The sequence below is a fragment of the Acanthochromis polyacanthus genome, chromosome 21 (genome assembly GCF_021347895.1).
Source record: "Acanthochromis polyacanthus isolate Apoly-LR-REF ecotype Palm Island chromosome 21, KAUST_Apoly_ChrSc, whole genome shotgun sequence".
Lineage (NCBI taxonomy): Eukaryota > Metazoa > Chordata > Actinopteri > Pomacentridae > Acanthochromis > Acanthochromis polyacanthus.
In genome coordinates this window covers 4,196,404-4,263,595 of record NC_067133.1, presented here as the reverse complement: position 1 = coordinate 4,263,595, position 67,192 = coordinate 4,196,404, and the positions used below count along the sequence as shown (strand labels likewise).

Below are 67,192 nucleotides of genomic sequence, written 5' to 3'. Positions count from 1 at the left end.
TGGGGAATTTTCGAACATTTTTTGGTGTAATAAAAGAAATGTTTAAAAAAATGTTTCTTTCAGAACATTCAGAAAAAAATCAACCAAAATCCAGCGAAATTCGCTGGATTTTGGTTGATTTTTTCCTGAATGTTCTTAAAGAAAATATTAGAACTTTTACTGATATATATGGAATCACAATAGTTATTTTTAGGATTTTTTTTTGTAAGATTTTCATTCATTTTTTGAAAAGATTTACAATTTTTGTTCATTTTTTAACTTTTTTTCTTGCCAAATTTGGGGATTTTTTTTTTTTTAAAAAACAAAACTTTCAAGGGAAACTTTAAGGAATTTTCTTCCTGAAGATTTTGCAAATTTTTATAAAGTTGGGGCATTTTTTGCTGAATTTTTTGATTTTTTTTTAGACAAGGGAACAATATTTTTTGTGCCGCAAATGAGGACAACTGGAGGGTTAAAGAGTATTAATTTTTGACAGTTTGGTCAATATTTGTGCAATAGTTCTGTCACTGAAATAGAAAATACTCTTTTAAGATGCATTTTTTTGCACAAAGCCACTTTTGTAATGATGAATACAAGCTATTTTTCTTTTCTTTGAACAACCCAACAGCTAACTCATCTAAACTTATTTATCTGCAGCCTCTTTAAACTATGCAGATAATTACGAATCTTGAGTTAAAAGCAGCAACGATGAACCAGTCTGATCTGTACTGACACTTCACAGTGTTGACAACTATTGCAGGCCAATGGGTCAAGACCTGGAGTTTCCCCTTCATCTGTCTTCATACAACATGCTAATGCTCAGAGCGCTAATTAGATTACCGACAGGACGCGCTGACAAATAGAACGGGGGCAGTGACACGAGGCAGGACTCTAGAGGGGCACAGAGCGTCTTTGAAACATGTTCAACTTCACTGGCAGTGTTTTACAGCCTGTCAGATTTATGTAAACACGACTTAAGTATGACTTCAACAGACAAATCTGCTCTTTCATGACCCTCATGAATTCCTGCGTGTTCAGAGGAAGCCAGAGTCTTTTTATGTCCATAAGAAGCACTGCATACAGTGCAGACGTATGGTACATATAATCTGTGGTATGTATGGAAGTTTGGTGAAAATGCTCAAAGAGGCAGTGGGTGGCTGTTCTCAGTGTATAAAGACACCTTCAGTTTAAATCAAAAGGCGTCTAGACGGGAATAAACCACCGTCTCTGGTGTCCCGCTGGACTCAGATGCTGAAGTCACACTTTGTGTCCAAGACTAATTTAGACGTTTAAACAAAAACAGAAAAACATGACCTGAAGCACCATCTGTCCAAAGTATTCTTTAAAAGAGAATTTTAGGGAACTACAGCTGAGACACATGTACAATCATACTGCCGGATTCCAGTTAACTCATATATATATGTACTCATAGATAGATAGATAGATAGGAAACCTATATAGTAAAACACAATAACAATCATTTCATCAAATTAGTTCATCATTATAGTTTTCTTAATGTAATACATTGTTGTTCATTTCTAGGTAACTTATTTGGACTTAAAATGATTAGTTGAGTGAATGAACAGCTGAGAGTTCATCCAACGTATAAAATTAAGTTGATAAGAAACAAAACTAGCATAGAAGCAGACTTCTCAGGATGCATTGTCAGAAAGTTAAAACTCCCCAGAGACTCTTGTTTTTTTATAGTTTTAGAAAACAGACATGGTGATGCTGTGTGTGATTGGTGCACAGAATTGTGAAGGTAAATCATGCTTGTTTCTTCTCAGAATAGAAGCCACATGTTCTTGTAATACAGACTACCATTCAAAAGTTTAGGGTCACTTTGAAATGTTCTTATTTTTGAAAGAAAAACTTTTTTTTTCAGTGAATATAGCATTAAATAAATCAGAATTACAGTCTAGACATTGTTAATGTGCTAAATGACTATTCTAGGTGGAAACAGCTGATTTCTAATAGAATATCTCCATAGGGGTACAGAGGAACATTTCCAGCAACCATCACTCCTGTGTTCTAATGCTACATTGTGTTAGCTAATGGTGTTGAAAGGCTAACTGATGAATAGAAACCCTTGTGTAATTATGTTAGCACATGAATAAAAGTGTGAGTTTTCATGGAAAACATTAAAATTGACTGGGTGACCCCAAACTTTTGAACAGTAGTGTATGTATTATAGTTTCTATATAACTATGCATAGAAACTATAAATAGAAGCTTTAGAATCTCAATATTAAAGCTGTTTAAACTTAGAAAATATTTAAAGAAAGTCTGTCTGTATCCACTGTCTGTGTGGCTGGTTGATTCACCTTTATACCTCAAGTTTAGTTCAGGGTCAGTTCATTTAACTCTCTAGTTTTACACTTTCACAACCCATAAGAAGCCTTTAAACTAAGTTTCTAAGGTAAATGGACTTCAATGAATTGCAGTGTACAGTGTGGTTTAGTTTACATAGTTGCATGTGGATAATCATGTTCCAAACACTCATATTTCTGCACAAACACAGCTGCCTCCAGAAGTTCAATGACAGTGAAGAAGTGCGTCATTCGTCATTCAGAAAGTCTGAAAGGATATTTTAATATTTCCTTCAGAATCAAACCTTGTCACCACTGAAACCTTGAAACTGTAAAGAATAGAGCTGCCCTTCAATCCCTGAAGAGACGGGTTCTAAAATATCATTTTAAATATGAGTATAATGCAGCATCTGGGCTCATTTTAGCTCGGCGCATGAACCACGCAGACATGTCGTAATACGTCTAGCCCCTCTGAATGGGGGACAAAGAGCTCAGACCGTCTGGTTTGTTGGTCATATGAGGTCAGATAATGTCGGATTGATGTTGACAGTTGTAGAGCACGTTAGCAAAGTAACACACAGCAGATCACATAGCCTAGTTTCAACAAGTAACACTTTCTAATCCCTTCTTAGCACTTCTTGTGCTGCTAATTGACACCATTACTGACCTCTGATCCCACGACTGCACCGTCATACGTGAAGTCAGGAGCACTGAGTACAGTTTTGAGATACTTGTACTATGCCTGAGTATTTCCATTTTATACTGTTTTACAAGAGACTTAGTCATTGTCCTGTCCTCTTTGAGCCCATGTTTCCTTCCCTTCAAACCTCAGCAGATCACCAAACAGGACATGATTGACCTGATTCCATACCAGTTTGTAAAACGTGGCTTAATTCAGTAGTTTTCTTGAAAAGACAGAAAATGAATTCCCATGGAATGGTCCTTGGTTTCATTTTCAGCTAAGTAATAAGAAAAATCAAAGGTACAGAATCATAGCCCCTAAGTAACTGTAAGTAATACACTGTAGAAAAAAAAAATGCTCAGAAATTTTATCGTGAATTCTGTCAAACCATGACAGTAAAAATATACAAACTCTAAAACAGTTTTTTTTTTACAGTTTATAAAGCACTGAAACACTGTAAATAAACTAGGGCTGTCAAAATTAAAGTGTTAATGCGGATTAATCCATCATCATGATTAATCTGAATAAAAATTTTAACGCTATTAATCCATCCGCAATGCAGACTCACACACAATCCCTGAAGCCAAATTTCTATAATAAATAATTTTGTGGTGTGTTGATCTTAAATTTGTATTTTATAAAACATTTTAGTTCCTAATCTTAATACTTAAAAGACCCACCGAGGAAGATTTTTATGGTCGTAACAAAGTCTCGTATTAGTGTGGATGAATCTTCGTTATTTACGCTTATTAATGCCCCCATTTTCGATTCATGAATCATTTTGGTTTTGTAAATATTTGTATTTTATTAATTTTTTGTCGACTCGTCTAGAATTTCCTGTGAGAGAAGGAGCAATTTACAGCAAATACGGTGCGTGTGCGCTGACAGAGCGTAGCAGAGCGGCGCTAGTTGTTTTTAGCAGTAGCAGAGCGGAGAGTTGGTTGAGAAGACGGCACACATGGAGTGCAAAAGGAAGCGAACGGAGCAAAGTCTGCAAGCAAAAAGGTTGTCAGATCGACAACGAACCAAAAGAAAAGTTCATCTTGGACAGGCATTTCAGAGGTGGAGAGAATTCCGGGAGCAAAAAGGAATCAAAACAGATGCCGAGCTGGCTGTGCTCCTCCTAGACAGGTACGTAACTTTAGCTCTTTGTAAGTTTGATACAATTCTTTTGTCTTTTGTGTGTGTTACTTGCGATGTGTGGTTAGTAGACTGTGGGATTAGTTTGACTGTGACTGGTTTAGTTGACTAACTTTGTGGCAAAAACACTGTGTGGGTATGGGAGATGCCAGCGTGTCGTCATTTGCTATGGTCACGTGGTACAAGACTGCTACTGGTTGGCAAGAACCGGCAGTAACATAACGGCTTGCTACGAGAACGGTATCGGGTTTGAAACAAATACGTAAAGTTATCGCTTTTCATGAATGAAATTGCACATGTATTTACCACAATGGTAATAGCGTGTGTAGTTGTTGGTTGTACGAAGCGTTTTGAGAAGGGATCAGGCTTGAAATTTCACCGAATACCGATGTCAGGAGAGAGAAGACGGCGGTGGCTTCAGCCATCAACAGGAAAAATTGTACCCCAGTAAGCAGCAGAGATGGTGTTTGTGGCTCCCACTTTTCCTCAGGTAAACTATTCAACAGTTTAGCATGTTTAGTATGTCCAACTTTGAGCTTATTTCCCAAAAGATATTAATTTAGTGTCGCATCCCTCGCGTGAAGCGATCTCTACACTTTCGGTTTGGTTCAGTGTTGTCATGTGTTACCGATCGCTTTTTAGGCGATGAAAGTATACTAAAGTCGAATGAAGCATATTCAATAACATCTCCTTAAGCCAGCAGCCTCATATTTGTAACCACATTTGTTTCTGTATGCGTCTAGCGATCGTTTTTTAGAATTGTCCTATTTTCGATCACCAATGCTGTGGGTCTGTTACTGTTACATAGAAGCCATACTGCAGACAAAAAATACAGCAACTTCTTGACGTTTCTTTGACATCTTGTTGAAGATTAACAGAAGATATATTATTTTTAATTCATAATTATATATTTTTGGGTGGGTGAACTGCCCAGCGGTGTCAATCAATTAAAAATAAATGTCGGTGAAGGAAATGTCCGGCCACAATGAAGGATCGTCCACCCACCCAGTCTTCAAATTGTAGGAATCTGGCAAGGTTTTACTTTTTCCCTGATATCTCAGCTTACTCATGTATATTTATCGGGCCTCAGGTGATAAGCATTGAGCATAATCGGACAATTTCACGGAAGGATATTTCGCATTGGTATCGTCAGCCATTGTTCCTCTGGTTCCTCTTGCCAACCAGCGCCGTAATCACGTGACTTCATGACGTCACTGTTTGTAAACACTGGCGTCTCCCATTGGCTACATCGTATCGCTTACTACGGTTTGCGACAGTGTGCGCCAAGGTTCACGGGAAATGTAGCGTTGCTTCGGCAACGCTACATTTCCACTAAAATCTTCCTCGGTGGGTCTTTAAATTGGTCAGGTAAATTTGTTTTCTATCTAAAAGTCTTACAGGGGCCACATATAGATGAACCAACAGAGATACACTTACATGACAAAAAAAGAATAGCACTGATGAATAAAAAGAATCCTTCAGAAAAAACACAACAACGTCTCATGCTCACTCTCTGCTCACATTACATAAACTAGGCTATATAAACTATAAACTGATCCCACAGGCCTCCAGAGGTAATGGCAATGAAGAAAAACACTGAACATAGCATATAAGAAACAACAATAATAAATCTGTATATAATGTATAAACATACAAATCCATATAGCATCAGTGTACACAAATAGTAATCAATGAGTCTTTTTGGTAAATGAGGCTGCTAGTAGGTTACTCAGAGGAACCAAGCAGTAGTTTTACTTTAATTTAAAGCTGTTAAATAGGATTTTTCATGCAGAACGTTTCCCCACAGTAGAGTATTTCACTTTGCTGTACAGAATATTTGTACCACCTCTTTCCTCCTCTTTTCTTTTTCGTATCTAACCTCACTGCCCATTAAATGAACTCAAGTAACCTTTTATCAACACAATTATCTTCTAATTGTTTCCATTTGAACTGATTTCATCCAGTTTAGCTGTTCGGTTGAATCAGCAGAGTTTGCTTTTGTAGTACAAATGGCTTCAGGTAGATGTTTTTTCTAGCTTTTATTCATAATTTTAGCAAATAACTCAACTCTTTATCCGTTCGTAACTGTTGGTTGAGGCTCTGGAACAAGCCGTCACTGTTTTATGTTCTTTAAAATAATTCTTGTGAAGTTGATAAATTAGTTTGTGTTTTTTATATATATTTTTTGCATTGCTCTTCTATTCATGATATTCTGTCTGATCTGACAGATCTCTGATGTTTTCCCCATTTGTTGCGGCCTCAGAGCTGCTCTGTATTCCGTTTATTCTATTTTATATGTTGAACCTTGTCGTTTTCTTGATCCAACATTTTCCACCTCTCTTGATTAACGTCTGTTTTGTAACTGCTTTCATGGTTGTCACAGTGTTCCATTATCCATTAAGGTCACTGTTCCTTTTGTTGCTGTATCCAATTTAGATATAACATCTTAAAAAAAATACGACTGCTTTGTAGTTTATAGAAGCAGTTTAATTCCACTTCGGTGTCCCCTCACTTTAGATTGAAATTCTATGTCTTGGCTTACAGAAATCCACTGAGAATGCAACAAATGTCTGTTTTTTTCTCATTCATGCAAACACATTATGCATTTCCATTTCCGCTCTGCCATGCTGCTTTGAGCTTTGAAGTGCAGAATCCCCTCAGTTTCAGCCTAAATCTTTTACTTTCATGGCAACTTGCAAATGCCTTTTATATATAGAATTGACTCCAGTAAACAGATTTATTTTCTTGCCATTTGGTAAACAGGATTTTTTTTTCCATTTATTGTATATTTCCATTTGAATGATTACAATTTCAGAGCATTTCTCTGTTGTTGTGAAGAATATTTTTGCTGTTTCTTACATGCTATTGTATCTTAAAGTTGACTTGTTGCCCGAGGTGACAGCGTGTACTTTCGGGACTTTCTTTACCTGGTTTCACCTCCTGTATGCTGATCACTGGAGGCCGTTTTCAATAGCGGAAAGGAAAGCAGATTTGTGCTTTTTCTGCAAACATTCACACCTATTTATTTGCAGTATTAAATGGGTAATTTGTTCTTTCAACTGTTAGTTGCAGAAGTCTATTTTTGTTCTTGGTACCCTTCCAGGAATACTGTGATTTTTCCTTTGTGTGCCAGCATTATGTAAGACTTTAAGAAGCCAAAGTGCTGAACTAATTGGACAGTTGGAAGAATTCTCTGAAGGGCAGCTTGACCTGAATCTCATCTCATTGGCTTTGACGTCGTTTGTCATCATCATCTCTAAAAGCTTGTTCGGATACTGTTAAAAGTCTTTTGTTCCTCTTTTGCGCAGCACAGATATGTTTTTCTTAAACAACCGTTCCAGCCAAAAGTGTTTATGTTCTCCTGTCTTGGCTCTGTTGAGGTGCTGGAACAGTCTCCACATTAAATCCAAAGTCAAAGTCTCATTGTTTCCTTTTGCTTAAGCTGTGCTAGTCCGTGTCCATTCAGTTTCTTTTTATCTCTGTGCTGCTTTTGTACAGATTGGTGGCCTGTTTTTATGAAATTTTCTCTTTTTTATAGTTCTTCCTCTTATTTAACTAGCCAGTATGCTTTACTTTGTGTTTGTACTTTACCTTCCCTTCACCTCTTCCATCTATTTATATTCACCAGTGCATGTTATTAGCTTTGTGTCCACTCTTTCCTGTTGTTTGACCCTCGTCTTCTCTGTCCTCTCTCCTTGCACTGATCTCATTTGTTACTGGTCCCGCTAATCTCTCCAGTGTTTATGTTCTCTTGTTTGTTGTTTGTTTCTCTCTGCTACCTTTTTCCTCTCTCCCCTTTAATCTCACCCCAACCAGTCGAGGCAGATGTCTGCCCTCCCTGAACCTAGTTTGCTGGAGGTCTTGTCAGTTAAAAAAATATATATATTTTTTACCAATTTTACTTATACGCTGTTCACAGGGAATCTTCACATTATATAGTAGTCGTATTTTCCATGTGGGTCAAGTCAACAAATTCTTAGAACAATTCCTGCTCTTATTTTCCTTTAAAAAAGTTTTCATAGGACAAAATCTGGATATTTCTAAAGCTTGATATACAGTACCACGTAGTGCCCAAGATATTAAAACGAGAAAAGCACTCAGAGAACACAGTGCTCCGCCAAGGCTGCTCAGTCATATCATTTACAATGGTTGAAATCTTGAAAAATTTCATGATAGATGCACCCACAAACAAAATAACCTTGTGCTGAGCACTGGCAGGTGTCGTGCACATGTACATTATGTACGGATACTGAATCATGTGACCTAAATATGCAGCGGGCGGCGGGGATTGATGGGACTCAAAAACGCCCCCACAATTTAATCAATTGTTCCTTGTATCACTTGCGATGGATAAGTCCTGATAAGTCTGCAACGGTCAATTTGTAGTAGGATCGAAATCATGTGATCATCAGCAGGCAGCTGACGTAGCGTTCACTTGTAGTCGTGGTTGCAGTGACACCGTGCCACTATTTCGCAATGATAAAGAAATCTTTAATAAATCCGTGGATCCAGACTATAAGCTGCAAAAATCTAATGAGGTGGTCCTTGTGTCATTTCTGACCTTCCCTGAAAATTTCATCCAAATCCGTTTGTCTGTTTTTGAGTAATGTTGCTAACAGACAAATAGACGGACAGACGAACCAACGTCAATCGTTATGTAACTCTGCCGAGGCTCCGCCTCCTTGGTGGAGTTAAAACATTGCTTTTCTACAGCAGGTTTATTTTTGCACTATGAAATTTGTGGCTATGTTTGAAGAACAACACCTCACAAAATACTGAAGATAAATGCTTCAAATTTAGAAGTCCCATCTTTAAACACACATTAACAAAAAAAATGATTATGCGGAAGTCAACCATATGAAGCTGTCTGTCACAACAATACAAACCATAATACAGAACATATGAAATACTTTAAATTATATATGCTGTATGTGGTCACATAACATTTAACTTTAATAACTGATTGAGCAGTAAGACAAAAGTAGCAGAAAGACAAAAGTATTGCTAGATGACCTAATCATGCTAGTAAAAATGGCTGTAAAAATAACCAAGAAAGTAGTCTTTTTAATATAGTGTTTTAGGACTGTTTCTTCTAGAAGATTCTGGTTTAAATCTTAGCTGGAACTCATCTGTGTGCAGCGTACATGTTCTCCCTGTGTCTGTGTGAGTTCTAACTTGGTGCTTCATCCCAAAGTCCAACAGCATACAAAGGTTAACTGGTGATTCTAAATTGGCTTTAGGTGAGTGTGCTTGGTTGTCTGTCTCTCTGTGTTAGTCCTGTGATTACTGGTGACCTGTCCCTTTTCCCATAAGTCATCTGGGATTGGTTCCATCACTTACGCAACGTTCCACCGGATCAGACAGTGTATAGATAGTGGATAGATGGATGACATGTTGTGGGGTTTTAAGCATAATATTTAAATTAAACAGGTACATTTACATAAAAACTAATACTGTTGGGTTCATCTTTAAACTTGTTAGGTGAATTTGTAACACAAGTCGTATTTGTCTACTGGAAAGGGCTCAACCTCTGTTGTTTAAAATGTGCTCTGCAAATAACAGTGACTTGCCCCGACCAAATTAACAAACAAAATAAACTTCATAATCTATTACTGCTTAAGGTGGTACAGTGGGTTGTCCACTGATCGCAAGGTCGGCGATTTGATCCCCGGTTCTTGGGCAAAATACTGGACCTCAAGTTGCTCCCAGTGGCAGGCAAACACTTTGTATGGAAGTTCTGTCGCCATTGTGTGAATGCAAACACACTGTAAAGCGCTTTGAGTCCCACTAAGGTAGAAAGATGCTAAAAAAGTGCAGACCATTTAAACAAAACACAGATAAGATACTACAGTAAATTGGCCGGCAAAAAGAATAGCGCTGATCATTGGGTTACAATACAAAGTTCCGCTGGGAAATCTTGAGTCCTGGCATTTAGGTTCCTTCCTCTCCCAGATACGGCACTCCCAGATGACAGCGGCGACCAGCAGGACAATATACCCCACCATACTGCAAAAACTACCCAGGAACAGCCCAGGAAACCTGACAAAGAGCTTAAGGTGTTGACCAAGCCTCCAAACTCCCCAAAAACCGAACCTGACCGAGCATCCAGAGGGTATCTTAAATCCACAGACACTCCACCCTGCAACCTACAGGACCTGAAAGACCTGTTCCCAACATCCCAGTGGCAGATACAACATTTTCAAACCTGGACAGCTGTTTGGCAGCACAAACGGAAACTACACAGTATGAGGCAGATGGTTTCAGTGTTCAACACCTCATCCATCAACATGCTGGAACTTATATTTTAGAAGCTCCTGCAACCTCTTATCCACTTCAGCAGGAAGAAACAATCTTGCCTCTGATTCTCCGGTGTCTGTGGTTTGCACACACAGGGAGAGTGTTATTTCCTGGTTGGCTCGCTACTCAGCTTCCCCTCTTTTTCCTCTGACACTCCTCAGTGAGTCTATAAAAATCGGGATTGCAGCACATAAATGCAGAAGTTTTCACAGCAGAGTCAGAGCAAGGTTCCCTCTGCCATTAAATCCTGTTATTTTTGGCCTCGCAGACGGAGGTGAGCTGTGAGCTACATTTGCAGCAGCAAGTATGTGGGTGTGCAATTATTAATTTGCCATATTTCATTTGAGACAGCAATGAAAACATTGTGCGGAGGAATGAAAGGATGCAGTGGACAGCTTAGCTATCCTGCAGACGTTATGGCAAAGCCGGAATATAAAACAGATGAATAAACATTGAGATGCATGCTGCAAAAAAAAAAAAATATGCTGAGCGCTGAAGCAGGACCTTGGCTTTGATGTTGTATGAAACAGAAATGAAAGCAAGGGCAAAATGAGAAGTAGTTAGTTTGACTTATTTTTTTTCTTATGTGAGAACTTCTACCTTACTCTTTGTACAGCGCTGCATCAAAATTCGTCCACACAGTGTCTGCATAAAGATGTTCTGAGACTGAGGATGATTGCTTTCAATCCTGGTGAGGAAAAAGAAGCAGATTATCACATGCAGATTGAACGCAAAGGAGAGAAGAGGTGCAGACATGACCTTGGATTTGACGTCAGATGAATCAAAAAATATCAGCCAGAGCAGAGAAGCAGCAGTGATGAGCGTTTTTACTTTTTTAACTGACTTTACATTTGAATACATCATTGGGAATAAGTAAAAAGGTACATTTATAGAGTCTGCAATCGACATTACATACATGGGATATGCTGTACGACTGGATTTATCTGATGAAGGTGCAGTAAACACAAGAGAAATGGTGATGTCTGATACATCACATTTTCAGTAAATGACGTCTACATTGACCTGAAATTTTTACATATCATGCTAACACCCCTACTTTTGCAATACCAATAAATATGATTTGAGTTTCCTCACAGTATGTTACTTTATTAGCTACATCTTGCCAGTAAATGATTGGACCCCCTTTTGCCCTTTTGATCCCTTTTGCCTTGAGAACCAACTTAATTCTTCGTGGCATACATTCAACAAGGTGTTGGAAACATTCCTCAGAGATTTTGGTCCATATTAACATGATAGCATCACACAGTTGCTGCAGATTTTTTGGCTGCACATCCATGATGCCAATCTCCTGTTCCACCTATATCCCAAAGGTGCTCTACTGGGTTGAGATCTGGTGACTGTGGAGGTCAATGGAGTACAGTGAACTCACTCTCATGTTCAAGAAACCAGTTTGAGATGAGCTGAGCTTTAATTGGTGGGTGTTTATGTGTCAAAGTAACATCTACACGAATCTTCATACTCAAGGTTTCCCAGCAGAGCATTGCTTTGGAATGAGATGATCAGTGTTATTTAATCCACTTGTCAGTTGTTTAAATCTTGTGACTAATTGGTGTCTTCAAAGATTCAAAAATGTAAGCAGATTTTGATGAGAAGGTTCTGGGTTGGAACCTGCTGGTACCTGTTTGGCTTTTCTCTGCGTGCTCAGGCTCCTTTCCAAAATTCAGAGGTTAATCTGTGATTCTAAGTTGGCCGTAATTGTGAGTGTGAGCGTGCATGGTTGTGTGTCTGTGTGTGTTGGCTCTGTGCTGAACTGGACCTGCCCAGGTTTTACTCCGCTTCTCGCTCAAAGTCAGCTGGAATGAGCTCCAGCACTCCACGACCCCTTTACAGCAGCTATATCTAATGGATGAATGGTAAAAGGCAGAACAAGAATAAAAAGCAGTGGTGCTGACTTAGCTGTTACCTTTTCTAAAAAGCCTGGGAAAAGCTAATTCCAACTGGATGCAATATTCTGGTCACTAACAGAAAAACAGAATCATTCAACAATGAAGACCTGCGCTGCTGGTGGGGAGAAATAAACCGAAAAGCAAGCAGAGGCTTCGCTGCAGACACAAACTGACAAACTGTTTACAAAAACATGAGATTGCAGAGAGCTCTGCAGCCGTGGAGCCTCACTCAGGAGAGAACCGGCTGAGGAGAAGAGCAAAGAAAATGCCAAAAAGTTCCAGAAAGTAAGAAATAACAGAGCAAACCAAACAGAGAGAGATCGGTACCCTGCTCCCCCTTATATTTAAAGATGAATCATTCTCACAGAAGAAAGAAAACAGGGTTTCTTGTTCTATATGGGCCTGATGTGCAAGTAAATATTATCATTATGTGCAAATGCTGTGTCATCTGTCTTCCTCAAAAGCTTTCCAGCCTCATATGCATTTTATCACGACTTTAACCCCATGACGAATGCCTGATATTTCATCTTCTTTCCTCATTACTTACATTGATTACTCCCTGTGGGCTCTGCAGACTCATTCAGCAGCGCTGACAAACCCATAAACTCATTTATATGAAATGTTGAGGTGCATCGCGCCTATAAGAGGAAGGGAAGTTGGGAGAAGCACATTTTACATTTATGGTTATACCGCTTCTACTGATGTTTATACAGTGCCTGAACAAAAATAAGGTTGCCACCTGGATTTAACTAAGCAAATAGATAAGAGCCTTCCATTGGATAATTACTGCAGTTTAAGCTGCTTATTTAACCTCAGCTGATACAGTGAGGAGCATGGAAGACATATCCTGTGGTCATGGAAAGGATGTTAATCTGTCTTAGGAGGGTGAAATTATTGGCCTGCATCAAGCAAAGAAAACAACAAAGGAGATTTTTGAAACTACTAAAATCAGGTTAACCTTCGTAATGTCCTCCCAGTTGCCATCCACCTTTTGCCCTCTGGGGTCAAAAATGACTCCACCTGGTTTGACTGTCATTTAAAGCATATACAGAGAAGGCCATAAGTTTCCATACATAGGAAAATGTATAATATGCATTTGACACGGTCTTTGATGCCACTTGAAGGCCATGGTGTGTCAGGTGAAGATAAGAGACATAAATCATCTCAAGGAACGTATCACCAACGCCATTATAAGCATAACTTCAACTGTATTCATCAGCAGTGGAAAACACGTATTAATTTGTCTTGTCAAAACAATGGTAATCATATAGAGCACATTATATAAATAAAACCATTGTCCAACATAAAATGTTTCTTTTTCCTATGAATGGAAACTTATGGCCCACCCTGTAGTATAAATTATCAATCAAACCTGTGTTTCACCTTTAGTCTCCAGTGCAGCCCAATAACAGAAAAAAATCCTTTCATTTTGGAATTTAGGGCAAAATAGACCTTGTTTATATAAAGGTATACGGCAACAAACGATTTTATTTGGGGTCAAAATGACCCTAGCAAAGCAGGAGGGTTAAGAACCGTCCAACACATCATGAAAACCTGAAGGATAGTGGAGAACCGTCATCTTCCAGGAACAAATATGATCTGATGAGTCCAGATTTACCCTGTTCCAGAGTGATGGGGGCATCAGGGTAAGAAGAGAGGCAGATGAAGTGATGAACTCATCATGGCTAGTGTCTACCAGCCTGTGGGGGTTAGGGTTATGATCTGGGGTTGGTCAGGTTCAGCAACGTTGTGTTCCCAAAGAAAGAGGTCAGCTGATACCTGAAGATACTGAATGAGCAGGTCTTTCCATCAGTGGAGGTTTTCTTCTCTGATGGCATGGACATGTTCCAAGATGATGATGCCAGGATTCATGGGCTCACAATGAGAATGAGAGGATCAGGGAGCATGAGATGGATTGACCTCCACAGAGTCCAGACCTCAGCCCCACTGAGAATCTTTGGGATGTTCTGGAGAAGACTTTGCACAGTGGTGCGACTCTCCCATCATCAATATGAGATCTTGGTGGAAAATGAATGTTTCTCTGGACAGAAATAAATGCTGTGACATTGCAGATGATTATCAAAACGATGCCTTTCTCAGAGCTAAAGGCAGTCCAACTGTATCATAAGCAAGTAAGTAAGTATTTGTGATTGTGATTGTGATTCTTAAGTTGTTCTGCATCCTGCTGGGAAAGAGATAATCACATAGACTGAAAATAAACCTGACCTGACTTGAGAAGCATTGGGTTTCTCATCCTCCTAAAAACCCAAAGCTCTCCCTTCACACTGTGGGATGCCCACGTAGTGATAGTAGTCGAGCCAACTGCTCAGAGTGGGAGTCGAGCAACAGAGAGAAAGATCCAGCAAGACGCAAAGACAAAAGCAGTGAAAGTGAGGTACAGTAGACCTGGACAGGGAGGGGCAGGTTGATTGTGTGAGTCTGGAAGGCTGTAATCTGGGCTTTAAGGCTTCCATTGGTATTAAACGAGGACTCTTATTAGATTGGAGCGTTTTTCTCCTCTGAGGCAGAGACTAATTGGATCTCACCAAATCAGAGAGCCTGACGTTGTCATGACAGAGGACAGGATGGAGGAGGTGGATGATGACGCAGCTGTGGGCACCGAAGCAATGGAAAAAGCATTAAGAGCAAAAAAATAAATAAAAAAATGATGCTGATGCCACCCAGAAACAGAAACACACTCTGACACGCTCATATAGGCCGTTGTGTTGTAGCACAAATGCACAATTTTGATCAAATACACACACGTAGGACATGAATCCATGTCAACACACCCCTCCGAGGAACAGGTTCAGTGATTAATGTGCATCTCCGTGTGTTGGAATGCGTAACACGTCGGGAGAACGAATGCTTTTGCTGTAATGAGATTCCTCACTGCCTGCGTATCACACAAATCTCAAACTGAAGATCAACATTGCCTGAAAATCAATCCACTATGCTGCCATAAGAAGCAACCCAGAGAGAGAGAGAGAGTAAAAAGGTACAAAGGAAAAGGGCAAAACAGAGAGAGAGGGGATTTTTTTTTTCTGTGTGAATGCAGAAAAACACAATAAAAGATTAAAGAAAGAAGTTAATAGAAAAGAAATAAGGAAGCCGAAGGTTATTCAGTGTAACAAGTGCTCACAGGCTTTGCACACTAGAATGCTAAAACGCAATCCCACTGAGGGGAAATTAGTCCCTTGAGTTGATGTGATTTAACGTTTGGCGGTGTCACGTTGTCGTGTTTGTCACACACATATAAAGTGAAGAGCTTTCCTGCAGGGTTTTTTTGCATCTTTGTTGCTCTTAATTTTACATCGTACACATGCCTTTGCCTGCAGACCTGATAAATGCTGCATTCGCTTCTGGGCTGGAATGAAAAGAAATGATACATAAAACAGAAAAGCTTAATCATGACAGTCACATATGTAGCGGATAAAATAAACCGGGGGTAAAAATGGGGCTTTCATTAATGTGAAAGACATAGAAATGATTACACCTCTGTGCAGTGATTAAAAACTGTGTCAATAATTGCATAAATTAAAAGCTGAAGAGTAGGATTTTGCTCTAATGTTCACTTAAAAATGAACAGTTTGGTTTTGCTATATTAAAGCTGCTCTACCTTTCATTTCAGGGATTCACATTTGAATTGTTTTTAGTACTTTGTATGTTCACACGAGTTTTTTCAGCTGCTCTTTGTTCAAGGGGTTGTGACAATTCCTTTTTAAAATATCCCAAAGATGTCCTATTAAATTCAAGTCAGGTGAGACGCTTAATAGTTTTCATTTTGTTCTTCTTTAGGAATGCTTCTGTGATTTTGGTAGATTATTATCATGCTGGAGTATTTCTCTCCTGCCCAGCTTCTGCAAAGTGGGAGTCATCTTTTCAGCTAGTATTTGGCATATCTACTGACAATCATGATGCCATCTATAAATGTCTTCCACCCAACAACTTTTATATGCAGCCCCATTTCACCACATTCCACCTCTGTTCTTCACTGTCAGGGCTATGCGTTCACTGTAGTTGCCCCAGCCAGATTCACAGCAAACTAGCAGGACCCCATGTGAGCCAAACTAATTTATTTTGGTTAGGGATGTCTGATATTGGCTTTTTTGCCAATAACCGATACGCTGATATTGTCCAACTCTCAATTTCTGATTCTGATATCAACCGATACCGATATATGTGGGCTATTTAACTAATTTTAGGTAAAATCACATGGAATTAATGCATCATGCCTAATTTTATTGTGATGCCCTATTGGATGCATTCTCAAATGCAACAAGGCTTTAAAATGTAAACATTGTCTGTGCAAAATAAGAAAACTACTTCAACTCAACTTATGGGAAAAAATGTAATATTTATGCATGTTGTTAGTCAACATGCAGCCACACTTGTTTAGAAGCTTCACGACAGAGTTTGATGATGTAATCATTTGTGTGCCAATAAATGCCGGTGAAATCCAGGCATTATTTTATCGGTTTTCATGATAGGCAATAAAACGATAATGATATTGACCGATAGTGCATTTTTATACCAGTCTCAGGCTGATAATATGGGATTTCTCTAATCATGGTTTCATCTTATGATATAATGTGCTCCCAGTATTCCTCAGGCTTCATTCATGTTCGAATTTTAAACGATGTTTTGTTCCAAAGAGTAAACAAAGGTATTTCTCTTGAAAACCGTCCAAAGAGTGTGATGGTATCAATGTTCTACTCACTGTCTGAGCTGAGCTGTCACAGAAACTCTGATTTCCACTGATAACCGCTGTGTCAAGTCTGAAGCAGCTGTCTGTTTTTCACACCTACAATGTGTAAATAGGACATTGTTCATGGCATCATTTCAGGAGGATGTCCACTACAGCTCTGGTTAGTGGTACTATAGGTCATTCTACCTCCTGACTACTTCTACAACTGTGATTCCACAGATTTTTAGTTTTCCATATTTATGTAGCCTCACAGATTTGTCAGCTGGCCATTCACAGCTCATTTTATAAGCATGTTTATACAATTAGAGTGATTGCAAATCACATCTGTTCTCAGTTTAGTTCCAGTGTTCACATGCTTCATAACATGTGCTTCAGGGCTCACAGGTGTATTCACGTTTGGCAAAGTGAGTTTCTATTTTTTGCTTGTATTTTCAATATAATCTTTCTAAAGTATTTGTTTTTGATGGCTCCACATTAGAGGTTGTAAGTGAAACATCTGACATTTAGGTGATATTACACAGGGCTTTACTCGCTTCTTTTGCAGGCAGTATGTTTCTGTCCATCTTCTTTCTCTGTTTCACAAATAAATGCACAACAACGCACAACTAGTGTGTGTTTGGATGGCTTACTGTGCCTGTTTCTGCCACACATCTTGATGTACTGCTAATGAACGAGATTAAAGAGTATTTATATGTTTATGTCTTCTGTTGTAGCCCATAAATTCACAATCTGTTCACTTTCATTATTCAGTCCCGTATGCGCGCTCGGCCGGATTCGCCCTCGGCTAGCTAAGCATCCCATTTCCAGCCCACAGTGTAGTAATGTACTCATTAATACTTAACAGGCTCTATAACAATGTGTTTCCGTGATTGCCGCTTTCAGGCAGTGATTAAAACCCAGGAGATTGAGGAATACACATTATAGATCCTATATGTTGCGGGCGGCTGCAAGACAATGAAATCGACACCACGCTGAGTATTTTAAGACAGCGCTGCGAGAAAACAAACCCTGTGACCTCAGAAAGCACACTTGGAGGATGGTCCCTGAAGGTGTAAGCGAACACAAAACTCTACAAACTGTTAACTATTCTTGTTGGAAAGTCACAGAGCTCAGTTACAAACCGGGAAGTACTGAAGGGTGACAAATTAAAGGAAAAACCTGAACCATTGACCGCTACAGCCAGGGAATGTGGTGGCTCTGTTACTCTGTGTGCTGCCTCAGAGGGAAGAGTCACTGCAAATCAGTACAAGGTTCTTCTGAGCGATCACCTTTGTCCTGTGATGAAACATGTATATCCTGATGGGAGTGCTCTCTTCTAGGATAACAATCAATCCATCCATGGGGCACAAGGGGTCACTGAATGGTTTGATGAAAATGATGTGAATCATATCATATAGCCTCAACCGCCATTTCTCAGCCCAGTTGGACACTAAAGTGAGATTTGGGACCGACAATTATCAATACATCAAATCAGGGAATATCCTTTGGAAGAATGGTTCCAGAGAATCAATGTGAAGAAGCATTGAAGCTGTTACGGCAGTATGTGGCAACCCAACGCCTAACTGGGACACTTTATGTTGGGTTTTCCTTTAATTTGTCACCTGTCTCTAGTCTGTTGCTGATATTGACACTCTGCAAACTAAATCCCATCCAATGTTTGTTATGTTGCTTTATTTCCTTCAAATTTCACCTCATTCTACATAAATATTCCATTAAGATCGAGTATGATTGGTAAAAACCATTTTAATGAGAACAGCAGAGTCTTTTGGAACATTCATTCAAGTCTGTCTTGAGAAGTTTTTCGCAATAATTAGTTGAAATACCTCATCTGATGATTTTTACCTCATTCACATCAACATTTAAGCTAACTCTAACTCTGAAATGATGAACCAGACATTAATTTCCTTTTCTGGGGCTCTAAACATGGTACTAAACATTTGGATAGCTGTTGTGCTGAAATGTGTCCCTGTCTATACACTCTATGGCTGCACAGCGCCTGCAGCTACAGTTTGTGCGTCTAACTTCCTTCTCACACATTTCCAAATGCCATTTCCTATTAGTGCAGGCCTTTAATTGGACAACATAGGTTAATAATTTATAAAGTTGAATTTTCACTGAGGCAGAACTTTAAATTAGCTACATAAAATGAGAAAAATCGCTCAAAGAAGCCAATCGTCAATAGCTGGTGCAGTCGTCCAGTCGCCTAACCCATCGTGTGGACTCCATAGATCTGTGCATTTCAAAGGAGGCAACTGTGCAGAGTTACATTCAAGGTATTTTAATCAATATATAGTGCAGATTCACAACATATGTCATCGCACAGTGCTTAGGATAGTTCAAACCTTATGAAACGAGAGCGGAAAACCCAACAATCCAAAATTTTAAGGCATGAACAGATTATTTTCATGGGGAAAAACTTCTAATTGTTACCTTTTGATGATTAGAAAAGATCTGTTGTGTAGGACTAGATGTTGATCTCCCTTCTTGCATACATGAGGCCCGGATGGATGGATGGACGGACGGACGGACGGACAGACGGACGGATAGATACATAGATTGATAGGTGGATAGATGGACAGAAGATGGATGGATGTATGGGTGGACGGACGGATAGATGGATGGACGGACAATGAATTTGACGGACGGATACGTGGATAGATAGACAGACGAACAAACAGACGGATGGATGGACGGATAGATGGATGATGGATGGACAGACAGATAGATAGATAGATAGATACTTTATTAATCCCGAGGGAAATTCAGTTATTCAAGTTTATTCAAACTGCAGAAAGAGTTCCAGATCTATATATTGATGCAGACATATTTTGAATATTTGTAGCATGGCTGAGGCACATCTTTGCTCCAGTGTATTTTGCCTCCTATACACTACAATGAGGCTCCTCTGCAGCCAAATTCTAGCTGTAGGCATGTGGAGCTAAGGTGGAAGTTTCATTTCAGTCCCTCACCCACTCACACTGCAGCAATATGCAGACACATAACAGCAGAAAGACGGTGTGTGAAGCAGGTCCCATGGAAAATCAAGAAGAAAGCAGGTGACAGGCTGAGACGGAGAGAGAGAAATACCGAACACAACAGCAAGACATAGGTGTAAAGAACAAAGAGAATGGAGAATAGATGCTACAGCTCCCTGCAAGAGGTAAAGCTTGATATGGTGCTTCGAGAGATGAGAGAAAAGAGGAGAAGAGATGAGGGAATAGCACTTTCCACCCCTCCCCGGTTACTGCTGTCAGGGCTAATATCTCATTAATAGTCTTTGCTGGCAGCTCTCAGGCAGTCAGCGAGAGGTCAGGAAAGCTCCAGAGAGACGGACTAACAGTGAAGCTCTCATTGGGCTTAATGGCATGAAAGTCCAGAGACACGGAAAAACTCTGAGGAGCTGTCTCAGAAGAGGATTCGCCAAGAGAAGCTTTCACATGTGTGGGCGCTAAAGCATTTGTACCACTCACATCAGTATAGCCTTTCATATGTGGTTTAAAAGTCCCCGAACACTGACAAGAGGAGGCAGAGGAGCTCATTACATTTTAGTTTATAATGTCTGCATTTATGCACTCAAAAGGGCATGATAAGAGCATTCTTCTTATACAATAAAGAGGGTTATTTCCACTGCAAGATGCTCCTTTACGCCTGCAGGGGGCACCAGTGGGAGCTGTGGGCAGGTGTAAATGTTTTTAGCAAGAAAGGTCAAAGAGGACAGATTGCAGACACTGCTGTATATCTGACCACAGCTCAGCATTATACACACTGCATGCATACCAGACGCAGCTATGAATAAAGTGAGTGGTTTGTGGGTTGTACGGACTTCCAGCCCTTTGCACAATATTATCTCGACTTTATAAGCAGTGGACAGAGGATCTTCTGCTGATCTCATGCTTTATTGTTTTGCTTATGCTGTTATTTATTTGTACACATCACGCTGTAAAACCTCAAATTGGTTTGGTTTTCTACATGCAGTGTGTCCAGCTTTGTGTGGTTTCTGCTGCCATCCATCCAATTTTCTATACACCATCATGGACAACAGCTCCCACCCACTACACCGGACTGTAGTGGAGCTGAGCAGCTCCTTTAGCACAAGACTCAGACACCCTCAGTGCAGGAAGGAGCGCTACCGCAGGTCCTTCATCCCCACTGCCATCAGACTATATAACACTACTGTGTAGTTATTATGTGCAATATTTATTATCTTGTTCTTGCACTTTCGTGACTTTTGCACTCCTTTGTTTTTTGTTTCTAAGAGCCCTGTAACACTAAATTTCTCCTTTGTGAGATGAATAAAGTCTATCTTATCTTACACCGCTTTATCCTCACTAGGGTTGCTGGAGTCTATCCCAGCTGACTCGGGTGAAGGCAGGGGACACCCTGGACAGGTCACCAGTCTGTCACAGGGCTACATATACAGACAAACAATCACACTCATATTCACACCTACGGGCAATTTAGAATTATCAATGAACCTCAGCATATTTTTGGACTGTGGGAGGAAGCCGGAGTGCCCAGAGAAAACCCACGCATACACAGGGAGAACATGCAAACTCCATGCAGAAAGATCCCTGGCCCACCCCAGGATTTGAACCGGGATCTTCTTGCTGCAAGGCAGAAGTACTAACCACTAACCCACTGTGAAGTTTCTGCTGCTATGTACTGTCTATTCATCAAGTTTCTATCTAGTGTCACTAAGTGGCCACTAGGGGGCAGACAAACTTCAAAACAAACTCACAGCAACAGAACATAATCAGATTAGAGTAGTCCTTAACATCCAGCACACACCAACCAACATAAGCAAGCCATTGGTGTTTCTATTCTAACTGCTTGACTGGTCTTATTTATACATTATACACATATATATATTATTTATTTAGGCTTGGGTTGTATCCAATTTTAGATACCTTGACATTTCACAGGGTATATGTCTGTATTTATATCTCTTTTTCCATCCATCACCAAACATCTCTATCTTAAAATTCAACTTGCTGCTTTTCATAAGTGAAGTCATTGAAATGTTTTTGACATTTTAGTAGCCTAAAGAGTTATTTACTGTCACACTACCAATAACTTGGTCAAATCTTCTTTGGGCTGAATGACTCTTAAATTACATTGACGACTTTACTTGCTTAGATTATTTTTAATTTAATTAAAAGGGCAATTGCAGCTGTGTAAAAATAATCCATTATCAGTAAAAGTCCAGCATTAAAATCCTGCTTAAGTGAAAGTACATTAGTGTTGTTTAAAATGTGGTTACAGTATTAAAGTAAAAGTCCTAGTTTGGTCCACGTGACTGTTATATTGTTATAAATGATATCACTAGGTTATCTTTAACAATGTGTTGTGTTTCAAACACTTGTGATCCACACTTCAGCTTACCTTAGCCTGAATGCCATCATGTTGAGGTTTAGTTGGTTTTTACCAGGTTAGTTCTGACTATTAGCACAATAACCTTTGTTTACTGGCAATAAATACTGGGTTATTTAAAAAGAATGCACCGATTTAATTCTGCAACATTTTAATAAGGAAAAGCAATAGAAAACTCCAGCCAAGTCACAAGTATTCTACTCACAATCAGTTTTTATTTGATGTTTAAGGCCATCGAATGACATCGAATAACAACAGCGATTAACTCAGTGGATCGTGACATGCTGATACGCGTCAGGGAGGAATTCTCTTATCGCACTGATGCTGCCCGTGCTGCAGGTGGTGGCCACATTGAACACTTTTAAGACAGGAAATAAAAGTTGACTGTGAGTATAATACTTGTGACTTAGCTGGAGTTTTCCATTGCTTTTCCTTGTTAAATTATTGCGTAATGAAATCGGTTCATTCTTTTTGAATAACTATACAATGTACAGCTGAGGCTATTAGTGACATCATGGATTTTGTACACACAGGAGGTCCTCGGTTTACAACGTACTCGACCTACGGCGTTTCGTCGCTATGTCGAAACTGGTCACGTGGAACTAGTTGGCAAGCGGAGCGGATGAATACGTCGTCACCTGGCGATATAAGACGGCTTTGTTTACATTCTCCGGTTTGTACGCCGCCTTGGATTGTGCTACATTTGCTAACTTTTTGACCTTCATTATGGATCTCCAAGTAGATCAAGTTGTAAAAACAGCTCAGCATATTCTATTATCTTCTTGTAAAGTGACTCCTACATGCATGAAAGTCATTGTTAGTGGTACTGGACTTTTCCAGAGAACTCACTGATGTAGTGATGCACATAACGGCTTTGTTTACATTTTTGCCAGAGTTCCGACTTACGGCGAAAATCGACTTATGTCAGGCCGAAGGAAAGAAACTCTGATGCAAGTGGAGAACCTTCTGTATTTGCACAGGAACAAGGTCATCATATGGAACTGCCCTCTCACAATATAAGAATACAAGATGACGAGAAAACTGTTTGCATCGTGTATGTTTGCTTCAAACTACACCAAAAGGATCCTTGAAGAGTTCTAGCTCTCATGCACACTCTGAAGTCTGCTGATTGTGTTCTGAAAAAAGTAGATTGAAATGCTGATATAATTTCTAAGGCATGTATTACTCAGTATTAACAATCACTAAAAAATACACATATTCCTTCATGTCCTCACTTGGTCATTTGGAGATACAGCCCTTCTGACAAGGTTTTTTTTTTTTTCTCATTCTGTGTTTTCATCTAAAATGAGATGACAGCTGAGGGAAAGCAAGTCTGAAAGAAACTGAAAGGTTGTCGGGTGCAGCTGCGGGGCACCGTGGCTCCTCGTCTCTCCGTGCCACCGCCTGCCTGCGTGTCACTAGTGAGCTTCAGACGACGTGCTGGTCTACCGCTTGGCTTGTTGCGTTAGCGGCCACGTACATGTGATTACACCGACCGCTTTCGACAACCGCAAAGCGAGGGAGAATAGATAGAGAGCCGGGGTGATGGAAGGGAAAAAGACAGATAAAGAGAGGGCATGAAGAGGTGGGAAAGGTTAGCGTAGAAAATAGCAAGGGAGAGCAGGATGAAGAGGTGGAATGAGAAGGAGGAAAACTGAAATAAGCCATCGAATGCACGAATGAAAACAACGAGAGCAAAATAATACATGGTTTTAGTAAGATCTGATCACAGCTGGTCACATATTTAACAGTGTTCTAGCTAAAAAGTCTAATTGGAATGAATTGTACGTGTTACATGCTTTAAACTAAAGCTCTTAAAGAAGCCACTTATATATTACCATGCATATCCATACAGTTTATAGGCATATATGCATATTTAGATGCTTTATTGCTCGTCAGCTTGACCTCCAGCTGTAAAGTTTAAGTTTAGAATCCCAAAAAAGAGCCACTATAGAGTCCAAGGTTTTGGGTAATGAGCAGGAATACACAGCCAAAGGAAAGGATGCAGAACAACAGTGGAGAATTGGATGGTTTTCTTTTAAAAATGCAGGAATGAGGGGTCAGAGAGTGGAAGATGATAAAAAAAAAAAAAACAAGTGGAAAGGAAGTGTGACTGACTGAATGAGATAGAAAGGAGATAGAAGAGAATCAGGGGATTTTTATTTATAGCTGCAGCTCAGATTGTTGCAGTTTGTGGTCACGCATAACAATCATCCTCAGGATCTTGGTTGAGGACATTCCTCCACAGCCAGATTGCACCGAGCCAAAGTGTTTTCATCCCGTTCTTTCATACTGTTGTACTCGTCAGCCGCACTGTCTGCCATCTCTTCTTGTGTTGTCTGTTTGTGAATGCCGTCTGATTCGGCGGATTTATGTGTGAGAGTGAGTGAGATTCTTCACAGGTTAGGTGGGAGCTGGTCGCATGCCCTGCAGGTCTGTTTGTTAGAGTTGGCAGTGCAGAAGAGCAGTGGGGGTCCAGAGTAAACAGCACATAAAAGGAAAGAGTTGGATAGTGCACTGATGAGAAATAGAAGCAGATTATACTGAGCTATGTGGCAACACAAACACATCCACACACACCCACACACTTATCCTCGCATACACACAAGCGAGGAGTGGTGTGTATGCCAAGCACATGCTTCTTCAATCAAATCCAAGTCGTTTGAGGATTATAGCATGCCTTCTACATGCATGCATGCAAAATAAAATCTTAAAAAAAACTTGGCATGAAAGTTTATTTGTGTGTGGCTAACAAATAAATACGATCTTGTGAAACGAAGCCCTCGACAAAGATTAAACCCAAAATTATGCAGGACTCAACCTGATGCTGTGCTCTTGTATCAAGGCAAACTATTTCCTAATTGGGATTATGTGCACTTATGCGATCTCGCTGTATTAACAGGTTGGCTGCGGAAGCGGGAGATTACAGGAGATGGAAAGAGGTGAGACATCACAAATCGCTCGACAGCATTCAGCCAGCTGTCTCTCCCATCTCCTCCAGCAGTCGGCTTAACAGCCTGGAGATTTGTCAGCGCAAATACGAAGTGTTAGATAAACAGGATTTCTCTCGGAGCGATAGGTGAAACCCAATCTTTGCAGTGTTTTGAGAGAAAGATATTCTAGATGAGACTAGGAGACTAAGGAAATATTATGAGTCATTTGTGGTTCAAGATATGAAGTCCACGTCTAAACACTGATTCAGCCAGAGGATGTAGCAATCCAAAGACATTTCTGCTCAGCCATGTAACAGCAGGAGTTACATGATGTAAATGCTCAGCATTGGTCAGCATCGCACACATGCAGCAGTTAATTACACACAATGTAAAGTGTTGGACAGTTTGCACCAATGCAGTGCAGTAGAATCCACAAATTAATCCTGCCCATACAACAAACCTGTTTTGTCCATTTTCCTCTGAATGGGATCATAAATCACCAAATGAATGTCATGCTGGATTGAAAAAGACTTGAAACTAACAGTTGAGATCATAAACTCTTTGTAAAATACTTATGGTTGGGTAAAATCTAGTTAGGAACAGGATCATTTTCTCATAAACTTCTCTACAATAAGACATGTTTTAGCAACTAGTAGGTTACCCCCTGCTGGCTCTTAGAAAGAATGCAATTTTAAGGCACATGCATGAGTTTTAGCTTTTACACCCGGACATTACATAAATCGTTCATATACGGTTTATGATCCAGACAAACTACATTTCCCTGTGTATTTCTGAAGCAATGTGGACAGCTGAATATGTATTGAGCAGCCATATATAAACATAGATGCATAGCTGACACGAAAACTTTTTTATGACTGTGCACATATAATATAGTACAGTACAATCTGCAAACATATGCTTTTCACTGTGTGCAGACAGAAAATGAAAAAGATGTAAAACAAAAAAGTAGCTTCTGATTTAGTCCACTACTTTCACTGCACTGGTGTAGCTTCACCTTTGTTTGGTTGTAGAAAGTTACAAGTATTTACGGCAGCTGCTAGCTTAGCTCACTATACTTTTCCAAACATTATATTAAAGATGGTCGTAGCCTCCAGGTCCAGTGTTGCCAACTCCTCAGTAAAGAAAGCAGCTATTGGCTGTCCTAAAAGTCGCTAAATGACATCACATCTAATTTGCATTTTTGTCATTTGCATGTAATCGTAATGGACGTTAAGAGAGAGGAACAACGTTGTGGGAGAGACAAAAAGTGAGTATAAAACACCCAAAATATATTTTTGATCTAGAGGCTGTGTGACTCAAATGCAATGATTTATTTTAATGCGACAGTAAAGAAACATTTTCGTTTACAACCCGCTCTGCAGGACAGGACGGGATCTACTGCAGCATTGGGCATGCACGATTCTGGACACAGAGTGGTGTGGATCTCCTCTAAACAGACAGTGGGACTGCTGCGGGGTTACTAGACTGGCCCTGAGTGCTTTGGAAAGATGAGGAGCTCACAGCAGCACCTTCGGCTCACCTTTGGCTCATCCCTCCCCCTTGCCCTCTTCTGTCCTTCTCAGCCCGCCCAGCCAGCAGGCAGATGGGTCCCCCCTATATAGAGCCGGGTTCTGCTCGAGGTTTCTTCCCTGTTAAAAGGGTGTTTTCCTTGCCACTGTCGCCTTTGGGCTTGCTCTGGGGGTCAGGCATATGGGTTCTGTAAAGCGTCTTGAGACGATTTGACTGTAATTGACGCTATATAAATAAAATTGAATTGAATTGAATTGAACTGAGGACAGTACCTGCAGAACGATGCAAACCTTCATGCCAGAGTCTCCAAAACACCAGAAAAAGTCACTAGATTTGTCAGTAGTCGCTTTTGACAAGAAAAAAAAAGTTGTCAGGAAGATTTGGCACCAGATTTAGCGAGAAAGTCGCCAAGTTGATAGGACTGCCCTGGTCTGAAATGTGAATCCTTAAACCTGCATTCTCTCTAACAGCCAGCAGGGGGCGGCTCCTCTGGTTGCAAAAAGAAATCTGATTAGACAGAAGTCTGTGAGATAAGTCCCCTAATTCTCACTTGATTTATTACCTAAGTAGATATTTTCCTGATGAGTTTTATGGTTTTAATTGCTAGCTTCACAACACTTTGATGACAGCATGATGTTTTGGTAAATTATGGTTCCATTTAGCAGTAAAATAAACAATAAAGCAGATAAAGTTGTAGGACGAGGCCGCCTTGTGAGAATATGAAAATTCATCCACAGTTGTCATTAATGGAGACCAAAACTATTTTTTCCACCAGAATGTAAACATGTTCGTTTCTACCGTGGTTAGACATTTTTCACATGAGGGGTTAATCCATTCTTAAGTGGCCATTTGAGAAACTTTTTGCTCTTCCACACTGGCCTCATTTTTCACTCTTGAAGGTTGTTGCTTGGTGCAGGCATGAGAGTGGTCAGGTTCTTCTCATCGCTTGAATGCATAAGTGCATTTTCCAGAAAGGCAGCTTTTCAAGGAGAAAAAGTGAAAACCGAGCCCTCACTATGCAGCCCTGTAACTTCAAGGAGTCAGTTATGCTCCTGAAGCAAACTTATCCTGCCAGAGCCTTGTGTTTATATGCAGAGTGCATTAGTGCTGTGGGATTCCTCTCCTCTGTGTGAGGGCTGCAGCGCCACTTTCCTAAACCTAATTTGAAGTCGGTGCAATCTGGAAAATGTTTTATTAATGACTTTTTTGTCCTCCAAATGGGATTTCTTCAATATGTAGGGATATAGAAGCACGACTTGTTGAGAGAGATGTGAGGTGAGGTTGGGCATTATAAAACCAGTTGTAAATGATACATCTTCACATTGCACTGTTTTGTATGTGTGGTTTGAATTTAAAACCAAAGACCAGACTTGATGCAATCACTTCCAAAAATACACACATGCATAACAAATCCCACAAATTTAGCTTTCCAAATCTATTAATAATACAGAAACAGACTTGGAGATGTGTGTAACCCTGCAGTATGGCAGTGTTATGCAACTTTCATAAATCTGCATGAAGCTTTGTTGACGTTCATGTGGCAAAATTCACAGCCACCGGATAACAGAAGCATCAGAAGAGGACAGTCTTGAGTAATGTCTGTTCTCCGTCCAGTCTGGCCGGATCGCCTGCCGTCCCACGGACAGGACCGGCTGACATCACATGATGTTTTCATTTGCTCTGTCTGAGTCACCCAATCCTTAATGTGTCCACTGTTTTCAAATAGAATGTAAAAGGTGAATCACGCCGATGACCAAAACAAAACACGAGGCGTAAAAATAGCAGGAAAAATAGAGTAAGTTAACAGCCCACTACTGCAGGCTTTTTTGGGGAGTTGTTGTCATTTTGGTGTTTGTCTGTCTGCTCTGACCAGCAGAGCCACAGAGCAGCCTGAGGTCCACCTGCTCACCCACCGAGGGCAACACAACCCTGCCCAAACAGGTCAGAATGTGTTTTTGCAGACATCATTTTGATAGTTTACACATTTGTGGTCGTGGCCTTATTACGAAAGGCATTCCTCCATTTTTTTTTCTCTCTTCTGCATAAATTCTGTCAGTATTCTTGCTGCCAAATGCTCATTCTTTCCTTCCATTTCTCCTCCATCCACCCATTTCCTGCACTTCTTGCACACACACATCTCCTGCTATCATATGTTCAGAGTCAACACAGTCTGATCCAGTGTTTTTCCTCCTTTTGGGGTCATATCGTGCCTGTCTCCTCCGCCTACCTGATTTCTTGAAAATGACCTTTAATCGCTGCTATCGCCAGTTCAAGCACAGATATGCTGTGTGCAGGTGAGCTCCGTTAGTCACAACAAACCGGGTGACTCCCATCCTGTTTTTCCACTTCTCTCTGTTTCTTATTTATCATTTATCTGGATCTCTTGGAAACTCCACTGCCTACAAAAACATCAATTTTGGCTCTCCAGCATGCATTCATAAGATCTCCCAACAGCTAGATATTTTGACTGAGGAGGTGACCGGTCAGAATGAGACATTAGCTGCATAATAAGGGAAAGTACCGAGGTTACACTGAAAAACATGCCCCTCTCAAAACAAGAAAAAACTTTTTTCAAGAAACTTTTACCTTGAAATAAGTGACAAAAATCTGCAAATAGAACAAGTGAAAATGGCTTAATAAGATTTCTTGAAATATGATGTGATATTTAGAATATTGAGATCTTAAATTTAGCTGAGAAAACTTATTTTTACTATATTTTACCAGAATTGTCAAGTTTAGGTGTCTATGCTATCTCCATTTACGGCACCAAAAAATTTTCTTGCCTTGTCTGAAACAAATCCAAAAATTACCCAACTTTATAAAAATTTGCAAAATCAAAATGAATAAAATTCCTTGAAAATACCCTTAAAAGTTTATTTTTTTTTAAATCCTCAAATTTGGCAGGAAATAAAAAATTTTAAAAATTAAAAAAAATATATAAAAATTGTAAATATTTCAATAAAACTAAATAAAAATCTTCAAAAAAAATCTTAAAAATATCAAAAGTAATTACATATATATCAGTAAAACTTCTAATATTTTCTTGAAGAACATCTGGGGAAAAAAATTAACCTGAGTTTTTCCCTGAATGTTCTTAAAGAAATATTGTTTTTCCACCAAAAAAGTAAAAAAAAAAAATGTCCCAAAAAATTGTGAAAATGTGGAAGTTTTCACTGTGAAAAAATATTTTTTTTTTCCACTTTTTTAAACTTTAGAAAGGGTCAGTCTGACGCACAGGATGACAGGAGGGTTAAAACAAGATAATTTCAAGATTGTTTGACTTAACAAGATATTTAAGATGCATTGTCTTAAAACAAGTCCCTCCATCTTGCTGAAATGTCACTTATTAAGTGAAGTTATCTTAAATCAAATAGGATGAGACATTTTGACTAAAAATACGACGAATAGACTTGGTAAGATTTTGTTTTTGCAGTGCATATGAAGGTAAAGGAAGGACAGTATATTTGAGGAAAGTACCATGAGATGCAGGACAAGGATAAAAAAAAAAAACGTACTATTTGACATTTTTTTTCCATGCAATCACCCTCTCCATCTTCCCTCATCTCCTCTTGCCTGCATCTAAGTTTAGGAACAAAGTACTTAACTCACAAATCCTCTACAACTGAAACCTCTCTAAAATCTAGTAAAATAACAATCCCTCTCGTTCCTTTTTGTTTTCCTTCCTTTGTATTGGTGTGTGCCTGTGGAAAGTGGACATTAAATATGAGCGTTAGTGAACTCAGAGGTTCCTAATACAACCACATCACTGAACATGCCTGAAGCCGCAGCGCCAGAAACATTCAACCGCAGCGACATGTGCTTTCTGTCTCCCTGCTCCATCTGTTTCCTTCCCTCTGCCTCCTGAATGCTGAGTTGCCCCGTCTTGCTCTTACCTGTCAGCTGGCTTTATCTGCGTCTTTATGTTTATCTCTCTGTCTGAGTCTGAGTCTGATTCCTGGCATAGACTGCCCTCTTATTCCACTTTGTTTACACTTGGCCCTGACATATCTATTCACGGAGTTTTGCTGGCTCAGTCAGATGTGATGTGGTGTTACGTAACTCTCAGATGAACACTGTAGGAATGTTGTTCCGTGTAGCGACTACATTAAGTTTAACCTCTGTGTGCTGAAGGTTTGAGATGAAGTAACTTCTGAAAGAGTGTGGTCTTAAAGAGGGAGTCAGGGATTCTAATCCATCCATCCATTATCTATGCGCCGCTTAATCCTCATTAGGGGGGCTGGAGTTTATCCCAGCTGACTTAGAGTGAAGGCAGGACAGGTCACAGGGCACACAGCATCCCAACTGTCTTTGTCTCTGATTTGGTAGTGACTGCTGACAAAGTTGACGTTGTGCACAACCAGAAAATGTCTGTCCACTTTGAGTGCAGCTAATTTGTGTTCTCATCATCCATGCCAAGGCCTTGATCAGCAGATCATAATCCAGTCCAGTGGGCACCATATGGAGTGGAAACGAGCAGGATGAAGGCTGGAAGATCTCATTTCCAGCTGTACGTAGCAGATGGCAGACGTCACAGCTGGCATCATATAGGGGAATGCTGTGCAGATGTTAACATCATACAGAAAGCAAGCTGGTGATATAGGCACTGACAAAGAACATGTCTGCGTTTTATCGAGAGCACTCCGGTTATCTCGTTCATTTGCCACCATCACTTGATGCTCCAGCAGGACAGCAAACATCCACATGTGTACAAAATATTCCATTAGCAGCTGAAAATGTTCCAGTCCTGCTACGACCTTCAGTCTCTGCAGCCGTGTAACCCATCCAACATCTGCGGGACGCTCTGGATGTCCGACAGTGTGCTCTCGTCTCCCAAAATGTTCTTCAGTTTCGCCAACTGGCTGGGACAACATTCCACGAGCAGCAACGACCCGATTAACTCACATGTTCGACACATTTGTTACAGACTCGTGATTGCCGGTTATCATTTCCAGTATGGTGCATACTTGGTTGTTTCCTGACATCCTGAAACAACAAATACTCATGCTGAAACACTGTGTAAAACCTACACTGTAAAAGAAATTTGTTGTTTTTACGGTAAAGTTATGGCAGCTGTGGTTGCCAGAATGCTACCGTAAAATCACCGTAAACATTTTTTTCAATGTAAAATATTCAAACATTTTCTACAGTGCAGCCAAGGCTAAAATACACCATAATTGTGGAGCATTTAACATGTGTGTTAAAAACAAGTGATGGCATTACTGAGGATTACTGAGATGGCTGCTAAGTGATGAGACTCGCCTGTAAGGAATTAAATCTGCCACATGCAAACAATGCTAACCAGCTAAACCTCACCATCTTCCTCCACCTTTATTAAATGCTGCACTCTAAGTCCGTTTAAGTCCTATTACTGCGTTAAAGGTGAATTAGCTGAAGGTTTCAAGGTTGTCTTTTGTGTTTTAATGATAGAAAACAACAGAGCAAAGTTTACTGGACTTAGTTCCATAAACTTAAGATGCTCTCTTAGTTAAAACAGCAACTGTTTAGTCACAGAGACAAATGTTGAGTTCATATAAAAGAGCACAAGGAGCCAGTTTTCATTTGATATACAGGATTTATAGCCGTGGTTGCTGTAGGAGTCTTTTTTCCAGTCTGAGTACGAAGATGTGTGAGCTGCTCTCAGGAGATTTGTAGAACGATGAAGTATATGGGAGTAGGAACAGAATAATCTTCATAATGGTTTGCAGTGTTTTAATTACAAGGAAAAGGAACAAACAGGGTCTATTTTAAGATGAAACGGATGCTATTATTTGTTTTCGTCAAACTACGGGTTTCTTTTGGAGAGTTGTAACTCTGCTTAGTTTGAAGCAGCTAAATTTCCGTGTGATGGTTTACTGTTCAGAGATTAAGATGCCAATAACCGTCCCATATGTGGGTAAAATGATAGCGGTACAAAGAAACTAAATGCCTTTACTTCGTTAATGTACATATAGTTTTGATGTGTTTATATTTTGTTCGAAAATTTCTGTTGTATATTTCTACTCCACTGCATTTTCAAAAGACAAAATCTCTACTTTTTGCTCCATTTCTCTGCTACATTGCAAAGTCAGTTCAATAAAACAAACCATAATCGACAAATGAATTCGGAAGTAACATAATATCTAAAACTTTATTGATCCTTGAGGGAAAATTCACCAGCTATCTACAACATAAAGTAATTACTTCCCCTTTACCAGCTTCAAAATTAAAAAAAAAAAAAAACTCTAAGCAAAAGATATACTTTATTTTGAATTATGCCATTCTGAAATTTGATTACTTTAAGTTTTGGTGCTGAAGGGCACTTTTGTACTTTTATTTAACTGTAAATTTAAATGCATATATTGTAGTTTTACCTAAATATTACTCTTTTGTATCGCTATTTTTCTCCGCCAAAGAACACGGCGGACTTATGTGACAATCGGCGTATGTTTGTCCTTCCGTCTGTTTGTCTGTGCGCAACATTACGCAAAAACGGACAAATAGATTTGGATGAAACTTTCAGAGAAGGTCAGAAATGACACAAGGACCACCTGATTAGATTTTGGCAGTGATGCGGCTTACAGTCTGGATCCACGGATTTGTTAAAATTTCTGTATCATTGCGAGAAAGCAGCATGGCGTCACTGTAACTATGACAACAAGTGAACACTGCCTGCCGACGATCACATGATTGCCACAAATCCACCGCTGTGGACTTATGACTTATCCGTTGAAAATCAGACAACGACTGAGCAGCCTTGGTGGAGTACTGCTCTCTGAGTGCTTTGATTTGTTACTTAAGTCAGAGATCGCAGACCTTCTTCTTCTTCTTCTTCTACAGAGGAGACAACCAGCGTTCTAAGCATGGTGGTCTTTGTGATGGAAAATATGCATTGTCAATAGGAAACCACAGCTTTCATTCAAGACAGTTAAAGAGACATTATACCCAAACCGTGCTTTTTTGAAACAATTAGTTCCAGCAGTGTTTTCTGTTCTCAGCCCACCGTGGTAACTCTTTAATTTAACCACCATGTTTAGCCTTAAATAAACTTAAATAAACATTTAGGAAAAGTCTCACACTATGACACAGTTGCAAGTTAACCCTCCTGTTGTCCTCATTTACGGCACCAAAAAAATATTGTTCCATTGTCTGAAAAAAATCCAAAAATTCTCCAAAAAATTCCCCAAATTCTGCTAAATCTTCAGGAAGAAAATTTCTTAAAAGTTTCCCTTAAAAGTTGAATTTTTTTTTTTAAATCCCCAAATTTGGCAAGGAATAAAAATTTTAAAAACAATTTAAAAAATAAAAATTGTAAATATTTTCAAAAAATGAATAAAAATCTTCCAAAAAAAAATACTAAAAATATCTAGAGTGATTCCATATATATCAGTAAAAGTTCTAATGTTTTCTTTCAGTGAATTTCACTAAATTTTGGTTGATTTTTTTCTGAATATTCTTTAAAAAATGTTTCTTTAACATTTCTTTTTTCCACCAAAAAATGTTTAAAGATTTTCCAACAATATTGAAAATGTGGATGTTTTCACTGTGAAAATATGTGGGCTTTTTTCCACATTTTCAAACTTTAAAAGCAGGTCAATTTTGACCCGCGGGACGACACGAGGGTTAAAGGCATAATAAATGTAAATTGATACACAGAATTTTTTAAGCTATTAAAACCTCTGAAGACACATTTTGTATGACCACAGCTGTGTCATTCATTGTCTGCTTATACAGCAGCCTTCATTTATGTGGGTTAAAGTTGTTACTACCTGCCAGCAGGGAGGTTTGAAGTAAATTCCAGACCAAGAGCTGCACTACATGCTTTTCCATGCTCTCAGAGACATGTTTGGGCCAAACAGTGTTGTGTCTCGATGTAGGTGTTCTTTTCATCCGATGCTGCCAAACAGCAGCGAATATTATCAAGTACCTGCTATGAGGCGGGTTAGACGTCTCTGTGCCAGCCTTCCCTCTGCCTCCCTGTTTACCCCTGCTTGTTTTTCTCCATTCCTCTCCTCTCCGTCACCTACACTTCTGTATTTTTTCGGCGAAGGCGTGGGAGTTGGGGAGAGAGTGAGCTAATACCCACGTCTGATTAAACGGTGGAAAAAAGGGCTGATAGTATGAGAAGGGAGGAGAAAGGGCGAGGGCTGGAGGGAGGGAGTCAGTGGGTAGAAATGATGGGGTGGGGAACGACAGATGAGTATAAAAGCTTTGCTGTGGAGAATTAGGAAATATTCCTTGAGAGAAAATCCTGAGAGATATTTCCAAACTTCACACTCCATAATTGTCTTTCACGGTGAGTACATTATAACAAATCGTCTCTAATAGCAGGTGAAAGGAAGGGGCAGTTTTTAAATGGCAAAAATATTAAGAAATACTGCAAATTTTCTTTATTCGCTGATGTGCTTGATATGCTTTTTTGTCATGCTTTTTCAGTATAATCCTGTAACATGCAGCCCTCACAGAGCAGCAGGCATAGAGTCCTTTTGTGTCTTTAATATGTAGCCTCAGCTTGGCTTTGTGTGCATCATTTTCCAATGAGGTGGGCTTATTCTGCCCACAGGGAAGACAGCTATGAACCCACTAGGACCCCTGCTGAGACTCAAATGGGCATAAAACTCTGTAGACACTGGAGTCAGCACCTGACACACACACATTTTTCTAGCTGTCCTCGCCAGTCTTTGCAAGTTGCTTTTTGAACTTTAGGCCCCCAGGCTTGTGTTTTCTGTGCCCACTGTGAGTCTGGGTTTGAGTGAAGCCAAAATATGCCTAAGGGGCGGATGTTATGAGCGCCATGAGTGTGTGTGGGTGAGTGTGTGCGCTAGAGTGTGTGTCAGCGAGCCATCTGTGTGTGTGTTTATGTATAATGAAAGCTGCTATTGATGGTGAAAAAGGAGGGCTGCCGAAACCGAACCACGTCCAAATCCCACAAACAGAAGACGGGGGTGAAAGCTTTACTGCAAATGCAACCTCTATGTATATGTGTGTGTGTGTGTGTGTGCTCAGATTCGGGGTGTTCAGACATCTGGCGTTGCTGTTTGTACAGGTGTCACACACCTTACTTTAAGTCACTTCTGCATGCGACTGACTGCATGTGTTTACATGTAAGTGCTGCATGCAGACATGTGTTCCAGCTGAGCCGTGTACTGTCAAATACCTGCAGCTTTAGCATTACATTCCTTTAAGAAAAGTGTATCTGGACTCAATTAGTTGGCAGTTAGACAGCACTTCTGAGCCACAGCTATTCTGCGATGGTTCTGGTTTGAACTTTGCGGTCCAGATTGGCCTCGACTTGTGTCCGGCGCAGTGAAAAGGCCTTCTGACTCTTCAGCCGGGCTTCACAAATATATCTCTGGTTTGTTCCCTACATAAATCCTGCAGCGACTCGCCCGCATGTATAGAAGATAGCATGTATTGGCTGCGTCTGGCTGCCTCCATCCTTAGCAGCTTTGCCACCTTCAGCCATCTATCCCCGCTTGAGGTTCTCGTCTGTTTACCCACAGATTTAAAGGCTGAGCCAATTTCGCTCCACTACTTTTTCCTTTTCTTTCACTTCTCTCAATTTATTTATTTTTTCTATCTAACTCTTACTTCGACATGACTCACTGAAGCCCCTTCTCTTCTCTTTTTCCAGGCAGATAAACAAGCCCCAGGATGAGGAGCCTCCTTCAGTTTCTGGCACTCTGCGCTGCCGTGTCTTTCTGTGTCTGCTATGGTATAGATCCTACCCAAACATCCTCACTTTGCTATCATTCAGTGGATTTATAACCTGTAATATGCCACATTTAGACAGCAATTCATCATTTATGATTAACCCGGTTCCATGTTTTTCCCGTAGATTCTCATGAAAGCACAGAATCCCTTGAAGGTGATTAAATGTTATCCCTCGTTCCTGGAAAAACATGCATGCACTTCTAACCGATCACACAGCCTGCTCTGTAAAGTAAAGCATTAAACCCTCATGTTACCCTTCACTAACACCCCCCCTGGCCAGTATTTCACCTGACTCAGATCAGCTGCGTGTCGGGCACGCCTGGCATGATGAAAATAAGGGATTTTTGTGTCTAGTAAAGTTTTGTGGTTCCAGATTTGTTTGTGCCTCCAAACCAAGCCAACTCCTTCATCACGCCGCAAAGGGGCAACGTATACAACCCACCCAGACGGGGCGGCCCCGGCCATTACCACTTCATGAGGTAAAACACACAACCACAGATGTGCGTACGAAGCACAAAAGCCTTCCTTTATCTGGTAGAAAATGCACACATGCCATACATGCAGATCATTAAAACAACGCCTAATTAGACCATAAAACATCCACATATGTTTGAGACTTCCTTTGACACAAACACAAAGAGGATAAACGCTCGGCTGAAATAATTGGATCTAGAGATTAAACAAGAAATGCAGCAAAGGCAAACACAGAAGTCACTTACTGCTCTATATGTGTTTCTGATTACAATTCCTTGTCGTCCAGGCCGACCAAGTCTCCAGCTGAGAGGCGTGCAGAGGTCTGCGAGGACTACTCTCCCTGCCGCTTCTACGCCTATCGCCACGGTTTCCAGCAGGCCTACCAGAGATACTTTGGCGCCCGAATTCAACCCCAAAGACCAGCCGGAGCTCTGCGATACTAAACCAAACGCAAAATCATCATTATCGTCTGGTCCTGTGCTCCACATATCACAGTTTTTATAATTTATGTAGTTGTTTTTGTGGTTCTTAAACCTCGAAGAAAACACATTTTGTACCCAAACAGAAGCATCCAGTGAGGCTCAGATCTCCTAACAACCCGTCATTATGCTCGTGTAGAACTGTACATCTTTTGTGTAATCTCAGGATAACTTTAACCTCCTATTATCACACCTTCCCTGCATTTATGAGCTTTATGGAATATGCATGAATGATGTGTTTCTTACAATATCCTCGTACTTATGCACTGCTGTCAGTGATTATTTCCATTGCTTTGAAAAAAAAAATTAAACTCCCTTTGTTGGGTTTGGTCTTAATCTTGTTTATGCCATTTGTTTGCCACATGGGTTTGTGAGAAGATTTGGGATTCAGAGCCAGAGTTCGCAATACGTGGCAGATGTAATACTGAAAGGCACTTCTTAGAGCTACTAAAGACAAAATGACCAGTTTTAGAGCCACGTGTGTTTTAAAGGCTCAAACAATAACTGTTACTGTTTGCTGCTGCACCTGATGAGGAGATTTTTGGTTGGTCTAGATTAGCGGTTGAAAACCTCAGGGTCGGGCACCTAGAAAGAGCCACAAGATAAATTTGAGGGGTTTTGAAATTAATATTGGAAGTTCAGCTGCACAAATGAATAATTTTAAGCAGTTTGAATTCGTAATGTGTTGAATAATGTTTCTTCTATTAGATTCAAACTGCTCCAGACGTATTTAAATTAAACGGTGTATGATTTTATATTGTAGTGAAAAATGAGCCCAGAAGAGTTCAAAATGTAAATTTTTCGTGTGCTTTTCATGTTAAATCCTTCTATAATATGTTAGAAAATCATGTACAAACTTTACCCTTGTGCAGAGCTTGAAAAATGTGTTGTTATTTTGCACCGTCGTCTTCTTGAAAGGTGAAAGCAGGACACGAATTACAGCACAAGCGCTGGAGTTTCCCTAGACAAAACGGTTTTATGTAACTTCAGGAGGAGTCTGTGCAGTGCTCCATATCTGTGCATCAGAATCCTGACTGCTGCAGACAAACGAGGACATGTCAGCATCAGCATGCCTGCAGAGACACTCATACTGGATGTTTGTTTTCCTGTGCTGCCACATGGCCACAAGTGCACACTTAAAGTCATCCTGAGGTTGAATCCTTTAAGTCTCTTCCTGAAACGAGACAAAAAGCCCCGACACTGACCCAGACAGTGAAATTACATCCCACATGATCCCATCAGAACCAGTCCAGAGTCTAAATGTCCAGTCCAGAAAAGCAACAGAGGACGTTTTCATCTCATAAATTAAGAAAGTTCAAAGGCTTGGATTGGAAATGTGATAACATGCTGTATTTAGTAGCTAGAGTTACAACATTACACTGTAACTAACCCGTAAAATACAAAAGAGCCGATATTTCAAAAGTGCAAAGATTAAAAAACGCATTTCCAGAGCAAAGTTGTGTTTTAAACAAAATCAAATGACACGTTCCACTCTATGTTATACAGCTTTCCTCTGTTTAATAGGCAAACCACCCACTTGTTGTGGTAAAAATAACTCTGCTCACTCTAAATTACCCCGCTACGACTCTTCAAATAAACAGGCGCTGTTTCCAAATGTTGCTTTCTTTATGTAGGAAATCACTGCGGTTCACAATAAAACAGAAAGCTCTGGGATTAAAATCATGTCTCATAATGTGGCACAGCGGTTTCTCCTTTTTAGTCAGTCCTAAATGGCTTTCCCTGCCTCGTGCACTAAGGGACCTAAATGTAAAAGTGTGTGGGAGCACTGTAAAACTCTGACCTCTCCAGGCTGCCAGCTGCCATTGCTTTATTAGGATTTCATTAAATGTTGTATTACCACCACTAATTAGACAGCAGGTAGTCTGTTGGGATGATGGTGAAGGGATTCTACATCATTATATGTCTCTTTAAAGAGTTTTAAAGTATGTTTTTGTGCTTTTTTTTTTAAATTTTCAAACTAGAATGTGCTATTTTTGGACAAAGAAGTAGAAACACATGCACAGGTAAAGTTCCCTGAAACAAGTGCAAGACATTTTAACTAAAAGACACTCATTAGTTGGTGTTTGTGGCTCATTTGTTTTCTCATTATCTATGCTTTAAAGCAAATAGTCACATTTTTGATTCCCTCTATGACTATACATGTGTTCAGTTTTTTTATAACAACTACATAAAAGTTTATGGGGGTGTTTTATGCACACATGATTTTTGCGGAGGTGTGTATTTCTGCATCTGTGTGGGTCTGTGATACATGATTCCCTGACCAATCACATGTCACAATGAGGGCATCTATGAACCGGCCGTGTCCTTATGTATACATGTGCATAGAGAAAGAAAAGCAGACAGAAGGGAGAGTTTGAGCTGCTCAGGTCTCTGGTCATACTTGCTGCATAGACAGTGAAGAAAGAAGCTGAAAGATGAAGACTTTGATTCTGCTGGTTCTCTGCTCCCTGGCAGTCGTCTGTGTGATTTCAGGTAAAATTTACACTCTAAAAAGGAAGTCAGTGGACCTATTTCCACCACTTAATTAAATGCATAACTACTGGATTTTATTTTTAAATCTAATTTGCTAACTTAAACACCTTCCTAACCTTTGATGAGAAGGCATAATGATGTTGCATCAATTTAATATTGTTTGTATTTTAAACTCATGTTTTCGTAACAGTAGATTTTACTACTACATTTTCAGAATTTCAGCCTCTTCCTCTAACCGAACACTGGAGCAACTTTTTATTTTATTTGCCAACTTAAATTGGTTTTGCATATAATTATGGCAGTTAGTGCACTTAAGGATTCCTTTTAAACAGCATGGATGTAAATGTGGGTACAACCTCATTTTTATGTGTCATCACCTTAAAAACTTGTGTTTATGGTGCCTATCGTAAAGTAAAAGTTAACTAACAATAATTTTGATTTTGGAAAAGCTCATTCCTGTTAGTTCGGTGTAGTTTGTTGGTTGAACATAATTTCATTAGAAGTTGTCTGAACTCACAAAGGTTGATGCAAACTGTTGCGTTTATTATTTTTTGTGGAGCCCACACTTCATTTCTTAGAAGAGAGCTCTTTAAAAACAGCTTATTTTATTTATCTTTCAACTTAAATAAGGTTTACAAATGTGGCCAACTAGTGACAAACCCGATACACTGACAGTTCCTGGATTGGAAAATTGAAAACCGAAATAAAAATTCATTCATTTTCTATACAATCATCCTCATGAGGGTCACAGAGGGCTGGAGTCTCCCAGCTGGACAGGTCACCAGTCTGTCACAGAGCCACATGTAGAGACAAACATCACACTTACATTCACACCTGTGGACATTTACAATAATCAGTTAACCTCAGCATACTTTTGAACCGTGAGAGGAAGCCGGAGAACCAGGAAAAACCCACACATGCACAGGGAGAACATGCAAACTCCATGCAGAAAGATCCCAGGGAGGACACAAACCGGATGCAAGGCAAAAGTCCTAACCACCAATCCACTGTCCAGCCTGAATAGAATTCATGATTATTAATATTTCTCCTGTGTTTTACAGATGCTGATCCTGACCCCCAGCCTGCCGGTGACGACCCTGCTCAGAATGGTATGAATGTGATTCAGCAATAAGTTTATTTATGTGTTTTCTGCCACAGTTTTTTGTCATTTTTACTTTGAATAGAAGCTTTCAGACTCTTTCAGCCTAAGATATTAAACTGAGAATTAGTGTAACCTTTTGTGTGACTGAAGCTGGATCTATTTTCTAACCTAACTTTTGTATCAATGCAGATTTTGAGTCTAAATTCTACAATACTCCACATTTTCTTGGCAGCATTTAGATTCCACTTTAACACAAGGCGATTTTATGTAGCTTTTTTTTCCAAGTTGTGCTAAAATTAATCAGTTTTTGTGCTGAAAAGCTACTTGCAAGTTGACATCTCTGCGTGCATTTGTAGAACTTCTGTAAGCACAAGCAGACTGCTGGACATCCTGTATATTTGTAGATGGGTTTGCAGATGGATTTCTCACATATTGCAGTATGATAGTTATGCTAAATGTGTCTGACCTACAGGGATGTTCGTGGAGAGGGATGAGGCCTCCACAGTGGTGAGACAGAAGAGAGCTGCTGGACAGTTATCCCTGGTTCAGCTGGAGAGGTGATCACATATTACAGTGAAAATAACAGCATTTCTGTTTACTTTGTATCTAATATATTCCACCGATGATCTAGCAGAGTTCAAAGGTTGCATATAGAAAGTTATCATGAAGATCTCAGACTTCATCATTTGAAACACCATGAATAACAATGTGTGTGTGTGTGTGTGTGTGTGTGTGTGTGTGTGTGTGTGTGTTGCCTCTCCGTGCAGCCTGAGAGAAGTGTGTGAGGCCAACCTGGGCTGTGAGCACATGATGGACACAGCTGGCATCATCGCCGCCTACACCGCCTACTACGGACCAATCCCCTATTAGAAGCCAAACCACAACAACGGATTTCTCATCAAAACTGCCTCTTTTTTTATTATTTGCATAATCACTCTTGAGCTCAACTTTTCCTGTGCTGCTGAGCAAAATTGTCAAAAATTGTGGAAGAAGACGGATCATTTTGGCATGTGAAGGCATTTTCTCTCCTGCATAGGCCTGCAGAGTTGTTTCTACAGTTCTGTCATTTCTCTCAGCCTGTAGCGTAGTGTGATGAAATTAAATAAAGAAAGGATCAAACTCTGCTGTGTGTGCTTCGCTATAAGCCCTGTTTGTTAAACTGACTACGCAGTTAAGCATAAAATTATTCATATTATTTCCAAATGTTGATTTAGAGTGAGTTTTTTTTTTGACAAGCAGTTTCCTTCTGCCTGGAAATGACATAAACAAGTGACAAAAAGACAGGAAAACAATGTGTTAATGATTCATTTTAATGATTTATGTGGTCATGCCACATTTTAGTGAAAACAAAAGCCATGGCCAAAATTATTCATTGAAATTATCACCATTTGTTTTTGAGAAAATACAGCTTCTGTTGGATTCCAAATTCCTTGTGATCCTGGTTTCTTCCATTCTTCCAACGTTCTAACACTGTAAACTGAGAACAACCAATGCAGTGGCTCTTTAGTCAGTCACTATAGGCTAAAACCAAAGAGCTTAGTGAGCTGCTGTTAGGGTCCTTCACTGAGAGAGAGCTGCATACTGTTGCTGCTCATGAGACAGAGAAAAGCTACAAAGTCATATCCGAGTGTTTTCAAGTGCCAGTGGCCACAGTGCAAAGCATCCTCAAAGAGTAGAAGGAGTTCCAGACTGGGGAAAATGTCAAAGGGATTGTAGAAAGCAAGAAGTGACACCTGCACTGACAAGATTTTGAGAAGCCAAGAAAAATCCAAAGATCATCACCAAGACAATCCTGATCAAACATGGGACAAAAGTGACCCATATTGAATGGATCTGAGCAACATCTCAGTCAGACACTGAACAAGGCTGGTTTCAGTGGACGCAGACTAAGGGGGACAGACACAGAAACTCACCTGGACAAAGACTTTTGGTCACCAGTTCTGTCGTCAGATGAGATGAAAAGGGAGTTATTTGGACACAGAGACGCAGCTTTGTTTAGTTTCAAGACTTTTATTTATCATGAACTCAATTCTACGTAGTATAATGCGCAGTGAAATGCATTGTGCACCTCCTCCAAAATAAAACACAAAGACAAAAGAATAAAAGCACACACGAAATATGTAAATATACATAAATATACACTCATATATACACATACCTATACATATATATGGTGAAAGAAAGGGAAAATATTAAACCCTTCAATAAATCAAAATAATTTGGCATAACTTACTGTATGACTGAAACTGCTTTGACAAGTTTTGGCCACTTGATGTCCCCGTCGAACGTGAATATGTCAGATCACAGAAGTTACACAACAGCTGTTTGAACATGCCAAAAAGGGAAACCACTGGTTACATCTATAACAATGTAGTGTATTTTAAAATCTGCTCACATCCACTGTCTTTACCATAAAAGAACAAATGCAGTGAAGAAAACAGCACAATATTTACAAAAAATGGAAAGCAAAGTACAAGTAGCTCAAAGTTATGCAAAAACGGCAGAGCTTTAGTTCAAAGGTAAAAGAATCTTCCTACCAGCTGCTCTGAATGTCGTTAATGAACATTTTCTATCTAAGCAACAAGTAATAAGAGTAATTTCAGATTTTTGGGGGTTGTAGGGGTTAAGTTAAGTTAAGGTCCTCATGGCTCCACATGGAAAACCACTGCCAAAAAAACTGAACAAAAATATCATGACCAACAAAGGTAAGTTAACTAGGTTAAGTTAAGAGTTAGAAAAAAATCTAAAAAAGTTATGATTAAATGCTCTTTATGATTTCTGGCTGCTCAGAAATTGATAATACCACTGCGCCTTGTTTATGTGCCTGTTTACGAGCTAAACTGTTACTTTATATTATCAGTCGCTCGTTCAGACTCTGCTCTGTTCAAGTAATTCCTTTCGCAAGTAAAATTTTGCTTTGACTTGAGAGACAACTCTGAGTGATAACTTGGAGAAGTCAGGACTCCACAGAAGAATTTTCCTGATGTTAAGGCTTGTCTAGTCTAGTCAAGTTAAATCTTAACTTAACACTTTATTAATCCCACATTGGAGAAACTTGCAACGTTACAGCAGCAAAGAGAGTGCAGACATTTGAGAAATGAAGTATAAAATATGAATAAGTACGAAAAAATAACATCATTGCACAGATTTTGGTGGAGTAAGAATAATGGTTACATTTATATAGTGCTTTTCAAGACACTCAAAGCGCTTTACAGTGAATCCATTATTCATACACTCACACATTCTCACTCTGGTGGTAGGCTACATTTGTAGCCACAGCTGCCCTGGGGCAGACTGACAAAAGTGTGGCTGCTAATCTGCACCTCCGGCCCCTCCGATCACCACCAGCATGAGAACACTGTCTTGCCCAAGGACACAACAGCACACGACTAGGCGAGAGCGGGAATCAAACCACTGACCCTTCAATCATTGGACGACCCGCTCTACCACCTGAGCCACAGCCGCCCCTAGAGTACTATTATTGCACAGATTTAATGTTGTCTGTATTGAACAGATTGTGTTTAAAGACTAAGGGAATAGCGTGTATTCTTGTGTATGTCATAAAATAAATATTGTAAATGGTTTTTAAAGTGCAAAATGATCATCATTCTCATGGTATTTTCTGTGCCTATATATTCATATTTCACATACAGATACAAGTATTCAATCTTATCTATCTCTCAGGTAGAATAGGATGAGGGTTTTACTTTAAAATACAAGCCCCGCAGTAGGAACTCAATGCAACAAAAGTCAGTAGACCTTTTACGACTGAGATTGAGTCTGTTTTCCAAAATAAAGGGGGGCTTGAGTTACTACTCAGTAGAAATGGTGCACACATTTCCAGAGAGATGTTTCTGCTGTTTTTAAGATGCATTTCTTTCAGCTGATCTTTGGTGGAGGGTTTATGTCATCACCTTTCTCTTTAAAATGCTCTAAAGGTGATCTTCTGGATTCGAGTCACTCAGTCACTAACAATGTTCCCACAACATTAGCAAACATTGAAAAAACAAATCCAATACTCAAAAAAGGTTTTAAGGATATTTATCAGTTCAGATAATGCTCCTATGAGGTTAAAAGTTAACTAAGATGCAACATTTTGACTGCAGCGTTTGGAGGATGTTTGAAGGATGTTATGTGACAAAAGGATCTAACAAAGGAAGTCTGTCCTGATCAGGTTCACACCAAACATGCTATGTCCCATATGAGCCGGACAGATTTATTTTGAGCTCGTCTGACTAAAGAATGTGGTCCCAGTGTGCTTCCTCTTACGGTTTTTAGCCAATTCTGAACAGCAAGTGAGAGGTTTTTTGTTCCAGGGTGCTGTTCAAAGAGGCTGATGTTAGACAATGTCATTCAATATGTCTGAGCTGTTACATCACCTTTGATTAACACTCATAACCCCTGTGCCAAGCTTGAAGCAGCCAGACGTTTTTCAGAGTTAGATCATCCAAATATCACACTGCCTGTGATGTAATGTAAAGAAGACGGCCACTGTGGCTCGGATTAGTGGTACTATGGCTTGTTTTGTACCTCCTGATTACTGCTTCAACTGTGTTTCCATTAAGTTTTTGTCAGTGATGACGTCTTTTTCAATTTTTTCTTTCTTTTTTGGCAGTGTTTTTCCATGTGGAGCTATGAGGCAAACATGCAGAGAGACACAGCCCATTGGTACAAAAGGTTTCATGGTTGGGCTAATTGGAAATCAGTTTTTGTTTTTGATTGTTTATAGGAAGGAATGCTCTACTGTTCCACTTAGAAATGAGATACAGTTTAGAACCATTTGACATTTAACCCTTGCATTGTCCTGCAGGTCAAAATTGACCCGTTTTAAAGTTTAAATATGTGGAAAAAAATAAATATTTTTACAGTAAAACTTCTGATGTCCACATTTTCAACATTTTTGGGGAAAAAAAAAGACATGTTAAAATGTTTCTTAAGAACATTCACAAAAAAATCAACCAAAATCCAGCGAATTTCGCTGGATTTTGGTTGATTTTTTTGTGAATGTTTTTAAAGGAAGTATTAGAAGTTTTACTGATATATATGTAATCACTTTAGATATTTTTCGGATTTTTTTTGGAAGATTTTTCACTCATTTTTTGAAAATATTTACAAGAATTTTCTTTCCAAAATTGGGGGATTTTTTTTTTAATTAAAACTTTTAAGGGAAACTTTTAAGAAATGATTGGAATTTTCTTCCTGAAGGTTTTGCAAATTTTCTGGAATTTGAGGATTTTTTTTTTTTGGCTGAATTTTTGGATTTTTTTCAGAAAACAAAATAATATTTTTTTGGTGCCTGTAAATGAGGACAACAATACTGCACAGGGGTGTACTTCCATCTGCTGTGCACAATTTATTTCATACAGCCAATATTTTTTGTTGTTGTTCTTTTTTCTTTATCATATTAAATAATAAACTGGCCAAGCTTTATTTCACACTGACTGTATGCATCCATCTACTGCAGTTTACTGAATTTACTGGCAACTCTGAATGTTTTTTCCTCATCCGAAGGTGGCGGAAATGCGGGAGCGTCTTTCCCCTGCCTTCTGGAGTTTCCCTTGAATTTCACTGTGCACCTGTTGAAAAATAGAACTGTTCTCCGGAAAGTGTGTTTGATGTAATTGCTGGAAGTTTGTTTGTGCTTGACTGAGTTGGCATCTTTATGTGGGGCGAGAATGAATAGCTTCTTAATGAACTTACTGAGACTCCAGGAAGTGTTGCCAATGTGGCATCTGGGAAACAGCAGGAATTGGCAGCAGAGGACGTGATGATAGAGTTACTCAACCAGTTTCACAAGGCATGATTTTCAAAAAAGTGGCTTTAAAAGTGTAGGTGTTTTCCACATTGTGGGTTGCTTTGCTCCTCCACTTTCACCTGTTGTTTATCCACACACATTTTGTAATGTAGATTGTGAACAAACATCCCATTGTGCACAAATGCATAATATAAAAGTGTGAGATTTTACATTTAAACTTCTTTCTTTTTATCCTCATTACATCATCTTATTGTGCTTTCTCACAGAATTGGTCGTGCACACCTTGGAAAAAAATGAATCCACTTCTCATAGAAAGCATTTGTGTTTTTCCGTCCTGGTAGCGGCTTGGTTCCAAGTAGTGGCAAAGTTGTCCTGTCTGTCAGTGAGACGGAAATATCTCAGCAACCACGAGTTTCTGTGAAACTGTGGATATGTTTGTGTTTTCAGAGTGAATCATACTGACTTTGGTGATGCCATTACTTTGTTTGTTTTACATGGAAGTAGATGGCAAGCTTATCCTAAAGCTCATTTAAACTTGAAAATGAAAATATAATGCCACAATCGATCTGTAATTTTCTACAAATGTGTGTTTATCTGAGTCAAAGTTTTCCTGAAAATGTAATACATCCAATTGTGTTTTCATTTTCAAGTAGTAGTAGTAGTAGAAATAAATAAAAAGAGGACATTTGAAATGTCATCATCAAAGATTTAACATACGGTAGTCTCTTTTGAAAATCGGGTTTTGCATTTGCATACACATATCACTGCGCTATTTTGGAGACAAAAGAAAAAACAAATTCTGTTTCCAATTCTACATATATACATTTGTGGAAAATTATGATTATTACTCCGCAAAGGAACGCAGTGAAGCTATGTGACGATCGACATACGTTTGTCTGTCTGAATCATTTTACTTCTTTAAGATCCAGTGGTAAACACTCCTTTGTTGGCATGTCAGCCTTATCAGTGAGATGTGTCAGTCTGCCAAAGACTTACATCATTCCAATAAACAAGTGTTTCATAACAGCAATAGTGCTGCTTTCCAAATGTATGTTAAATGCAGTCATGCAGCAAAATGCACTTCAAGTGTCAAAAGAGGCAGTTTTCAACTAACTGCAACACTTAACACTTCAGCTGTTCAAACTAAATCTTGCTCATGGTACAGTGGACGAATAAAGTCGTCAACACTGAAGAAAAGCAGCTCAGAACTGTACTTCAACAAACAGACTTTCCTCTGACATCATGTTAGAATTTGTTTGCAACCTTTTAGCTTTTTTTTAAGTAATCGGGTGCAAACAAATGCTGTACCTGCACCTCCTTCTCTTATTTTTGCTCTTGAATAACATGTTTGTCTTTGATGTGAGCTTGGAAAGCCCCACTACGTCACCAGGTAAGAAGGCTTTAAAAAGGCGGCGCTCACAACGGCACTCCAAACCCTGTTCATGCCTCAGGTTATCAAGTTACCACGATGGATAAGCTAACTTTTAAAAAAGAGAACTCTGAGCGTATCCAGATGGTGGAGAATTCGTTTGGCCCATCAGGGGTGCGGTTGTGCAAACCTGATCGGATTCTAATAGGAGAGGGCCGTCTGATCAAGCAGGGTCGCAAGAAGCAGCAGCCCAAGGCCTTCTTTTTGTTTAATGACATCCTGGTGTACGGCAGCATCATCCTGAACGGCCGCTGGCACAAGAAGCAGAAGATCATTCCTTTGGGTAAGAAAGAGCTTTGCTCCTCTTCTGGCAAACAGAACAATTGATTAGACAGACTCAGAAAATGTGCTTTGAAGAGGAAGTGCTGTATATGTAGTTATAATTTTTTCACCGCTGAGAGGGAAATATTAAGCTGAACTAACAAAACTAACTTAGGAAAACAATGTCACAGTTTAAGAGAACGAACAATGCATGAATAAGAGCTAATCCAATACAAGAAAATAAGCTGCTTGTGCACCCAAATCACAGAAAAACAGAAAAATGAAATATTTAAAATAGCATTTCCCAATTAAATCCTCAGTAGTTGTAATTTCACATGGTAATATATATCTGAAAGCCTCTGCCTGCACGTTTAAAATGATCTTTCAGGGTGAGTCAGTACATTTTTACGAAATAAACACCTTGTTGTCAGACTGTCAGGTTCACTGATCTTGTCATAGTGTCTCTATTTTCATGTAGTTATAAATGTTCCATCTTCTCTGTCATTCCAGAGGACATCATGGTGGAGGACATGGAGGACAGTGAGGGATTCATGCACCAGTGGCTGATCCGAACGCCATCCAAGTCCTTCTTTGTGTCCGCCTTTTCAGCGGACGAGAAGCAGGCCTGGCTGGAGCACATCAAGGAATGCCAGTCCAACCTGCTGCAGGACGGCCGCCGACTGGGCTCCAACTTCGCCATGACCTGGATTCCTGACCGTGCCGCCGAGAAGTGCATGCGCTGCTTCAGTAAATTCTCTGCAACCAAACGCCGCCACCACTGCAGAAAGTGCGGCTTTCTGGTCTGCAATTCGTGCTCCAAGGAACGGGTGGTGATACATCACATTCACCGCACCAAACGGCTGAGGATCTGCAGCCTCTGCCACACGGAGAGGTCTCGCCAGAGGGGAAACAGCGCCGAGAGCAACAGCTCAGAGGAGGAGGAGGAGGTGAACGTAATCAACAATGAGGAGGAGGAAGAGGAGCTGCAGAGCCACACTCCCAGCAACTGGCTTGACTCCCGAATGGGCAGCTGGGGGCATAATTTCTCCCCAGAACCAATGCATCAGTAACCACATAAGGACTAGTCCACTATCACGAAAGACTTTTAAATGATTTCAGACCACACTGTTAAAGCAGTGATGAAATCATCAGATGAAATCATTAATAAAAGAGAAGGATGTGTTTTATTTGTGTACATGTTTTGCTGTCATTAGAACTCACTTTTTGTACTGCACACGTTACTGACTCTGTTTATTTTCTCACTGTGATTTGAGCACCTTAGTTGCTATTTATGTATGAAAAAGTATTTGCCCTTCATGTCTGTTCTTTTGCTGCTACATTACCTGTGAACAATAAAACGAAGGTACCGAATCTGTGTCTCTTGTGATGATTTGAGTGTTGGATGCACCAGTTACATTTGTCACTTTGTCTTGTTGTTGTTGTGCGTGCAGGAGGCTGAAACTCAACACATGCTCACACCAAAACAGGTTTTAGGCTCGTGCAAAGTTCAATGAGACTGACGATTGAATTATAAAACCCCATGGCAGCCATTTTATGTCTGCTGTTAATCTTTACGTTTTTAATCTCATAAGTGGCCCTGACACTAATTCAAGCAGTGTATAAATAGGGTAGAATTGACAACTATAGATTGAGTATGTAGTATCTGACCAGATGTGCTGTTAGACATGTGATTCTCATGACTTGAGACAAGTGATATTGGTGTTGCTAGGCATGTGCTATATGTCAGAATGGAGTGTATCTTCTTGTTGAAAGAACTCAGTGTTGTATTAGTAGTTCCTGTGTCTAGGGAATTATCCTATGGATTTCGCCACAGGGTTTATCAATGAGGCGCTTGTTTTTTGGTCTTCTGATACAAATCACATGTTGTGACAATGGTTCCACTTGTTTAAAACATATAAAAGTGACCTCCGTTTACTGTTCGGAGAGATTCATTTGGCCGGATTCTCCCAGACAGTCTCTCTGTCTGATCGATGCTGTTCTTCCTTATAATAAACTTATTATTAAGCAAGTCAGTGTCACGGATTTTTCTCCTTCACCTGCACATCACGGACATCAGAGAGAAACCACGACAAGTTACATGTTGATAAGGTGCATAAGCTTCTTCTGAACAGGCACTCAACAGTTACAGTAGTAATTTGGCTGTCAGAGTATAAAGCATTTGAAATATCTGGAGGCTACTGGGGGTTGTTTTTCTTTTCTTTTTCGTTCACCCTGCTCTTAACCTCAGCATCCGTTTAACTGTTTACAAGTAACAAACTAAAAGATGCATAAAGAAAAAGTTAGTAAAATAATAACAACATTACATTAGCGTTTAAAACCTGAAAAAAAGCAAATGAATAAACTATGACAAGAACAGTTGGAAGTAAACTAAGATAACATCTGGAACCTGAAATACCGTAAGCTAAGAATAAGTCCAGCTCCACATTGTTTTGCGTGTATTTCTGGGTTGAAGGTGCACAACGAGTAAAACTGGATTTTCAAAGCTCGATAACCACAGCTGGCAGCTGTTTTCAAGTCATTTGAGCCTGTATGGTGTGAGTCCACATTAAATGACATTACTGAAGTAACATAAGGCGGTAAAATTAAGGTAAAGTGCCTGATAAATAAATGCAATCCAGTGTCTGGGAGACTTCACAGAGAATGAGGACCACCCAACCGCAGCATACAGCTCACAGTGATGAGTATTTTAATTATCACAAATACAAAAAAACATCTTATTGAATAGTGATAAACAGTTTCCAAGGGCTTAAGTTGACTAGAATGTATTTAAATTCCCTGTACGGCCAGTGATAAATCCTTACAATGTGCAGATCTATGAAGTTCCAACCTCTCTTTCCACTACTTGCTGCAGATGTACAAACCCTGGCAAAAATCATGGAATCACCAGTCTTGGAGGATGTTCATTCAGTTGTTTAACCCTCCTGTTGTTTTCATTTACGGGCACTAAAAGGTATCGTTTCCTTGTCTGAAAAAAATCCCAAAATTCAGCAAAAATAATTCCCCCAATTTCTGAAAATGTGTAAAACCTTCTGGAAGAAAATTCCAATGATTCCTTAAAAGTTTTAGTTTTAAAAAAAATCCCCCAAATTTGGCAAGAAAGTTCTTGTAAACATTTTCTAAAAATGAGTAAAAATCTTGCAAAAAAATCCTAAAAGTATCTAAAGTGATTACATAAATATCAGTAAAATTTCTAATATTTTATTTAAGTACATTCACAAAAAATCAACCAAAATCCAGTGAATTGTGAATGTTCTTAAAGAAGCATTTTTTTTTACTTTTCATTTTTTCCTCCAAAAAATGACCAAAAATGTCTCTTTTGTTTTGATTCATGTGTTGTGTGATGTTTGTCATTTTGTGTCTCATTTGTGTTGTGTTGTTTCCTAAAAATGTTGAAAATGTGGACATCAGAAGTTTCACTGTGAAACACACACACACACACACACACACACACACACACACACACACACACACACACACATTTTCAAACTTTAAAACAGCTCAGTTTGACAACACAAGGGTTAATTTTGTTGAAAAAAAAAAAGCAAATTGCAGACGTGCCACAAAACTAAAGTCATTTAAAATGGCAAGTTTCTGGCTTTAAGAAACACTAAAAGAAATCAAGAAAAAATGTGGTAGTCAGGACCAATTGCTTTTTAGTTCAAGCAGAGGAAAAAAATATGGAATCATTCAATTCTGAGGAAAAAGTTATGGAATCATGAAAAGAAACTAATAAAAAAACACTACAACATACCACTAGTACTTTGTTGCACTGCCTCTGACTTTAATAACAGCTTGCAGTCTCTGAGGCATGGACTTAACAGTGACAAACAGCTCTTTATCAGTCTGCCTCCAACTTTCTCTGAGCACAGCAGCTCAACTATGGCACGGCGCTACACAACAGAGCAAAGGAACCATACGTGTTCAGAAAAAGACTCTGAGGAAGAATAGTAACAGAAAGAGTCCCTCCCTGCAGGTTGACAGGATTGGTACTTTAGATTTATGAGACCCCAGAAGTCTGAATCAAGGTTTTTCAGACAGCTTCAAGGTGTAAAAGCTCAGCCATGGTGTTGATGGCTTATTTCACTCATGATATATCTTCCAATATATAAAAGACATCAAACGGACGTGTTAACAAAACAGGAAAAAAGGATTTTCTTAGCAGGTGACATGAGTAACATTGATCATCTTGATACAATGCAATGTTCAAACTTTGGGTGTACAGCCTAGCCAACTAAGAACTGCTTCAGAGATTTTGAAACAGGTAATATTTTTACATTGCTCTTCTGTTAATATTTCCCCATTTTACATACAGCATATCTCACAGATACTCTATGCTGGTGTTTGGGGATAATATTTGATCATGTGTGATTATACTGTTCAAAAGTTTGAGATCATTTAGAAATGTCCTTATTTTCAAAAGAAAAACATTTTTTTAATGAAGAATACATTAAATGAATCAGAAATACAGTCCAGACATTGTTAATGTGGTAAATGACTATTTTAGCTGGAAAATTTTAATGCAATATCTCCATAGGGGTACAGAGGAACATTTCCATCACTCCTGTGTTCTAATGCTACATTGTGTTAGATAATGGTGTTGAAAGGCTAACTGATGATTTAAAAAACCCTTGTGCAATTTTGTTTGCATATGAATAAAAGTGTGAGTTTTCATGGAAACGACAATATTGTTTTTCACCTGTATGTTTGACCACTTCGGGTTTTTTCCCCTTTTCTTTCAGTATCTGATGCTGATATATGAAATAAGTTGCTTTAAAACATTTAAAATTGATATTAAAAATGTTGTTCTAACTAGAGTGCAGCAAAAGGAGAGTTAATCTTCTACTTCCAAAGAATTATATTTCATATTTTTAGAACAGTTTTGTTCTTTATATAGTGTTAAAAGCAGACTTTTTGCATTAGAGCTGCATTAAAAATCATTGTTGTAAATGTACACCACCATTCAAAAGTTTGGGGGTCACTTAGAAATGTCCTTGTTTTTGAAGGAAAAGCAGTTTTTTTTCGATGAACATACCATTAAATTAATCAAAAATACAATTTTGACATTGATAATATGGTAAATGACTATTCCAGCTGGAAATTTTTAATGGAATATCTCCATAGGGGTACAGAGGAACATTTCCAGCAACCATCACTCCTGTGTTCTAATGCTACATTGTGATAGCTAATGGTGTTGAAAGACGAATTGTTGATTAGAAAACCCTTGTGCATTTATGTTAGCACATGGATAAAAGTGTGAGTTTTCATGAAAAGCATGAAATTGTCTGAGTGACCCCAAACCTTCGAACGGTAGTGTATTTAGCAAACTCTAAGATATGATGTTTGTGTGCTTCTGTTGACCTGCATGTTGGTGTGCCCGGTGGAGAGATGGCAGAAATAAGGGGTTTTCTACCTGAGGCGGCTTGTGCCAGTAAGAGTGAAGGCGGTGGAAGTGGCTTGCCATTACCGTAAAAAGCTATTGGAAATTTCTCAACTATGTCAACAGAGCAAACTGGGGCATCTCCTGAGGCGAAAAGTCCAGAATCTCAAGCATCATTTCCCCACCTTCAGTTACTGCTCGAGCTTTTAATGATAGCCAGTTGTCTGAGGTAAACACACAGGCATTACAGCGGTTTTGAGTGCATTGTTACTGTATAAACAGGTGGTGGCAGCGACAAATCTTGTCAAAACACAGTGCAGGTGAATCGCGTCTTTGAATATGGTGTCAAACCGGTTTGTCGTCTTCACACACGGAACAAGGAAATGCGGCCTTCTTTTCTTGTCAGTAAATCACAGAAATGCTCAGTGCACTGTTAATCAATCTCGCTTTTATTCTTTACTCGTTCATTCATTCATGGATTAAGTTTGCCATCATTTTGTTTCTTTAATCATTCTGGTTACTCATGTGTGATGCATTTAGATGTGGATCGCTGATCAGGAACAACAGTTGGCACTGAAGAGACGGTGATACTGAAAAAAGTACCATGAGGCACCTTCTATACAGGATTAATAGCAATACTCACCTGATGCCATTGTGCAGTTATCTAAAAACATACAAAAAGCAGAATGTGTTGTGTTGTTGTCTGCACCTACTTTTTAGATCTAGATCTAGATCTAGATAGACAATCATGTGCAGTAGATGGATGCACGTGGACCAAGGAAAGTTTTAGCAAGCAATGCCCTCTGAATATGAATTTAGCAAAGTCATCATCCACACTGGGCTAAGTCACATTCACATTTTTTTTCATGCGCTATCCCGATGAACTTGATTTTTAAAATTACCATTTTTAGCCATCTGCAATTGTCCAGGCTTGTTAAAAAAAGAAGGGGTAAAGTTATCAAGCCAATTAATTTATGTTACCTCAACTTGAGTTTAGAATGAAACCAACTAACGCATAAATTCCAGTTTCAGTTACAGTTCATATTATTATGTTAACACAACTAAATGTTTAGAAGGTCTATCTAAATCAAAAAAATTTTACTTTTAGACTAAACTCAGGGGATCATGTATCATAGGCTCAAACACATGCAAAAATACACGCCATCAAAAAAAACATATGTGCAAAACAACAAACAAAATATGCATGTATATTTTTCATGAGTTTGCAAAAAGTCTAAGGGAGCATGCAGCAACTATCATCATTATTATTCTTAGTTCAGTGGAAAAGAATGGAGAGCTATGTCTCATAAACATGCAGCTGCAAGCACAGTAAACATGCCATCTCACTCTTACATGTACAGTTTTGGCACTGGGACATTCAGTGCTTTAAAAACCAACAGCAGTATTTTTATTAACAAACAGGAAGTCAGTGTAAAGACCTCCGAACTGGAGTGATGCCATCCCAAGGCAACATGGCCTGATGATCCCAGAGCGTAGTTCTTTTAGCTTGGAAAATCCAAACTGAATCTCCATGTAATCTCCTATCTCCATGTTAGGAGATACAGGAGAATCAGTTTGGCATTGTGCGAATTGAATCGCGTTTCCCTCCCTGGAAAGTTTGGTACAACCAATCATAGCATGGGAGGCAGGAGTTAATGCTGCGTCATCTTCAGTGCCTGGATTACCCATAAAAAACCTGCGCACCTCCCGTAACCAAACACAAACATTAACAAAGTTATTCCTAACACCACTAATCGTTCGGAAGGAGTCGTTTGTTGCGTAGCCTTTTCAAAAATAAGTGTTGTACTTGAGAGCACCCCATGTATTCACAGATTTTTGTGACAAAAATGGCAGTAATCATTCACTGCGACGCTTTCTCGGCTGCATGCCATTGTTGTTTGGACTACATGGACTTCAAGGTCGATTTGTTTGTGCGTCACATCCGTGTTACGCTGATTGGTTCTTTCTCGTTCAAGCTGCATTCGTTAGCCCCTCCTTTTTGAAATCGTCTCTTATCATCACAATGCCAGACTGCCTTTATTTGTATTTATATTAATACATAAATAAAGTCAGTCTGGATTTTCCAGGTAATAGTTCTTTAGCACCTACTTGAACCTGAGCCTGAACTGATGATCGTCCTGCTCAGTTCTGTTTCCTGTGCCCAACAAAAAGCACCCAAACACCATCAGTGACTACAGACCAGTGGCTCTGACTTCACATGTCATGAAGTCACTAAAGAGGCTGATCTCAATATTTCAGTCATTGCTGACCTGCTACAGTTCACATACAGCCTCAGACTGGAATGGAAGAAACTATAAACACTATAACTCACTCTAAGCTAGACAGTGGTAGTACTAGAATCTTTTGGGAGAAACTGTAATTCGCAAATGTTAAAAACAGCAGTTTAGGATATGCAGTATTTCATACAACATGTCTGACCTAGAGTTTTAACAGAAGAGCAATGTAAAAATATGACCTGTTTCATAATCTCTGAAGCAGTTCTTAGTTGGCTAGGCTGTACACCCAAAGTTTGAACATTGCATTGTATCAAGATGATCAATGTTACTCATGTCACCTGCTAAGAAAATCCTTTTTTCCTGTTTTGTTAACACGTCCGTTTGATGTCTTTTATATATTGGAAGATATATCATGAGTGAAATAAGCCATCAACACCATGGCTGAGCTTTTACACCTTGAAGCTGTCTGAAAAACCTTGATTCAGACTTCTGGGGTCTCATAAATCTAAAGTACCAATCCTGTCAACCTGCAGGGAGGGACTCTTTCTGTTACTATTCTTCCTCAGAGTCTTTTTCTGAACACGTATGGTTCCTTTGCTCTGTTGTGTAACGCCGTGCCATAGTTTAGCTGCTGTGCTCAGAGAAAGTTGGAGGCAGATTGATAAAGAGCTGTTTGTCACTGTTAAGTCCATGCCTCAGAGACTGCAAGCTGTTATTAAAGTCAGAGGCAGTGCAACAAAGTACTAGTGGTATGTTGTAGTGTTTTTTATTAGTTTCTTTTCATGATTCCATAATTTTTTCCTCAGAATTGAATGATTCCATTTTTTTTCCTCTGCTTGAACTAAAAAGGCAATTGTTTTTGACTACCACATTTTTTTCTTGATTTATTTTAGTGTTTCTTAACTGTGAGTCAGCAATTTTCCTTCTGCGGTCACACTAGTGACAAACATATGTAACCAAAGCAGGACAATGACCTCAGCTGAGCCAGAAACAAGAGTGGATAACTTTATTCATTAAATTTCAGCACAGTTTTATGTAATAGTTGCTCTGTGTGATTGCTCTAGCGCCAAATATAATAAACACCATACTAGTAGTGGTAGGATCCAATCTCCAAGATAAATATCAGGCACAATGGGCATTTGTTTTATGCAGATACTGCCAGAATCTGAAGCTGTGAGCACATGATGCAGGCTGCAACGGAGAATTTTGACTGGGCTCTTTAATCCCACCTTGATTTAACACATGAGCTCTGACTGGATGTCATAAAGTGTAACAGAAGTCTTTGTCATGCTAGCTAAACCCCAAGATGCTTGTTGCTTGACAACACTGTTTAGTCCAGCTGACCAACTCTTCTCTTTGCAAAAGTACTAAAAAGTAAGAGGCGCCACCTGGTTGTTCCAACAGGTACTGCAGCTTATCAGCAAGAAGTGTATATTATTGAGAAAAATGAGCTAGACACATAAATATTTAATGACTCAGATATAATTAATATATGTATGTATGTGTGTATATATATATATATATATATATATATATATATATATATATATATATATATGTGTGTGTGTGTGTGTGTATAGATAGATAGATAGATAGATAGATAGATAGATAGATAGATAGATAGATAGATATATAGTTATTTGCACATCATCTACAGTTTTTAGCTTTAGTACATTCAGTCTGTACATAATTGTACCTTTATATTTTTATGTCCCCTGTGTGCTTTCATCTTTTATTTCTGTATGGTCTGAATGTTCAACATGCTGCTGGGTTCTTAAACTTCCCTCGGGATCAATAAAGTACCTACCTACCTTCTTAAAATGAGAAACACTCAGGCTAATTAGAAAGCAGAGAAGGAGCTTTTGATCTGGAGATCTCATGCACAATTTTACTGCATTTTTAAAAATAATCCAATTTTAAAATCCATTTTTCCACATAGAACATGAGGCTCATACAGGAAAATGTCTTTCCATAAGAGAGCCAGTAAAATTGAATTCCTTCATGACTCTGAAAGAGAGTGAAGAAGGAAGCCAGCTGTAATGAAGACAAGGACAACCAGTAGAGGACAGCACTGTCATGCATTCACCGGGATGTTGGTATTCAGGGTTGGTCCTGTTAAATTTGCAGCAACAGAAGCTCCACAATTAAATATTTATTCATTACTAAATAAATTCTTTTATCTATTAGACTAGTAGTTCTGGTAGATGGTTTACGGCCAGAACCATAACTTTTAGCTAACTATTTAAGCCATTTATTAATGTTTTTCACCAGTTATCCATTACTTTTCATATTCATATTGTTACAGCCAGAGGTGGCTAGAGTAGCCAAAAATCGTACTCAAGTAAGAGTAACGTTACTTTAAAATAATATCACTCAAGTAGAAGTAAAAGTAGTCGTCAAAAAATTACTCAAGTAAGAATAAAAAAGTATTTGTGAAAAAACTAATCAAGTACTGAGTAACTGTTTGATTGTAATGCCCATCTTATTTTTTTTCTAGAAATGATGTGATCAGACAGAAAAAGTAAAATAATGTGCAAATTCTGGTATTTCCAAATAATGAAATTTTAAAAATTAGCAAAAATAAATAACATCTTTACAAAATGACAAGTTAAGGCACAAAAAACACAAATTTCCAAATCTCAGTTTTTCACAACATAAAGGTTTTGAAAGAAATACCTGTAGTAAGTTAACGTTTGTATGTTTGAACAGTGAAAACTACTTCCAGTGACAAGATATACTGTATTTCACTTCCCTTCAAATCAGTGTTGGATCATCCTTGACAGCTGCCCCCCCTGTGATCTGGAGCTAAATTTCACCCAAGCTTCAGTTGCTGCTTTTATTAATTTTTGCTTTTGATTAAGGCCATTGCATTTTATATTTGTCATAATACTACTTTTAGCTAACTCTTTGAGCCATTTATAGTTATTTTTTTCACTATTTAATCATTACTGTTGGCTAAATTTCAACTGCTTAAGCTTTGTTGAGACAATATTTTCTCTCCTTTGAGTCATTTAATCTTTCCATAGTTTTTTCCTGTGAAGCAGTTCATTATATTTTACTAATTATTTGAAAACTTTAAACCACTTTGAAACCATCAATTCAAATCTTTAAAATCTCTGCTGACTTTCTAACTATTATTCATGTCTCTCATTTGCTGGATATTGAGGTGTTACTCACTATGTGGATACATATCTTTAAATCTTTTTATTATTATTATTAATTTTTTTGGCTTAGCATTTAGTTTGGAATCACAGCTCTAAAAGAACACCTCAGTTCAGGCTTCGTCTTTAACAGCAGAATACAAACAGGTAAAGTGAAGATGAATACACTTTGTGGGGTTTTTTGGACTCTCATTTTATTGTCGGGTCAGATTCTCTGCTGAACATGAGTAAACAGAAAAACTTCTGATTGGCTGCTGCCATCCACAGACTCTCAAGTGGTCAGCTTGAAAGAGGAGTTTGAAGTGGAGGAAGAAGTGGAGACCACCTTCCCATCAACCACCTGCTCGACCACAGTCACCACCCGCCTGGTCGCAGAGCTCGAGGACGACGAGGTGCTGACGCTGCAGAGCAATCAGAAGACAGAACAGTTGAGTCTCTACGTGTCATGGACAGGTTCCAGTATCTATGCTACCATGTTATATAGTATGCCAGAAAGACTGAGTACGTCAAATGCAGTTTGCCAAAATTACCTAGATGTCTTATTACCTGGATTTTGCAGTAAGACAACATGACTTTTTGTTCATTCTGACCCATAATCTTTTGCACAGTTACATCACATGCATCATGGTGTTACATACTGGTATGAACTGGTGGGACTAGCCGACAGCGTACAGTGAATTATTACGACAAAATAACATGTCCCAGTTATATGCATACTGCATGAAACAGTATGTACTTTGGATGGGAAGCTGTACTATGAGTAAAAAGAAAATGGATGCAATTTGGAGTCTTGCCTGTTGATTTTAGCAGATTTTTAAACTAATATCAGCAACTAGATAAGTAAATATCAAGAGCTGTCGCTCTTCTGTTGGCTTTAGTTTAGTCTTTCCATAACGACAGAGTCTCACCTGGTGCTACTCTCTCCGTCCAGCAACCTCCTGTACTCTGCAATCTCCATCTCCAGCCTGGTCTTGATGTCCAGCAGCATCTTGTACTCGTGTCCCTGTCTCTCCAGGTCAGCCTTCAGCTGCACCATCTGCTCTTCTAGGCACGTCACCTGGAGGTCAATCACAGAAAGATTCACAGGTGAGGTGAGGTGAAATAACTCCATGTTGGCTTGTTCCCTGAAACCAACAGAAGTGTTAATGTCTCACCTGCATCTGGTACCCAGACAGCTGCATGGCATAGCGGCTTTGTGTCTCTGCCAGGGTCCCCTCGAGCGAAGCTTTCTGAAGAGGAAAAATAAAATCAGACACTTTTCCAACCACTGGAAATACCTGAGTATCACGTGTTTAATGGTCATGTAATGCTCACCATGCCCAACAGGGACTGCAGCTCAATCTCCAGAGATTGCAACGTACGCTTGACCTCTGTGACTTCTGTCCGAGACGTCTCCAGGGTGACGGTCTGAGTGACTACCTCTTTGTTCAGAGTCTCTGTCTGCAGAGGAGACACACACCTGTTCAGCCTGCATGTAAACATTCAGGCGAGCTGTAGGTCAGGACAAAACAACGTTGTGGCAGTACCTTGTTCTGGAACCAGGTCTCCAGCTCCCTCTGGTTCTTGGCAGCAATAGCCTCATAGTGCTGTCTGATCTCTTCCATGATCTTAGTGAGGTCCTGCTGAGGAGCAGCTTCCACCTCCACATTCACCTGGCCGCTCATCTGAGACCGTATGGCCAGCAGCTCCTACAAACAAACAACAAACAACAAACATAAGACTAATGTGTGTTTGCAAAGCCTGAGATTCTTTTTATCCCTTCAAAAAAAAAAGTAGGTTGTCTTGCAGTCCACTCCCAAAAAAAAAAAAAAGGTTTTGCCTAATAAAATCAGCTTTTATATTTCCTATTGTGTTCATGTTTTCTAAAAAAGTAATGATTCTTAAACAGTTTGTTAGAAGGTTCTTTGTTTCTTCAAAGCACCACCACCAATTGAAGAACGTCCTTATTTAGCTGACCTATGACATGTTCTGTCTCACAAATTCCAGAACCAAACATATTAAATGTGTGCTAATCGAAGAAACCCAGAATTGCTTCAAAATCTTACATTTACCAGGCCCTGTTGTCAAAACAGAACCAGGTGCGTCCACACAGAACTTTTTGGAAAATGGTTCCTTAAATAATTTATTTTTGGTAAATACTTTCAAACAGCATGCATGCTGGCTAAAGACACCATTTTTTTCTGTTTCTCTGACGCACCTTAGGACATTCTTTAAATGTCAAGAGCCTCTTGCTAAAAAGTTATTTGTGGAATATAAAAACTGTCCTTCCATGGTGCCACTAAACCATCTTCCCTTCCAGTTACTGCTTTTTTTTTTCCGAGTGCAAGGCTGAATTCTAAAATCAACCAATCGCATTTCGGCACTGATTGATTTGCAGTGCTCTCACCTCCTCATGGTTCTTCTTGAGGAAGATGAGCTCCTCCTTCAGGCCCTCGATCTGCAACTCCAGGTCAGCTCTAGCCAAAGTCAGCTCGTCAAGGACCCTCCTGAGCCCGGCGATGTCGGCCTCCACTGACTGACGCATGGCCAGCTCATTCTCAAACCTGAAAGGGGAAAGTGGACCGAGGACAGTTGTGGACTTAGTGTCTCCTGAGCTCCTGCTAGTATGATTTTATTCTAGAAAGATGAACACGTGTCAGATGGCACAGTAATAAAGACAACTAAGGATTATCAGTAAAGAGTTGGGAGAATGTTCCGAGTGTGGAGGACAGAGAGAGAATAATACAGTAAAGTAAGTGTCCTGGGTGTCTGCTGTACATAATCAGGTTAATTTACGGCCTGATGAGGTTTGCATAACATCTGATTAGGTTTAATAAGCTCCTCATTAGGTTTATTAAACATCTGATCAGGTTTATTGAACATCTAATCAGGTTTGTTTAAAAGTTGCCCAGGTTCATTTAAGGTCTAATCAGTTTTATTTACCATCTGATCCGATTTATTTAAACATCAGATCAGGTTTATTTAAGACCTAATTGGATTTATGTAGCATCGGCTCACGTTTCTTTAACATTTGATCGGTTTTATCTAACCCTAGGGGTGATGCAGGGTCAATGAAAACACTGAAAACATGTAGAAAACTCCTTCTGCATCAACCTCCCCTGCACCTTTTGCTATGACCCCACCTCCTGCTGCTAGGCTCCTCCTCCTGTAACTACAACTCCTCCTTATATTACTATAACTTGCCCCATGTAGCTATGACATCTGCTTCTACTGCAGACTCCACCACCGGCCTACCCAGCTTCCCTTCAGCTCCTCCTAGTACTACGTCTTGTACAGTTACTCCTCCTGCTTCCTGTCTGCTCCTGTTTTTCTGCACTCACTTGGTCTTGAAGTCTTCAGCGGCCAGGCGGGCGTTATCGATGTTCAGGTGGATCAATCCGTTGGCCTGAAGAGCAGCCTGAATCTAGAGAGAAGCAGCAGACATCAGCTGACATCTTTGAGTTTTAAAACTCCTTTTTAAAGCATGTTTCTGACACTAATACTGCACTACAGTAATTAACTGTCATTGCATTTTATAGATAATACTGCAGAATTCAAGTCACTAATTATTATAAGTAACAGAGTTTATTATTATGCTTTTACTTGAGAATTAAAACTCATTGCAGGAGTTTTTGCTTGGATATGTCTGAGACGTTGTACAAATTTATCACCATTTCTAGAAATACAGATTTTTTTATGAGGATGTTACTTACAGTTTTGGCTCCTTTTTTGTTTGTTAGCATGTCAATTAATATTTATATTTGCAGTGTGATGTCGAACTGCAGGACAGATTTGTGGGTTTGGAAACATTTGATCAGCATCTCCTTCCAGGCTACCCTAAATTAACAGCACTGGCTGCAAAAATGTTGTGCACGTTTGGGACGACCTATCTTTGTGAGCAAGTTTTCTCAGTAATGAACATTAATAAAACAAAACTGCGCACAAAGCTCACACATAAGCACTTAACTGACATGCTGAAGTTGGCTGCTGCTCAGGACATGATGCCTGATACTGATGCACTTGTGCAGGCTAAAAGATGTCAAGTTTCAGGAGCAAATACGAAGCAAGAATAAATCCTGTAAAATGCTGCTTTAAACGTTGTTGCCCTAGTGGAAAAAAACAGTTGCTAAATGAAAACATGCTGCAGTAAATACTGTGAAATTCAGTGCTGGTCATCAGATTCACTACAAAAGTGTTTGGTTGAGTGGAATATTATTTCTAATGGATGCATCTATGTTATGTATTTAATTTTTTATGTATATTTTACATATACATTTATACATAAACAAGGCAGGTGACAACTTTATTTTCTTAGCTGTCTGTATGAAATAGCTGCTACTTAAGATTTAAAGGTGTGCAGAGTTATTTTAGGTGTTCACAATTACTTTCCAGATGTGGAAAACAGACTTCAAAAAATTTCTATATCTTGATAAATTGGATTTTTTTTTAAATTCCAGGACTATGTTTTTAAGTTACACATACCTGTGACTAAATATGTTGTGCCATTGTACAATCACTGTGATCAGTTGTAATGCACAATGCACACAGATAAATGTTAAATTCAGTCATAGTCTTGCTAAAATTGCACTTACTTTAATCTCTGGTTGTTTCTAATATAATTTTAAACGGACAGATCATTACATATAAAGTTTTTTCTAATATACTTGTTCTCCTTTGCACTAAAACGTTGGAAAAACTTATTGTTACTTCTCGGTAATGATGCTATAAGTTTACTGGTCCGGCCCCTTTGAGATCAAAATGAGTTTGACACCCCTGTCTTAGGATTACCTTGACTTGGATGACTGAAAATGCACACAGAGGTAGTCGATCAACTGTAATAAATCGGCAGAACTGATCATTAGATGCAGGCCCACACTTGGAGGATGAGGAAGGGGTTTTACCTTGGCGGTGAGGTCTGCGATGGTGACGAAGAAGGCGCTGTAGTCGCGGGTGGTGGGGCCGACCTTGCTCTCCACAAACTGCCTGATCTTCAGCTCCAGCTCGGCGTTGGCCTTCTCCAGCGAGCGCACCTTGGCCAGGTAGGTGGCCAGGCGGTCGTTCAGGTTCTGCATGGTGAACTTCTCGTTGCCAATCAGGCTGTCGTCCATGCCAGACACGCTGTAGCTCATGGAGGACGAGAAGCCACCACTGACGCCACCACTGAAGCCACCACCAAAGTTACCACCCAGGCTTGAAACCCTGCCAGAGGAGATGCGGACCCCAGAGGCTCCAGCCCCGCCGCATATGCTGCCGGCCTTCATCGACATTCGTGAACCGCTGCCAATCAGGGAGCCACCGGAGCTCGACATCTTGATGGAGCTGGAGGAGGTGCGAGGGATCATGATGGATGCTGCTTCTGGAGGTGACACAGAGAGGAGAGTGACGAGCTCCGGTTCTCTGCTCCTTTTTAAAGCTCCCAGAGTCAAAGAGCTGTCAATCACTCCTCAAACACTGTGCTGGGCGTGACGGGGGTGTCAAGGAAAATCTAAACTCTTTACTTGGTCACAGGGATGGAGTGTTTGTCTCAGTGCCAAAGGAGAAGGTCTCCACCACCTGCAGGCTCAGAGCGACCTTTACATGATAAAGAAGGTATGTAAGTAGAGCAGTGAAACCTCAAACGCCTCAGGGCATTTACACAAGGTGGTGGCTTTACTAAAAGCTTCTGCAAACATTTGTGCACTGAGTGTGGGTGTTTTAAATACCACCTTTTGCAGGTGAAAGTTACCTTATAAAATCCTACATCCCCTGCAATAATAACAATATCTAGTTTGCTGCTTCTGTCATGCAAACAAGGTTTTTAGATGAGAACAAGCATGAGAGCTGAGATACACAAGAGAACCTGTTAAAGCTGGGAATTTGTTTCTTTTCAGTCCAAATTTGTGCAAATGAATGATGTCCTGTCTTTACTAAGAGACCTATGCACAGGTGCAAGATGAAATTCTAATTTAATGCTAATGATTTAGATAAACTTTTCAAGTTACAAAATTATTTTGGATGAGTTGGTGTGTGGGCTGCACAGTGGTGTAGTAGTTAGCACTTTCGCCTTGCAGCAAGAAGATCCCTGGTTCAAATCCCGACCTGAGCCTGGGATCTTTCTTCATGGAGTTTGCATGTTCTCCCTGTGCATGCGTGGGTTTTCTCCTGGTACTCCGGCTTCCTCCCACAGTCCAAAAACATGCTAAGGTTAATTGGTTACTCTAAATTGTCCATAGGTGTGAATGTGAGTGTGATTGTTTGTCTGTATATGTAGCCCTGCGACAGACCGGTGACCTGTCCAGGGTGTCCCCTGCCTTCACCTGAGTCAGCTGGGATAGACTCCAGCACCCCCCGCGACCCTAGTGAGGATAAAGCGGTGTATAGAGAATGGATGGATGGAATTGGTGTGCCACAATAATGTTGGTAATTGCACCAGCTTCATATTGTGTGTAAATCAAAGTCAAATTTCTGCCCTTCAGATTGGGTAGCTTAATGAATCTGGCTTGATAATTACAATTATCTTCATCTTGAGTTCAGTTCCACTTAAACTTGTGTTCACACTTTTAGGTTTAGTGTTCAGCTACCAGTGAGAAGTTTGGCCACACCTTCTCATTTAATGTTTTTTTTGGTAAAAGTTACTTTTTTGGACTTTTGTTGGTTTTATTAGGCAGGTTAGTCAAAAAGCAGACAGGAAACTGGGGTGAAAACCTGCAGCAAAGGGACATAAGCTGAAGTCAAGCTCAGGCTGTTGCATCGGGGACTACAGTCCCTGCTCATGGTTTGCCCAGTCAGCCGGTTGAGCTATCTGGCTGCCTCCTATGATGGTTTTTCTTTATTTTTCTGACTTTTTACATTGCAGATTCTCAATGAAGGCATCAAAACTATGAATGAACACATATGGAATTATGTAGTAAACAAAAAATGTGAAAAAGGTCAAAACATGTTATATATTTTAGATTCTTCAAAATAGCCCTCTGCTTTGCACACTCTTGGCATTCTCTCGATGATCTTCATGAGGTAGTCATCTGAAATGGTTTTCACTTCACATGTGTGCCTTGTCAGTGTGGCTTTTTCCTTCAAGAAAAACAATGAAACATGCTGTTTAGACCTGCTAGCAGGTTTTGTGGCTTGATTCCAATCCAGCCACGATCAAGTGTTTAGTGGTTGTAAAGCTCTTCATCAGTGCAGCCTTAGTAGCTGCACTACTATAAGTGCAGCACCTGTCTTGTGTCATAAATGGAAGAAACTCCAACAAATAGGATTTTTTAAAGATTTTACTTTTGTACTTTTGCTTGCAGTTTTACATGAGGAAAATGTCTGAGTACATGTTTCCACACGAACACAGGGATTTCATGAAAACAATAAAAGGTTTTCCAACAAGGGCTGCACTAAAATAGACATTAATAGAAGGAATATGGAACATAAACATGTTACAATTTTCCCCTTCTGACATAGAAACTTTGTTTTATGTAAAAAAAAAAAGTCAAGTGTTGTGTGCAGATGTGTAAAATGAATCCTTTGCTTGTTTTGCTCTCTACGTCTTTTATTTTTATTTGTACACTTTGAATCTTGTCCATTCTAAGCTTTGCAGCATTGCAACATTGCATTGATTCTCATTTTGTCCTGAATTGCAGCTGATGATGTTTCTGTAGTGTTCGTAAAACCCCATGCATAAACTGCAGAAAAACTTCTTCTGGTATGAGGATAAACTAAATCTAAAGAAATTCATTGTCTCAGTGTGTTTAACTAAGAAAACTGAAACGTTCCTACAGCTGAGCATCTAATGTAGCTGCAGCTCTGACTTTCCACACTTGCTTTCCTACTTGCTTTCTTACACACTTTGACATTTGTTTTTTTTAAAAGCATCTTTCCTTCTTTAAATTTAAAATGTAATTGTTCACTGT

General features: G+C 39.5%; 4 protein-coding genes across 5 annotated transcripts; 3 read left to right on the top strand and 1 right to left on the bottom strand.

Annotated features, from left to right (window-relative positions):
- Positions 1-34,983: 34,983 nt before the first annotated feature.
- On the top strand, positions 34,984-37,833 carry mgp (matrix Gla protein). 2 transcript variants are annotated; one of them, XM_022196963.2, is made up of 5 exons: positions 34,984-35,126; positions 36,465-36,545; positions 36,669-36,698; positions 36,918-37,023; positions 37,305-37,833. In XM_022196963.2, exons 2-5 carry the CDS (start codon positions 36,485-36,487, stop codon positions 37,459-37,461), a joined length of 354 nt encoding a protein of 117 aa, XP_022052655.1. In that variant the 5' UTR covers positions 34,984-35,126; positions 36,465-36,484; the 3' UTR covers positions 37,462-37,833. The 2 variants fall into 2 exon arrangements, with proteins under 2 accessions (XP_022052655.1, XP_022052656.1); XM_022196964.2 differs by lacking the exon at positions 36,669-36,698.
- A 2,013-nt stretch (positions 37,834-39,846) lies between these two features.
- On the top strand, positions 39,847-42,215 carry bglap (bone gamma-carboxyglutamate (gla) protein). Its single transcript, XM_022196962.2, has 4 exons — positions 39,847-39,990; positions 41,052-41,099; positions 41,565-41,649; positions 41,860-42,215. The coding sequence occupies exons 1-4, from the start codon at positions 39,933-39,935 to the stop codon at positions 41,960-41,962; spliced, it is 294 nt and encodes a 97-aa protein (XP_022052654.2). The 5' UTR covers positions 39,847-39,932; the 3' UTR covers positions 41,963-42,215.
- Positions 42,216-48,170: 5,955 nt separating this feature from the next.
- On the top strand, positions 48,171-49,908 carry LOC110953114 (pleckstrin homology domain-containing family F member 1-like). The gene is made up of 2 exons (XM_022196961.2): positions 48,171-48,559; positions 49,048-49,908. Exons 1-2 carry the CDS (start codon positions 48,316-48,318, stop codon positions 49,605-49,607), a joined length of 804 nt encoding a protein of 267 aa, XP_022052653.1. The 5' UTR covers positions 48,171-48,315; the 3' UTR covers positions 49,608-49,908.
- A 9,585-nt stretch (positions 49,909-59,493) lies between these two features.
- LOC110953123 (keratin, type I cytoskeletal 13-like) lies at positions 59,494-64,693 on the bottom strand. Its single transcript, XM_022196972.2, has 8 exons — positions 64,214-64,693; positions 62,654-62,736; positions 61,720-61,876; positions 60,860-61,021; positions 60,648-60,773; positions 60,488-60,562; positions 60,242-60,390; positions 59,494-59,734 (listed from the first exon to the last, which is right to left on the bottom strand). Exons 1-8 carry the CDS (start codon positions 64,652-64,654, stop codon positions 59,605-59,607), a joined length of 1,323 nt encoding a protein of 440 aa, XP_022052664.1. The 5' UTR covers positions 64,655-64,693; the 3' UTR covers positions 59,494-59,604.
- Positions 64,694-67,192: the final 2,499 nt, after the last annotated feature.

Bases quoted from the DNA above. Each gene is read 5' to 3' on its own strand.
- mgp (XM_022196963.2), top strand. From the start codon at position 36,485: ATGAGGAGCCTCCTTCAGTTTCTGGCACTCTGCGCTGCCGTGTCTTTC. The intron at 36,699-36,917 runs GTGATTAAATGT...TTGTGGTTCCAG, and splicing joins AAGCACAGAATCCCTTGAAG to ATTTGTTTGTGCCTCCAAAC. The intron at 37,024-37,304 runs GTAAAACACACA...CTTGTCGTCCAG, and splicing joins GGCCATTACCACTTCATGAG to GCCGACCAAGTCTCCAGCTG.
- bglap (XM_022196962.2), top strand. From the start codon at position 39,933: ATGAAGACTTTGATTCTGCTGGTTCTCTGCTCCCTGGCAGTCGTCTGT. The intron at 41,100-41,564 runs GTATGAATGTGA...TCTGACCTACAG, and splicing joins TGACGACCCTGCTCAGAATG to GGATGTTCGTGGAGAGGGAT. The intron at 41,650-41,859 runs GTGATCACATAT...CTCTCCGTGCAG, and splicing joins TCCCTGGTTCAGCTGGAGAG to CCTGAGAGAAGTGTGTGAGG.
- LOC110953114 (XM_022196961.2), top strand. From the start codon at position 48,316: ATGGATAAGCTAACTTTTAAAAAAGAGAACTCTGAGCGTATCCAGATG. The intron at 48,560-49,047 runs GTAAGAAAGAGC...CTGTCATTCCAG, and splicing joins GCAGAAGATCATTCCTTTGG to AGGACATCATGGTGGAGGAC.
- LOC110953123 (XM_022196972.2), bottom strand. From the start codon at position 64,654: ATGATCCCTCGCACCTCCTCCAGCTCCATCAAGATGTCGAGCTCCGGT. The intron at 61,022-61,719 runs GTGAGAGCACTG...GTTTGTTTGTAG, and splicing joins TCAAGAAGAACCATGAGGAG to GAGCTGCTGGCCATACGGTC. The intron at 60,563-60,647 runs GTGAGCATTACA...TTTCCTCTTCAG, and splicing joins TGCAGTCCCTGTTGGGCATG to AAAGCTTCGCTCGAGGGGAC.